Raw genomic sequence first — 72,089 nt, 5'->3', positions numbered from 1 at the left:
GGTGCCAGAGCTTGTTGTGAGGAATTAAGTGTTTTATTATTTGTGCAATATACACAGACGTTTTTGAGAGAAACATTGTTTGGACCATTTTTTTCTGCACTTTTCATCCTACTGATACAGTAGCTGCTAATTGAACATTTTGAATTTACTGTGGTGTGGAGGGGAATATACTGTATATGTTACTGACATACTTGTTAATCAGAGCATAATTCCATTACATTTACCTGCAAACTATCGCAGATTTGCAACATGACATTCATTCTATAGTGAGGGGAGAATAAGTTAAGTTAAAACTGATTATTTAATGTAATTATCATGGAGAACATTTTGTCAGTCACTGAGTTGTTCGGTCATGTAATAAAGCAGAGACACGTTAAAGTGTGGGGAGACTGGTCTAACCTGAATCATGCAGCACATTAAGTTTCTGTAAGATCCTGCTTACTGCAGCTCAATGAATATTTAAAATAAAATCATGTTATATCCTGTTAAAATTAAATTCATGTTATAACTCCCTATTAAATTATTTTACCAAAAAAAGGAACAAATGGGATGCACATACATAAATAAGCATGCCAGTGACATACATACGTACAAGTGTACATACATACACTTTTAACCCTATGCCTGCCAAAAGCACATGTGCAGGGTGTCACAGTCATAGTCCCTTCATGGAAAATATATTTTTAAACAGAAGTAAATAAAATAAAGGAGGTTAGAATCAATGCAAAGCAAGTGAAATGAGAAAGTAAAACACATATAAGTTATACAATACAAATATAATAGTGGTGAAATTTATAAATTGTGCATGCTGTTAGTTGAGTGCCTCAGTGCTATTATCATCTTGTCCATTCCAAACAGCCTGTCAATTACAAGGTGGCCTGTGTTATCAGTGTATGTTATATGAAGTCATGGTTGTGTTGACTAAAGTAACAAAACTGCTAATGGTTAGGGGTTGCTAAAATCACAAACATTGTGCTGTACAATTTCAATGTATGCTGAAAATAGTGTCGATTATGGAATGGGTTTGTGATTCTTGAAGTGTGCACACAAGTATTTAAAAGCAGCTTTGAGAAACACAAATAGAAAGTACATGTGCGTTAAAAAAAAAGTCTTTACAACACTTTACAAGTATTCTTTAGGGAACAAGCACTAGTAATGGCTTATTTTCTGTTTAAGAAAAAAGCAGTGAACTTTACATCTCTTGTCATTATTTATATTTATATGGATAAAGTTAACAGGCTATTACATGACAAGTGGCATCTTTCTGCCATTCACTTTCAGTGGGATTCCAAATCCTGTTATCCTGTAATAAAATTACAAGGCACAGTTTGTATAAACCAATGTCAAAAAGGTACTTAACGACTGCAGCCTGTCGTTGAACCGAATGACTGATTCAGTTAAGTGGAATCAGCAGAACTTTTTTTTTTAAAGGAGAGACCAAAACACTTGTCATGTACAGCAATAACAAAACTAGAGGACATATCTAGTGTATTTGGAGACAGCAGACTCCTTAGTAAAAGAAAAAGACTTGTTGCATACTTGATGCACCCTGTAGTTATGTGTAGTTATCATGGTTTATTTTTTGAAAATCGTATCTCCCCTGAACTAAATGAGAATTCCAACAGGGGTTGACCTGTTCTAGAATGGCTCAAATCCTCTTTGTTGAGTGCATCTAAAAAGGCTTACATTCTCAATTTGCATGCAACATAAAACACAAAATACATTGGCAGGTAAGCTTTAATGTATGGTCTAGTACATGATTAGATTAATATACTATATGCTGTACATTAACACAGATGTACATGTCTCTTGTGGATGTATACATGGTTACAGTTGAAATGTTTTAAGTAATAGTGAGTGCATCTTTTAAAATGCCAACAAAGTGCATTTTGTTATATACGATAGCTGTTCCATAGACAAGGTGTCAAACTTCCTAGAAATGGTTGATATACACACTGTATAATTTTACCACATCCAGTGTCTGTAAAGTGTTCAAGTGGGTTGAGATTAAAATCTAAATGTTTTCTAACGAATAACAGTTGAGTTATAACAGTATCTAAGACACACATACAAAAACAGCCACGTAATAAAGAAAGCCTTATACTGTTGTGATCAGTCAAGATATGATACATACAAAAGAAGTTATGGTATAAAAAAAAAAAAAAAACATAAGATAGGACTGAATGGGAAGCGTGTGGCCATCATCATGAATGAGCATCCAAATTAAACAGATGAATTCAGAGAATTAATTTCCGTAGATCAACAGTAATTTGAAACAATGTTATTGACCCAGTCATTCTGTCATTTGGATTTGAATAAATGCAAAAGCGTTTAAAAATAAGATTTAAAAAAATATTCAGTAGCGTCAAGTACAAAACATGTCTTCTGGGCTAGAAAAGTTATTCTATAAAATATGATTCACAAAATACAATCAAGTAAAGAGCTCCCAAGTAAAGGCACTTTTTTTGGTATTCACAGAAGATATGAAAACACAGAGCCCTCAGTTAGGGTCCTTCGTATTTAGCTGCTTTAATTCTGTCTGTTGTTTGCGCTTTCTCCACCAATACATGAAGTTTTCTCCCACAAAGAAATACAACAGCGGGTCCAAGCAACTGTTTGATGCTGCAAGGCAGAGGGTGACCACAGCTACCTTATGTATGCAGTTAATATAGTCACAGCTCTCACTGCTGGGCAGCAAGGACTGTATCCTGTAGGTCTCCAAAAAAAGCGTCCTGACTATGTGGTAAGGCAAAAAGCAAATTAAAAAAATACAAGTGACAATGATAACCATGGCGGATGACTTTTTATGGGAGGGTCTCTTCTTTTGCTTGTTTTTGGGTTTCATTAAGGTTTTGACAACAAAGAAGTAGCAGACAACAATGACAGTGAAAGGTATAAGGAACCCTATCAAAAGAACCACATAGTTCATCAATAAAATAGTTTGCACACTTCTACTTTCAGGATCTAGGCATTTCACTTTGTCTCCCTGATTTTTAATCCCAGATAAAAGCAATGGGGAAGAAACTGCCGCAACAAAAAACCAAACTATGCAGCACACTATTTTGGCACTGTCTGTGTTTCTGAGCATCACAAATTTATAGGGGCGCACTATGGCCAAGAAACGCATAATACTGAGCACCATCAGGAAATAGATGCTGCTGTACATGGTTAGGTAAAAAGCATAAGACATGATTCTGCACATGGCATCCCCAAAAATCCAGTGTGACTCCATCAGGTAGTAAGTCACGCGGAAGGGAAGAGCGCACACCAGTATTAAGTCAGAGATTAGCAAGTTAAACAGGTACATGTTGACTGAACTCCATTTCTTTTTAGGCTTGCAGAAGATGATCAAGGAGACACCATTTCCAAAAAACCCAACAACCCAGATAGTTAAGTACGTTGCAGGATAGACGTGGTACTTGAAGTCATTGATGGAACAGTTGGGATGGCTGCTGGAGTTATTCATGTTTGTTTCACCTGGGATTCAACAGGGTTTTGTTTTTCTTTCTGCAGAAAAAAAAGAAGTACAACTGATTATCTTGACAAGCAACCTTAGCAAGTACACTGCAACCTGGAAAGCACTTCATTGTGTAACAATTACAGAAAACACAAAATATCATTGCATAAACCGAATAGTACACACCTCATGAAGTTTCTTTGGTCCAATATGTTAAATATCCCGCCAGCAACCTGGCACTTTAACTTTTTTTACTCAGGCACTGTGACAGACAGGCCAGGTGAATGGTTTATATCAGTGGACCGAAAGGAGGGGTATTCTACATCCCTATTCATCCAGCGCACAGGAAGTATCTCTTCTTTGCCTTTCAGAGGACCTTCACCTTTTCATGTTGCCATTCAGCCTCTCCTTAGCCCCCCGCACTTTTCCAAATTAATACTGTTTTAAAGTATGGTCTACTTGGGTCTCTGGCTGGATTCCCTTACAATGCGAGCCTACCTTTTGGACAACAGAGTAGCTGCCATTCGTAACTGTCTGGCCCTGTTCAACAAGGGTTCACAGTACAATTGGTGTTATGTTAAAAATTACTGTGTCTGATGGCCACGGCCTCATCAGCCACCCAACTGGGATTACTCCAGATACACTCAATCCAAGTGTGGTTCAGTGCCTTTTCAGCTACACCCCAAGTGCAACAGACACCGTTGGCTGACCATGTCTCACCTATGCTGGGAAGCCCTACGTTGGTGGAGGCAAGCTACTCACCGAGCAAAGGCATAAGGATGGGAGTGATACACAACCGTCAGTTGGTGATGACAGACGCATCCAACTGTTGCCAGAGTGTACCTAGCAGCCATATCTGTATGCCATGTCTACTGGGCACTCATATACTAGCAACCCGGTTTTTGAAGGGTGCTTGGTGGTTACGACCCCCAAGGAAGGTCGTTCTCCCTGAATGAAGCCTTGATTTTGTACTGGAAGCTCCTCTGCTTGAGCCCATACATTTCATAGAGTTGAAGTATCTGTCTATGAACACAGCCTTCTTCTTGGCTATCACCTCTGCAAAGCGGGTCAGTGAGCCACAGGTGCTGTTGGTACACAGCTACTGTATGCGTATTTGGGATGATGATATCAGGGTATCACTACATACAAACCCTGCCTTCCTCCCTAAGGTGATCACAGCCTTCCACATGAATCTGTCTGTCTGTGGAATTATTAACTGGTTTGACCATTAGCAACCATTAATTCAAGTTTGCATGATGTAAAGATCTGTTGGTTTGGGGACCAAATATAGGCATGTTCTGTTATTTGAAAACAAACAAAACTCATTCAAATAATAGTTTCTCTTTTTAGTGCTGTAATACTTTGATATCACACGGCCATTTGAAAAAGTACCTAATAAATCAACTATTTATTAAAATGAGGAACTGGAGACATTTCAGTGTATTGAAATGCATTGCATTGCCCTTCATTACAATAACTTCTCCAGTGTGTTGAAAGAGGTACTTGCAGCCCAGCACTGAGCAAAGGGCTCAATTGAGTTGTTCTCTCAAAGATGTTGTGTTACAAATGATACAACCTCAGGCGACAGCGAGCAGATGATGGCAAATTAGCCTCCCCAGGCGACGGTGAGCAGGCCTCCCCAGGCAACAGTGGGACTTCAGGTTCATCCTACTCCTCGTCTGTGGTCCCGGTTGACCTCCTCATGCCCACATCGATAGCAGTAGGCACACCACTCCTCATCTTTCTTCTCCGCAGTGGAGTACTCCCCCTGTATCACAGGGGTCACATGGCAGGATCATAGGGTCCATCTCCCCCTTCTCTCGTGTTCAGGAGCAGCAGCGACTCCTGTTTCTCCTCCGTTTTTGTGGTGCCTCACCCAGCCTTGGTTGGACAACCTGCTCCTTCTCCCAACAAGTTAGGTGATATGTGCCCAACCTTGCCACACACGAAGCACCACTCTTCCCCTTTCAGGCAGGTAAGGCAAACCCCTGGTGGCTGCTGCTGCTCCTCTGATCATCCTACTTCTCTGGGAGTGGCCAGCTGTTACACGTATTTAATAATAAATTAACAAATAAACAGGTTGAACAAAATGCTCCCTGTGCAGCCAAACTGCCGGTCTTTTATATTATGGCTCAGGGCGTAACTAGCTATTAATTCATTATCTTATTACCCCTTAGTTAAACAATCAGTAGCTGGCAGTCACACATTCTCACGAGGTATTTTCTAAAAACTAAAATAAAACAATAACAAATAAAGGCGGACGTCACCTCGCTCGTCCTGCCAAACAATACAAATCATAATATGCACAGGGGTACCCCGTCACACTGCTAAAATGTTTTTTGGTTTATTTTTTTCCTTAAGTTGTATGATAAGTTCACCGCATTTTTTATAAAATGTGGTGTGCAGGGTGAGTCATATTAAAAGCTGCAATGTGAATATTTTTACACTGCATTGCTAAGCAGATGCAGAGCTTCATCTGGCATATATTTATTTATGTATTGCATTTATATAGCGCTTTTTATACAAAAGTATCTCAAAGCACTGTACAGTACATAGCAGAAAAAAAGAACAAACCACAATACATTTGTATAGCATGTCACACATACAACTGCAACTATCAGATCATTTAAATAACAGATTTAAATAACAATTATTAACAATAATAATACAAAAGCTGCAATTTTAAAGTTACATTAAAACCCACTAAGATAAGAAAGCCATTTTATAAAAATGCATTTTTAGTCTTGACTTGAAAACTGTAACAGTCCCAGCTTCCCTGACAAATGAAGGCAGAGCATTCCATAACTTAGGAGCTCTACAAGAAAAAGCCCTACCTCCCATGTTGCTTTTGTTGACCCTAGGAATAACCAGCAGCCCCGCATCCTGTGATCTCAGAGTGCGGTTTGGAAGATATGGGGTCAGTAACTCCTGCAAATAACTAGGTGCTAATCCATTCAGGGCCTTGTAAGTTAACAGCAAAATCTTAAAATCAATTCTATACTGCACAGGGAGCCAGCGTAAAGAGGCCAAAACATGGGTAATATGTTCACTTTTCCTGGTTTTAGTCAGAATTCTAGCGGTGGTATTCTGAATCAGCTGCAAGTGGGATTAGAATAATCAATTCTAGATGAAACAAAGGCATGTATCAGTCTCTTGGCATCAGAGATGGAAATAATTGGTCTTAGTTTGGCTATATTTCTCAAATGTTAAAAGATACTTTAGTAACTTCCCTAATATGAGTCTAAAATGATAGATCAGGATCAAAGATGACCCTCAAACAGTTAATTTCTAGTTTAAGTTTTGATGAGACTGCAAGGGTTGAGCTCATGTAGTTCCACATTTCCTTTTAGTTGGTTCTGTGAGCTCACTAGCATAAGTTTATCATGCTTTTCCTTTGTATGTACCATAGCTTACCTTGGTACTAATATGCTTTTCCATACCTCGCTCTTTGAAATGCTTACCTTTCCTTTACTTTGCTTTCACTGTGCTTTATTACACTTTTCTATGCTTTTACTATGGTAAACTCTTAAAGACAAAAACAAGACAAAGAGCATGCAGTACAGTAATCATTAGCTTACAGCACAAGTAGGATCACCAGTAGACTGGGTGTTCACTCGTAGATAAAACAGCAGTCTCCAAGCAAAAAAGCAACCACTTATTAATGTAAAGGCATTCTAAAAAATTAATTATTTTTAGATGCAAATACTTTTAGTTTAAAAATGTAATGTGAAAAAATCTTGGTGGATTTTTCATACACTGTTACCACTACTCGTATCATTTGTTTCACAGTAATACATTTGTTTGTGGATCAATGATTCATGAGTGGCATTTTTTTCACAAAACAAGACCTGTGAAAACATAGGATCCAACACCACATTTAAGCAAAACATTTGGACACTATGAGAAATTTCAACAGGAAAAAAAATAATATTTTAATACAAAATCACCCTTAACATGAAGAAACTTACCTTTTTAGACTGCTGCCAGTCCACTGTGCTTCTTTGTTTTTCTAATTAAATCGACATGGGCAGTACATTGACTTCCTTCTCTTTTTTAAGAAAATCATTCTGCAGCAATTGAGTGCAGTGGGTTAAGCTCCAGACTGAACATGAAACTCTCAAGCTAGCTTATTTATCATGTGAATGGGAGGGACCAGAAGCTCTTGGCTCACTAACAGGCTTGTCCTGTATTCTCTCGTGTTATCTGAAACCATTTTCATAAAGCATCAAAGCATAACTTTTACATAAGAACTAGGTAATAGATGTAAACTAGGGTTGATCGCCAGAGTCACAGTAATTGAGAATGATTTTACTTTACAGTCCACTTTCAATATTGCTTAATATACGGTAACGTATAAACAGTGGGAGACACTAGCACCCAATATACCACTTCAATATAGTTACAGGGGTATTGATATATTTACAGTGATATTAAAGACATCAGTCTGTACACTAGGTTACAGACTTGATTTCACTCTGGAGATATCAAACATCGAGAATTCAAAATGAAACACAAATGATTACAGGAGATCTAAGAAAAATAACATTTTGAAATACTTTTCCCAATTTTACCAGATTTGACCAGAATTGTTATTAAATAGGGGTAGACGGCTGTAAACATTTTAACCCTTGATGTATATGAATGTTTGGGAGCTTTAAAGTGTCTCTTCTCTATATAAACCATTCAAATGAGCAAAAGCACTTCCCTGTATCTGCTTCTAATAAAAAAAGAAAGGCCCTTTGTGTAGAATGACTTTTAAAGTACTGATACAATTTGCAGTGCCAGATATTTAAGATTAAATGTAAAATACTATAGATAAATGTCACATCTGTCACTGTTTAAGAGCTCTACCTAGACTACTGAAGCCATACGTGTTTTACGTTCTGTATTCATGTAGTTTTCACACAGCACTTGAGAGAGCAGACCTTCTTGAAAAGCCCACAATGAAGCCAGATAATCATTCTAGCGGTCCTGGAAAAAACATCGATACCACATGTGCTTATTTGCGAGATTACATAATACAGCATGTTTACAACAACCAAAAAATATAGATTAGAAAAAATGATGTGCACATATAGTATTTACCATTGATTGTTAGAACCCAAAAAAAAAACAGAAAGAAGACATCAGTTGGAAATCACATAACATGAATGATAATTGGATAAGATACTAATACTTCAAAGCCAAGTAAAAAAAAGATATAGAGAAAAATACATATTTGAAGCAACCATTCAGAACAAATGCAATCAATGAAAATAAATTAAACTGACATTTAAAGCTACTCTTTAAGACGAAAATACCAGACAATAAACAGGAGAACTAGCCAGAGAATCCCCGTCTAAAAGAGGAACACACAGCAGGTCACAAATAAAATGTTATCTGAAATTATGAAAATAAATCTGTCATGTATAGTGTAATTTCCAGCGTGATGTTGTTTGTAGTTTTTGGTTTCTTCTTTCTGTTGCATTCACACACCTCATGGCTGTGACAAAGCAATGTTCCAGACTAGTACAAACTATACCAGTGGAATGCAATTGTGCTTTGTTTTCAGATTTTTTGCTTTGGTTTTAAGGATGTGTATTTTTTTTTGCGATTATTACAGCAGTAATTTGCTTTAAATGACTTTTGTAGTCATTTGAGCACAACCTACTGGGACTCAATTGTTTTTTAAATGTATTTATTGTATTACATTTTCAAATATAGCTTCATGCCTCTCTTTTTTTCCCCAGACTCTTGTAAGAATAGTTAGTATAAAAAGTATACGGAGGGTGTGTGAGGACAGGTTCCTGCAGCGGGGAGCTGTCGGTAGTGGCATCTTTTGCTTTTATAGCTGTGCTTTCTCCCACTGTGTTTTATTTAGCATTTCTGTCTTTAGTTTATTTAATACTCCACTTTGTGTATATGTGCCTGTGAGCTGCATCACCACTGGTACAATCACACAGTTTCCTGTGGTCTACCTTACCCTATCGGGCAGCAACTTGTAATGACAACAACAAGCACAATTTTGTATATCGTAAATGAGTTCCGGCTGCCTGTGTGCCATTGCAAAGTCAGCTTTTCCGTGTCTCTCCCACTTGTCAGTGGATACACACAACCCACTTTCACAGAAAGTATTTCTATTTCAGTAAACAGTTCCTCTTTCACACCAAAAAAAAACAAAACCACAGCTGAAAATATTTCAAATATGCTTCATATATCATAATGATCTAGTCTGCCTGTTTGAACAAGAACAAGTGTTGACATCGGAGGGGAGGAGGAAGTTTAAACAGGTTTCCCTGACAGCCTTTGCCCAGTGCTCTGATTTTAAAATGGAGCTTGAGGAACTTGGAGGCAAGATGTTCCACATGGTACTGCAAGAAGCAACCAAATGCATAAATACATAACAGGCCTTGCTCTGTAATAAGTAAAGCTGTGCTGCTTATCTCTCTCAGTGCTCTCCTTGCTAAATACTGAGTGATCCAAGCATAGCATTAATGACTACAGGACACTATCAGCTAGACAGTCAAAATAGCTGTGAGGAAAGCAGAACTGCCTACTGTATTTTAAGAACATTTCTCTGTTCTGTTTCATCCTCAAATGTGTACTACATGGTATATGGATTTAGGCTGTGTTAAAGTAAATAATCAATATAGCATGATTTTTTCAAAGAATACTTACGTATAACCTTACTGTATTACCTCCTTCTGCATGAGCATATATAAAGAAGGCTTCAAGAAAGCTTGTGTGCATGTAGCCGAAACTACCTTTAAGGAATGTGAACAAACAGCAAAGCCAACAGGTCTGGTTTCTAGTAAAGTAACAAGCACAGAAGGCTATAAAATAATATTTTAATATAACATTGAAGAGAACATTATTCACAAATACTTCAAAAATATCAAAAATACATGACAAAATCTTCAATTGGAAACAGAATTATTTGATTTTATTACAAACTAATTCACGTATGAAATGACAGATGCAAAACAATTACATTAAAGTACAAAACCAAGTAGTCGAAATTAACCTACGGTATACATTGAACTGTGCTACTCCATATCTTATATCTCGGCAATGATAGTAGTTTGCACAAAAAATGCAGTCTCCTTGAAAACATTTCATTGTAATCAAATTGTGGTTCCATTATATTAAATTTCATTAATTGTGGCTTTTACCAGATGCACTCTGTCATTTCACCCTATGCAGGACCAGGAAATGATTCAGAATGCTGTTATGAGTGTGAGCTTCCTGTACAGTACATTATCTGTTTAAATGCATTGCATTTAGTATTTTGAATTATGTCTTGGTGATCATTTCCGAGCAGCATTCTTTAGTTTCTATGATTGTTATTACAGCAACCATAAGAGAAATTGTTTTACAACGAGGAAAGGGCTGAAAATACTGCACTATTCATTGTATGTGTTTGCACTAGACTGGGTTAATGAGCAGTAATTATGCTCATTCAGTTCAATTCAGATAGCTCAATATTTACATTAAGGCCTGTTATGTGTACATCACATTTAATAGGTTTTATTGGCCTTACTAGAAATAATATGAAGACATGTGTTATTCTGCTATTAACTAGTTGCAGGGTCTTGTTGGAGGATAACTATCTGTGAAAGGAACTCCACCCCTTCAATGCTTTCCACCCCTATCATTAACCAACAAGACTTGCTTTGATTCAAAATATATTGCTGAGGTGAACATAGGGAGCAAAACAGAATACCTGAAAACAAGGCATTCCAAATAGTATGGCACCAGATATCATTTTAAAAATAATAAACAAATATTTGATATCATTATATAATAAAAAAAATATTTGCCTTAACATTTGTTTTTCTCAAACCTGCACACGTGAGACCTACTTAGACTCTATTCACACTGCTGTGCTGGCCCGTCTTGACTAGCAGAGCATTCAGCTTTCTATTCACCTTTCACACACGTAAGAGTATGGGAGTGTCTGCTGAGCTATGCAACCACATCGGTTATGTGATACGAAAAGGCCGGCCCTAGTCTGCTTTGTGTTCATGCATATGTAAAGGCCAGCCCTGGTCTTGGATTGCAGGCCCTGGGCCACATTGAAACGGCGGCCTAAATCTGGGCCGGCCCTGGGCTGCCTTTTCTTTTTTGGAATGTTCACACATGAGAAAAGACGGCTCTGAGGTGGCCCTGGGGTGCCTTAAATTTCAAGTGTGAATTGAAGTTCCTGGTAGGTGAGTGTGGCAGAGCAGGGCTCTGCCCTTGGAAATACTGGCAGGGATGGAGTTAGATTCTCCTCCCTGCCCAGGTTGATTGCCCCAGGTGGGATCAATCAACTAATGTAATTAATCAATTATCATTTAGCCACCTGGCATAAAAGGAGGCCTCAGCCTCCCAGTAGAGAGGAGGGAGCTGAGGAAGCAGGTTGGTGTTTCGGTGTGTGATTTTTGAATTTTGATAAATCCAAAGGCATTGCCCAGCCTGGAAACATCTTTGTTTTGCTCTTGTGCACGTTTATTTTGCGTTAATTTATAATAAAAGTATATATTTTTTGAACTGCAGTCTGTCTCTGGGCCTCTGTCCACTCACCAGCCTGCCACAGTGAGATTTACAGAAGCTATAAGCACTTCAAGACTACTGCTTGTTGAATGCAGTTTTAAATAGTTCCTCAGTGATGAGGTCTTCTGTTCAACATGTACTGTCTGGCTGCCAAAATAAACACATACAGTTCCATAGAAACGTATTTCACAATTCATGCATCAGACCAAACCCTAAACAACTAACAGACATGAAATGCAACTGGAGAGATAGCTATCTAAATCTGTTATCTGATGTTCTGTGTGACTGATTCTGTGAAACCACTAAGGCAAGTCCCTCAGCACTCTAAGGGAAAATTCAGAGCAAAATGCTTTAACTATGTGCTTCAGCAGCACCACATAAATAACACCTTAGTTTGCCACAGATGCACAAATGACTTCCACAGGCTTGGAATTATCACACAAGTCCTTGCCAAGGTAACATGGGGCAGGGAACATTCAACCAGGTACCATTATGGTCCACATCTATATATTTTTGATTTGGGTGTTGAAGGGTAGGACAAACTTGTTATTAATGGAATTTTTTTTGGGGGGGGGGACGTGAAGCTGGTGCTGCACAGCAGCCTCTTTATTTACTGCTGAAGGGAGACCTGCGGAGATGCCGACCACCAGCCCTGCTGTCGAAAGAGCCAGAAATGCCACCTACCCTACCCCTGCTGTCGGAGGAACCGGCAGTGCCACCAGCCCTGCTGTCGGTGGAGCCGGCAGCAACCTCAGCCCCAGCCCTGCTGCTAGAGGAAAACAGGTTTTTATACCAGCCTCCACCACCAGAGGAGCTGGAACTGCCTCCACCGGCCGACAGTGAGGACGAAGTCTGGCCTCTGCCACCCTGGCCAGAGGTTCCTGCGCTGTTGGCCACACCCGCACCTCCCAAGGATGCATGCCTTGCACTGTCCAGGGATGCCACGCCCGCTCCGCCCATGTACGGTTTTACACACTCATTATCAGAGTTCACAGCATAAAGTCCTAAATCAGTTTCTCTATCTTTTTCATTGTTGCTGCAGCCGTAGCAGCTATGTGACGGGGCTGGCGGAGGTACGCGGCTGGTTCCCCCATTTCGACAAGTGTGACTTGCTTTTGCAGGCCCATTCACTGTTGACAGGCCCTGCACTGGAATTCTTTATATCTGCAGGACTGCGGCGAATGCCCGGTTTCAAGGCAGCGAAAACAGGTAGGAGTTAATTTTTCATTCCTCTTTGCTGACGGATCAAAAACTTGCTTTCCCTGTTGCGGTCCTCTGAAGTTCCTTTTAGTTGACCTCGGCGTACCCACAACGTCAGTTTTCAACTGAGGTTGGGAGAACCCTGTTGAACTCTGCGGCACCTCTCTCACTGCAAAAAAGAGGTAGGGAAGAAGCAATGCTCAATGTTTTTTCTCTTGCGTTACAAAACAGCTCAACATCTGCTTCAAGGTCTGATTAAAGCGTTCCACCAAACTGTCCGTCTGTGGATGATAAGCAGAAGTCCTGATGGGATGTATTTTTTATATTTTATATACCTGCTGTAACGTGTTAGACAGAAACAGCTACAGATGGGTACAGCTAATCCGCCAGTGGTGGAGGTTACTGTACTGTACAACCATTATGGCTTCCAGTAGAGGTTTGCAATATCATCTTGTAGCTTCTTTGATTACATAATCTTAAATAAAATATCTAAATTATGTTAATCTAGTTTTGTTTTTTTAATTTTTATTATGTCTCAATCCAAAAAGAAAATGTAGGTGATGCTAAACTTTTAGCCACCATGTTTCACCGTGTGGATCTGCTCCTCAAGACAGTGGCACTGGAACAATTTGGAAAGTGGGGGTGCTGAAAGCCATTAAACAAAACTGTAACCCCTGTATATGATGGAAGCCATGCAAAGCCAAGAGGGTGCTACCGCACCCCAGCACCCCTAGTTCCAGCGCCCTTGCCTCGAGCACACCAGGCTGATCGACTGAACAAGCCCCACGACAGGACGGTGAACAGTTTCACAAAATCAGGTGTCCAGTTCTGTTTGGTCTGTTCGGGCTCACAAAATTACGCCTTTAGTATCACATCTCCCAGCACAGCAATCACATGACCTTAATACTGATCTATTGTAAGAGTGCTCGCTTTGCATCCCGCCACCAGATAGACAATCTGTCGACTGTGATTTGCAAATGTGTGTTTTGATTGACAGTCTGCCGATAGTACCTTGCTAGTTTATTTTTTTATATATATATAATCCAAGTGGAGTAGATGGCACCTATTTTTTTACATCTAGTCATTAAAGTGGGCTCAGAAAAAAAGAGAAATGGACTCGAGGCTGCACCCCCGGGCATAGTAAAGCTACTAAATCACAGATGTACCCAATCAATATTTTGTATTTATAAAGGAGGATTTATACAACATACCAAAGTTAACAGAATGTACACAAACAACATCTTTAGCAGAGTTTGTTATAGAAGAGAATGAAGTACAAAGGGAGCTAGCGGAACTTAAAATAAACAAATTCCCCAGGCCTGATGGAATCTGTCTAGGAAACCTTAGGGAGAGTGGAGAGCAGATTTTTAAACCATCATGTTATATGTTAAACAAATCTATAAACAAAGGAGATTCCACTGGACTGGAAAATTGGCAATGCTTTTCCTATATTAAAAAGACAGGGAGATAAATTAAACTATGGGAACTACAGACCTACAAGTTTAACATCAATCACATGTAAAATCATGGTAAAATAGCAGCATGGTTTCATAACTGGTTACAAAATAGAAAGCAGAGAGCTATAATTAGAGGACAGGCATCAAACTGGAGTAACGTAACAAGTGGGGTACCACAGGGAACAGTATTGGGATCAATGCTATTCTTCATCTATATAAATGACTTGGACCAAGACATAATCAGCAAACTATGCAAATTTGCAGACAACACAAAACTGGGAGGGGTAGCCAACTCCCAATCATCTACTTTAATACAAAGAGATTTGGACAAGATTCAAGCGTGTGCTGACACTTGGCAGAGTAAATCTAATGTGAATAAATGCAAAGTCTTGCACATAGGGTGCAAAAACATTAGTGGCTGCACAGCATGAATAGTAACAAAATAGAGGAGGACTTGGGGGTAGCAGTGGAATCTCTTAAGCCAACTAGACAGTGTGGAGAAGCATTAAAAAAAAGGCAAACAGAATGTTAGGTTATATAGCCAAGACAGATCTAGAGAAGTTATATAAAAATTATATCATGCACTGGTACGATCACACACAGAATACTGTGTACAGTTCTGGTCCCCATATCATAAGAAAAACGTAGGGGCATTATAGAGAGTACACAGGCGAGCAACACGATTAATTCCAGGATTGAAGGGCATGTCATATGAAGATAGATTGAAAAAGCTGAATCAGTATAGCCTAGAAAGGAGAGCCAGAGGCAACTTAATAGAGGTATATACAATTGTCAAAGGGTTTATTTAACAAAGTAACTGCTGATAATTATTTTTCACAGGTCACAGAGAACAGAACCAGGGGCCCTGTTTGGAAGAAGGAGTTTTTTTCACAGAAAGGGTGGTGAACCATTGGAACAGGCTGCCGCACAGAGTTGTTGAAGCAGAGACTATCAGCTCCATCAAGAATAAACTGGATGCTGTCATGAGCAATGCTGTATAACACTCTCTGTGACCTTTAGCTAGCCGTCTGGAGGAAGGGCGGTCCGTTTAGCTACAGATTCCCAGAGGTTTCATTTTCCCTACTACCTTGGTTAGAGATTTTTTTTGTTTTTCCTCTCGTGAGTGCTAATGAACCACGCTTGCATCAAAGCATGGGCTGAATGGCCTTTTCTCATTCTAGAATTACTTATGTTCTTATGTTCTGTTCAGAAAATTTTGAATGTAAACATGATACACCCTATGGTTTTGTTATTATTTTATTTTATTCATAATGTTTTTTATCAATGATTTTTCTTGTTTCCAACAAAATGTGAAATTCCCAGCTCAAATGTCAGCTCATAGCTGCACGAGGATTGAAGACCAATGGGTGAGCTCTGGTTTCACAATCCAAATCCCCTCTTTTCTTATGATTATTCTGATTCACAAGGGGATTCAGGTCTGTATTCCACTTGTCCTCATAACTAGCCATGTAACAAATGGGCAATTTTGTTCACGCAGCCAATCATATGCATAATCTGTGTGCAGTCAGCATTTACAGCTATAATATCTGTTACATTTGGTTCATCCCTCTCTTTGTCTGCTGGTTTAAACAGATTGAAAAATTATGTTGTCTATCAGCCTTAGAAAACCTACACTATAAACTTCAAAACTAATTCACTAAAAATCACACCTAGTGTTAAATGTTTTTGTTCTTTACCAGCATTTTACAGTTAGCCCACTAATTACACAATTACAAAATACAACCCAAACGACTCAGCTTTATGTAGCTTTTGTGATATAGGGAAGACGCCTCCAACTACTATCACATCTACTCACATTAAAAGGGTTTAACAAATCAGCATGTTAATGCGGTTGCATAGTTTACGCTGCTTAACAATCTGTTGCTAAAAAAAGAATTCCAGACAAAACGATAATATGGATGGCCGATAGACACGATGGATCTATGCGCTCGGTGGGTATTGGCCACGTCTGAGCAGCCAGGAAATCTACTGTCGTAGAAAATGAAAACAAGAGAGAAACGTTGTTTTGTATCAGTATTGAACATCGTGTGTCTGTAAATATGCATGAATTTGGTATTCACTTTTTTTTAGCCCCCATGATAAAAATAGAACGTTGATGACAACCTGCAGCAGAAACTCCTAATGGTAATTAATGTTTCCTCTTTGTGTAGTGGGACTATCTGATTGTTGTTCAAACATTGTTCCTGTAGCAGTAATGCCGTCCATACGTGAATGCCGGAGTATCAGCTGTCACTGTAAGCTTAGTTCGTGTTGTTAAAAGGTGTGTTGCTGTTATGTAAGTCATTTTGGCAATATTTTTTTTTTCTTTTAAGTAACGGTAACAGTTGAAATGCATGTGTTAGATTCACACAGGTGACTTTTTTTGAAGAACAAATGTATGTATCACCCCAATAATCAGTCGTGCACATTTGTATACTTCTGTGTAAATGTGGTTATAAAATCACGTTGAATATATTTGCAGTAGTTATTTGATTTTCATCCTCAAAGTTATCTTAATTTCGAGCTGCATGTCATATGTCAGGTTATGTATTTAATGAGTAAAAATGTATACACTATAACTAGAACTTAAATTATAAACAGCAGTGTGTAAAATTACTTGAAACGATGTAGCCGTATTTGGTGTCTGATTGTGGAGAATACATTTTCGGTAATATACTGTATATTTTTTCCACATCCTCTGACAAGAAGAAGCAGTGTTTAACGTGTTATTCCTTTTTTAAACACATCTCCGTCACAACCTCTGTGTGTGTGTGTGTCTATATATATATATATATATATATATATATATATATATATATATATATATATATATATATATATATATATAAACCGCCCATTATAAGCATGAACTGTATTTACAATATGGGGTAAGGAATAGTGGTATAAACCAGCTCCGTGTCTCCTGTGACAGAACTATGATGAGTTCACTTCCTGTGCAGTGCTAGATATTATCCCCCCTGATCTGTGTGGTGTCCTAATAACTGTCGAACAGGAAGTAAACTTATTTTGCCCATATTTTGAAGCAAATGCAAAGGCAGATTTTCATAGTAAAATAAAATATATTTAACTGTAAAATGGCTCATTCCTGCAGTAAAGGTTAATAGTACTAAATTGGTATGTTATTCCATACATACTGTACACATTTTCTGCTTCACATGGATCAAAAGACGTTGTCTGTTCAGATTTTGCTGCATGTTTCTATAAAGAGGTTTGCAATGGAAACCATTGATCAATATTCCCCTCTGATCAATTTCAGTACATTAAAACTGCCCTGCATACCACCATGGATTCTTCATCCTAACCCCAGTGTTATCTGCATTTCTTTTGTGATGTTTTGATTGTGCGTTCTTAGGTAACTCGACTCTGAGTGACTGTACTAAAGGCTCCTGATCATGCTAGATGTTGGAAAGTGGCCGGTGTTTGCCCTGCTTCCACCAGAGGAACTGAGGTTGATTCAGCAGGCATGTGTCTATGGCAGTGCTGGAAACGAGGCCTTCTATGTTACTGTAAACGATGAAGTGAGTTGGTTAATATTAGGGGGATGTTTTCTTTTGGAGTTTAGAATAAGATTATCCAGGTTAAGTTGATCAGGCGCTTTTATTTTTAGCCTAGCAATGTGATAGCAAGTTCACATACCATGGTGACAATTATGACATAATTGAAAATTTATATATTTAAAAAAAATTTATATATATATTGGTGCTTTCCAAACATTTTCACCCCAGTAAATTTGGTCAAATGTAAAGAAAAAATATTGCCCATTTGGTATTCACTGTAGCTTATGACAGCTGTAGATAGTTGAAAGGTCGTGGAGTGGAATTCATCTTTGCTTATAGTAATGAATTAATAAAAACAAAGTCTAAACATGATCTAATATTTTATTATCTATATTCAATGTTAGCAAATATAAAACATTTCCAACATAGGGTGCTCACCCTTTATAACGCTATAGTAGGGAGCCATAGTTACAAGACCGTGCTATTTGTGTTCCACCTTATAACCTTAGTATAAAAGGGCTACTGTAATGGCATTATGGAGTAAATGGGAGCCACGACCCTACCGTGTTATAACTGATTCCGCACTATAACGAGGCGCGTTATAACAGGTGAGCACTGGTAAATAAATGAAAACACTTGTGGAGATGACCTCTACTTGTCGGAACACAGATCTGTTTCTTGTTAGGTCTTTACAATCAATCTTCGACTTCGTTTAGAATTGAATCATTAAAGAATTGATGACCCACGTGAGATCGGTATTGGGGGGCATAACTATCATAAAATGATGTGATTATGTGGACCCGTATCGACTTCCCACAAACACTGTGGGCAATTGTAAGGGTAGGGTTAACATTCAAATCCTCTGGGTGAGACACTTTTGATAATGAATTCCTGATACTCGTGGCTAAAAATTGGAATTTAGGTTATTGTTCCAATCTTATACATGGGTTTTTCTTTCAGTACATTTGTTGTCAAAAGATGATGTAGATCACATTTTACAAATCTCTAGTGTACAAGCTATTGGTGCTTCCAAAAAGACATTTTTCACCCCAGTAATTTGGTAAACTGTAAAGAAAAAATATGCCCATTTTTTATATTCACTGTAAGCTTATGACAGCTGTGTAGATAGTTGATACGGTCGTGGAGTGGAATTTCATCTTTGCTTATAGTAATGAATGGTATAAAAGCAAAACATGGATCTAAATTTGTTATGATTCATTGATATAAATTATCTATATTCAATGTTAGCAAATATAAAACATTTCCAACATAGGGTGCTCACCCTTTATAACGCTATAGTGGGGAGCCAATTGTTTGCCAATTGTCATGTTGATTGTTTTAAAAAGACTTGTTAAATACAATTTTTGGCAGGTTTTTGCTCTTGGCACCAACTGCAGTGGCTGTCTTGGCACAGGCGATATTCAGAACACTATCGAACCCAGGAGAATAGATGCATTGTGTGGAAAGAAGATTGTGTCCTTGAGTTATGGAACAGGACCTCATGTTGTTCTTGCTACTGCAGGTGAGAGGGATAGCAAATATTGTTTGAATCCTTGTTAGTGTGATACATTTGCAGAGGTAAAACTATAGTAGGTCGATTGCTTCTTTATTTTCATATCCGCAAAGTCATTCATGCCTGGTGAGGCTAGACGGAGGTGTGAAAGGGTAAGGTACGTTTTTTCTGGTGCTATTTTATTATTTCCACAAGAGATATGAGATGTAAACTGTGCTAGAGTTGTTCTTGCTGTTTTGTGATGTGAAGGTCATGTAAAGTACTGCGTGGATCATGCAAACATTTACAACAGTGGAGGGAGGCAATCAGTCAATTAATCAATCATTATTTTATATAGCGCCTTTCATAGTGGACCACCATCACAAAGCTCTTTACAAGATGCAGTAAATACAAGAAAATCCATAATACTTCAAATACAAAGAAATGCATAATACATGATATACAGTAAAAAAAAAACATAGCATAATACATTAAATACAGTGGAAAGTACATAATATGTGATTGTAGCATAATACATGAAATAGTACACTAAATACAGAGGAAAGTGCGTAAAACATTAAATACTACATTAAATACAGTGGCAATTAAAAAGACAAACAGAATATTTGCAGGTACCCATTCCATACTGTCACAACTCTCTCGGGCTGCAACGAAGGGTACATTTTGACCTTCGATTGTTCAGAACACATTACCGAAGGAAGGTTAGAAACTTCGATGGTACTAATTTGCATAATTTACTGGTGACGTCACCGTAGCTACTTGTTTATTTGATTGAAAATCCTATTATTTTACAGGTAAGCTATATAAATGGAATGAAACATTCACATGTAGTTTAAATATGTTTTATAGAACAGTAATTGTATTTTTATTAATTTCAATAAAAATAAACATTTATTTACACTTGATGCTGCTTGCAATAGATACAGTAAGCTTGCAGCACCAATTGCAGGGGACTCAGGCAAAACAAAGCTTTATTTAACAGTCCCTGTCCCAAGCAGGTTATTGGTCACATTTTACTAATACTAAAAATATTGATAATATGACCTTACGCTTGTCAAGTGATCCCGGAGATTGGTTGTGCCTCCATGATAGTCGCTTGTACAGTTTGCATTAAACTTTTTTTTTGGTCTTCTGGGCATTTAACAAAGACAGCTGACCACTACCAAGTGAGAGCTGAACTAATGGCACTGCATGGTGTAGAAGCAAGGGCCAAACAGTGTTTTCTTGGCCCAACTTGCTAATGATCTATTTCAAAATGCTAAAGCCTGGGTCTGTCCTTTTGATTTGGGATGGTCATTTGCAAGACTAATGCAAACAACGTATTAAACCCATTTTCTTATCATCTTATAGCTTTATTAGCATTATTACTTGTTAACCATTTGTTGACACTTAACACTATTACATCTAAAAGCCTGCAAAAAATACAAGGAACACAGTGACACAAGAAAATGTTATTTTAGGGTTGTATGCTAGCTTAGTTTTGTTTCTTATATTTTGCTCTGCTGCATGCTTAATTAGGCAGTTGTACTCAAGTCAGATGGGGATATTGGGCCTTTGTAGCTGCTTTTCCCTGGTAAAATATAGTACAGTAATCTCTGGATAAGAGAACATCCCTCGGGAAGCAAGCAAAATGTTCTCTTAACAGAAGACAGAGTTGAGCACCGGACACAATATTCCAAAGCCATTCACAATATGAATCAATAAATACAAATGTATGTATTACTTATATCGTGACGCACGTGCATGAACATATGAAATGAAGATAATAATGCAATAGGCAACGTATGTTAATAAACTATAATAGAATAACTGACAAACTAAATTAACAAAGCATCCCTACATACAGTAACAATGCAGCAGTGGCTCTAACAGTAATTATGAATATAAGAAAGAATTTTAAAGCAATGGGTATTAAAGCAGCAGTCCTACACACATTAAATGCAGCAGCAGCTCTAGATTAGTCTCGCGACAAGTCAGGTTTGAAAAGATTGAATAAACCATTTGAGTTTGATGATGGAGTTACAAAACAGTACTGCTTGAGTTTTGAATTGGTTAGCAACAAATCACTGCCTGTGCCAAAAAGGGGTTCTTTTAAGTGAAGTTCTTGTTCCTTTAGGCAGAGTATTTTCAATGGGACAATTCTGTTTCAGCACAAGGGTGTTTCCTAAGCCGGAGTGTTCTCCACATACCCAGGTTGTTATTCAGCTGTTGGTTTGAAATATCACTGCTACTCATTTAACTCTGTTTTCCTGTCTATTTAAAGCATAGTCCATGTCTATTTAGTTTTCTCTTTTTCTTGCTATACAGATGGAGAGGTATATGCCTGGGGTCACAACGGCTACAGTCAGTTGGGGAATGGCACTACAAACCAGGGGCTGACCCCCGCCCAGGTTTCCACCAATCTACTCAGCAAAAAGATCACAGAGGTTGCCTGTGGCTCCCATCACACCATAGCACTGACCTCTGATGGAGAGGTAAACATCACAATTCTGCTGAAAGAAAGAAGATTCACCAACTGCCTTGCCCTTTCAAATGTAACATTTAGAATTTGATGGGTCCACATTCAGTAGTTTTTCTCCTCGTGGGAATTTTGAAGCCCCAGAAAATTCCTGCACCCAGATCTTTTTTTGTAACTGCTGACATTTTAAAATCAGTCTTTTTGGAACGACAATACACTGCTTGTGTACAGAAGTGAAGCAAAATACAAAAAATGATTCTGGCAGTGCAAAACTGATGTGATATGCATAGGCCCATGCCTTAGTAGTGAGACAACAGTGGGGAGCAAAATTAACTAAAGCAGGAGCCTACAGATGTGATCTATAGATCCCTTTGCTCTTGCTAGCGTTCTGTAAGTACCTTATTCCTTTGAATTTAAGACACACTTTTTAAACCAATTTGTTCTTCTTAGAAGTGGCCTGCATCTTAAATTCGAGTAGAGTGATGCGTGTATTCAAATTGTGACAGAGCAGTAAACAAAATAAGAGGTCGCACTGTATTCAAATTGAATATGCAACCCTTGTAAATTGCAGTAGTGTAGATAAAAAAAAAAAAGTGAAACCAAACCAAACAAAACTGAACTGAAAACACATGACCCTATAGCTTCCTTTTTTTCTCAGGTTTATGCTTGGGGTTACAACAACTCTGGTCAGGTTGGCTCTGGATCTACAGCAAACCAGCCAACCCCTAGACGAGTGAGCAGCTGTTTACAGAACAAGATTGTAGTGAATATTGCCTGTGGACAGCTCTGTTCCATGGCTGTGCTGGACAGTGGAGAAGTGCGTACTCTTTGTCCTCTTGGGGAGACAATGCTGTGTCAGTCTCAACAAACACACAGCTGCAAATTACATTTAAACAAGTAGTGCTGTTTTTTTTAATCGTTTTGTTATTTAAACTGGAACGAATCTGATGCCCTCCCTTTTGTAGATTTGTAAAAAGCAAATATAACAAATCATGTCAAATACTGTTCCTTGTATTTCTAGGCTTATGGCTGGGGTTACAACTGCAATGGTCAGTTAGGGGTGGGCAACAATGGGAACCAGCAAACCCCCTGTAGAATAGCAGCGTTGCAGGGGATCAACATAGTCCAGGTGAGGTGCTCGATCCCCCCCTTCTGTTTTTCAGTTTCCGAGGGTACTGTTTCATAGTGACCTATTTATTCAAATTGATTCAAACTTTAAATTGATTCTTGTAATATGGATGGGATAACAAAGGCCCTAGATGTTAAGGAACAGCTGGGCTTGAGCATTTGTTGTAAGATGCTGTGGATATGCAGTCGTTCTGTTATTAGGTACTGTTTGCATAACTGCTGCAGAAAACTTTTTTTACTCAATTGAACCTTGAGCTGTAATATACAAGTACTGGAGCTTAGTGTCTTAAAGAAATGCATTGTTTTACCTTTGCTGTAGCCCGAGTTATGTGTATTGCAGCAATATATTTGTCCAGATATTTTGGGTCATAAATGAGCAGTGGAAACAGCATTGTTTTAGGATGCATGGTCTGGATACACTAAGAAATGCATTAATATTCCGAATTGTCTTTACTAGGAATGTATCCTTAAAAGGAATGTTACAGACATGTTAACCGTAAACTTTACATAAGAAGCTTGAGGACTGACTCCATTTAGTGTTTGTTGATGGTCTGATCGATTGCTTCCTGAAGCTGACAATTGTTTCTTAATTTGCAGATTGCCTGTGGCTATGCACACACATTAGCGCTGACTGACGAGGGATTAGTCTATGCCTGGGGTGCTAGTTCTTATGGTCAGCTGGGTACCGGCAATAAGAGTAATCAGTCCTCCCCAGTGCTTTTAAATTTGGACAAAGAAAGGTAAAACAGCAACTTAGTAAGCATTTAGTAACATTGTTTCTTTTCAATTGGGAATATTTTTTTACAGTGTGTTAAAGAGCCCCATGTGGTTTAAAATGGTTCTTATACATTTAAAAAGGCTGGGATTGTCAGTTGTTTCCTGTAAAATGTAACACAAGACACCACACCTTGTTAATTGAATTTTGTAATTTTCTATTGAACCAGCTTTGTTTTGACCAGCACTAGGAGCTGAAAACCAGCAACAGACAAGTACAGTTTTAACAAATGTAAAATATTATCAAATTATAGAAGACAGAACATTTGTTTTACATTGTAACTAACTGTTACTAATTGTAAATAATCTTTATCAAAAAACATTCTCGTGCATATTTTCTTCAGCTCAGACAGATTGGATACACCGTGCTTGGCTGCAGCTTTTTTCAGATTATTCCAAAGCATTTCTATTGGATTGAGATCTAGGGATTGCGAAGGCCATTCCAGAACATTTATCTTCGTTTTCTTCAAGAATTGCAGAGTTGACTTAGCTGTATGTTTGGGGTCTGCCAATCAGCCTACGAGCAGATGGTATCATTATACTTTGTAGAATGTTTTGATACATGCTGCATTCATTCGATCTTTAGTCTTCATTGTCTCTAGTCCCTGAACTGCTGAAACGCCCGCGTATCACGATTGAACCACCTCCATGTTTAACTGTAGATACAAGGTTTTCTTCATTGAAGGCTACCCCTTTTTTTTCTCCAAACATACAGTGGTCCATTTCTGGGGGAAAGTTATATTTAATCTCATTGGACCAGAGAATTTTGCTGAAGGATGCTTCAGATCCCTGTTTATATTTCTTGGCAAATTTTCTTTAAAAGTTGTTTGCAGCAAGGTCTACAGCTCCTCTGTGTTTAGATGCCTTTGCACAGTTCTTTTGTGCAGCATTATGCCTGAAGCTTCTGAGTTTTTACGTCTTTGGCTGTTAATCTTGGAATTTTTTGTTGTTGCTCGAACGATTCTCCTACCTGCTGTACCCGTAATTTTCTTTGTCATATTCATTGGTGGTTAATGTTCATTAAATGCATGTATTTAACATGTTTTCTTAACTGATCTTATATTAGGTGTAGGGTGCCTCTACAGGCTATGACTGTATAGTAAGTTATGGGCAGGTTGAGTTTTGTCCCCAGCCCTCTGGTTCTCCTCTTATAGCTGACTGTATCTGTCTTCATCTCCCCACAGGGTGATTGAGGTTGCTGCCTGCCACTCCACACACACGTCAGCGGCCAAGACACAGAGTGGTCAGGTATTGATGTGGGGTCAGTGCCGGGGGCAAGCCATCGTCAGCCCACACTTAACTCACTTCACCTGCACTGACGATGTCTTCGCCTGCTTTGCCACACCTGCAATCATGTGGAGGCTCCTCACTGTGGGTGAGGCTTCCCTTCTAATTGTCAGCAATGAATTGCCATGGTTTCTAGCTGAGATAATTGTTACTGTTGTGGTTTTCAGGAAACTCAAACACCATAACTTGTATGTGATGTATACAGTATAATGCATAATTACCTAATACAGTTAATTCAAACAAACTCTGATTAAACACATTTTCTGATGCTACGAATTTTTCTACATGGTCCCTGATCCTATGATACATTTCAAGTTGCCTTAGTGCTCACGCATCAATGTTATTCCCATGAAGCATTGAAATGAGTGACCAGTGCAAAAAACCTGCACTATCCTTGCAGACAAAAGTGGAGGTGTTGAAAGCGGTGGATAATGCACCACTGTACAAGAACAAATAAAGTTGTTGCTGCAGATTTCAACATTCCTGTGAACACTTTCTCAACCATTCTTAAGAAACAGGATAAAATAATACAGGTCTATGAACAGCAAACTGTGGATGCAAGTTGTCAGCGTTTTTCGATTTTGCACAATGCCCTGATGTTGCAGACAATGTGACAATGCAGACAATGTGATCAGAATGTGTCTGTATCTGGAAGCACTGTAAAACACAAAGCTGAGAAATTAGCACAGCAGCTGCGACATGCAGATTTCAAATGTAGTTCATGCTAGCTTTAACGATTTAAAAGTGCAGTACTGTAACTTACTGATGCCTTTGCAACTTTTGTTTTTATTAAATTGTTTTAGAAATGTTTACTTTTTTATTGCATTTTCAATAACAACTGACAATGTGCATTTGGCCTAGACTCCTGAAAATAATTCTACTGATGACACATTTTTTTCCCCCTGGTATCTTGAAATTCACATCAATGCGAGTTGATTGTATTTAGGTTGCAAATCGACATCGCAAAATTAGCTAAAATGGTGTTGCTCTAACATCCTCGTCTCTGCTTATGAATGCTTTAATGAAATGTAATGTTATGTAGGTAGAGACACTAAGGATTGTTGAGGTGACTAAGGCTGTAAAAGTTTAAACAGGTAAACTGAAATAAATATTCTACTGAACATTAAACCAAAAAGGTAGATTATAGTATCTTGAGTCGTTGTAGAGTACAAACAAACACCTGAAGTGCAGGTGAGTCTGTTTAGTTTATTACTGTGTAAATATGAAAAAAAAAAACTCAAGGTCATTGAATAAACCCAAGATGGTTTCAACGTTTAATTTGTTAAACATACATTTTCATGTGGCAATAAAAAGCAGCTGTACAACACTGTTCCATGAAATGTTTTTCCTGTTTTCCAGAGCGAGATGATTACCTAACAGTCGCCCAGTCCCTGAAGAAAGAGTTTGATAGCCCTGAAACCTCGGACCTCAAATTCTTGGTGGATGGGAAATCTATTCATGTGCACAAGGCCCTTCTCAAAATCAGGTACTGCGCTGTAATGAAGTGCTGCATGTAAATGGGTATTGACAGGTTCAAATCGTAGCTGACTGTACTTATTTACAGTCGTGGCAGTGGATTCACATTTTACTGACACATGGGTACTTGGTTAAAGTAGCTAAATTCACACAGTGTTTTTTGTGTTCCAGTTTGACCTCCACATCTATATATCTATTGTTTCTAACCATGCTGGTGTCTAGTTACTAATTAAAATAAAAAATGAAAACCACGCTACAGTTCAAGAAAACTGTCTGCACAAATTTGTTAGATCAGCAGCCAAGAATATATTTATCCTGTTTAGAAGGGTTTTGGTGCTCAGAATTCTAATACGTTGAAGTTGCCTGCTCTTTGCAATGGCTCTTGGAAATCGCAGCTGAATTTCTGGCTGGCAGAGGAAGGAAGGGACCGTTGGGATCCTGCTTCCTCTTCTGCCTTATATTTTGTCTGTTGACTACAGACACGTCAGGACCTAGCGTTTCAGACTAGGGATACTTTTATAACTATATAAAAAAAAAAAACTACCAGTAGGAGATGGACACAACAAAAATCCATCAATATACATTTTTATTTGCAGAAGACAGGGAGAGATTTTTGGAAGAGTAGAATAACACAAGTCCTCACAATAAGAAGCACATTTTGTAAGAAATTTCTTCAGCCACATGCCCTCCATGGGATGTTAGGTAGTTTTGATGGCCCTCAGAAAGCAGAGGCTCTTGATGTTATTCTCAACACTACTACTTCAGTTATTGAAAATAAACACTGCTATTAATTTCTGCCTGTTATATCACCATGTGTTATAACACATATGTACATATTACATAGAAGCTGTACGTATAAGGCTGTCATTCTATCTTGGGTTTCTTGTGACATTGATAAATCACTCTAGCTAGCACTCATGATTTATATGTGGCCAGAAAGCCTCAATCGAATTACAGCCTTATTATGCTCACTGGGTGTACATTATTCCTTATCTAATATATAGTTGACTCTGATATCAGTGTCATACAGTCATCTGAAATCTCCTCATATTGAATAGTTTGTATCAGAAGGAAGTGACGTTCCATTCGAGTGAGGTAGCCTCCAACACAAACCATCGAGGAGCAACTTTTTCTTTAATGATGATGCACCTGCATAATCCCTGTGTCTCTTTCCATGCACCACACACTGATCTGTCTTATGTACTGAACAAGGGCACCAGAACTGTCACTGATTCGGAAAACACAAACTTGCCTGTGATTGGTCTTTTGCTTTATTAAGTGTGACTGTAGAATTTACATTTGAAATGTTTTATTATTACTATAGTGGCTGTATTATTGGAACGCCCACGGTGCCTTCCTAAAAGCAACATTTATACACCTTTACTCGATCAGGCTGAAAACGTGTGTTGCCTTGAACAACCCTGAGCACCAAGCTTGGTGTGAATTGGAGGGGGGTGGGGTGTAAGCTGTTAGGTGATTGGTCTGGGATGACTCCCTATACAATATTGTATATGTACTACACAAGGTCAGGATGGCATTTAATTTAATTCAATGAATTTCAATCAGCAAATATGCGAGTTCCAGGAAAACTGCTGATACCTCCAGCACTAATGTTGGTCAGCCTATACCTCCAGCACTAGTGTTGATCAGCCTATACCTCCAGCACTAGTGTTGATCAGCCTATACCTCCAGCACTAGTGTTGATCAGCCTGTACCTCCAGCACTAGTGTTGATCAGCCTGTACCTCCAGCACTAGTGTTGATCAGCCTATACCTCCAGCACTAGGGTTGATTTGATCAGCCAATACCTCTACAGCCAGGATATAAACCAAATCATCAGCCACCTCCTAGGGGTTCTCCCAAGAACAAGACTTTCACAATAACCTGCTAAAGAATGTACTGTGAATCATAAAATACATGCCACATCTTGAATATAAATTGTAGAAGGGCCCTGAACCCATTTTAACCCCTTCTGTTGAACGATAGCGGTTTTAAAACAAAAGTTTGTTTGTTTTAAGGTGTGAGCACTTCCGAACTCTACTGAACGAAAACGAGGAAGAATCTATAGAGATCCAGCAGTTCTCCTACTTGGTTTACAGAGCCTTCCTGGAGTACCTGTACACAGACAGCGTCAGCCTTGCTCCTGAAGACGCAATAGGTAAAATAACAAAATGTTACTTGTACGTATTTCCTTGTAGGAAGTCCTGACCTTGTATCCCACATCTGATATGCAAAATATATTATTTAACATAGGGATGTATAGGGATGTTATATAAGTTGTTCCTCCATTCTGTTTTACTAACCATGTGATGGGCAGATACACAACGGATTACTGAAACCATTCTGTGACCCATTTTTGCAAAGTTGCCCCAGCCACGGTGTCAGTATCATTCTGTATCTTAAAAACATTTGTGGTAGTGACTTTGTATATTCAGGGCTACATCAACGCTGTCATGTTTGGTACACAGCTGTATTCTTTGATTTTCTTACTTAAGTTCCATTGCCTGTATTTTCCATTAAAAATTAACCCTTTTACTGTTGTAACCTCTGGCTGTGTCATAGAGACCAAGTGCTTTGACATAGACTCAGTCTTTATGATTTCTAATTATTCTTAAATCTTAATATTTAAATAAAAAAAAAAAAACAATAGTATTTTGCAATATTATCTTTTGAGTCCATGTTGAAAATAGTGGACCGTCTGTATTATCTGTTCAGTATAACAAAAATATATATATATATTTGAATGGAACTTTTTATTCCAGATTATGGGGATATGTTGGAGGTACACATAGCTTTTAAAACTTTTAATTTGATGAAGCAATTCTCTATTTCAATTTGTCCATCCCTATAATGAATATGGACGATACATTCTGGAAATGATTTTTAAATTTATGTAGTACTTGCTGAACATGTAGTGGTACCTATACAAATTCATCCTGTAACAAAGACTTTAGAACAGGACCATCTTGGTTGTGTTCTTTAAAAAAATATATTCTGGTATATTAAATCTGTTGTATTCATTTTAAACAAAATGTTTGTAGTGTCCCCACGTGGTTTCCCTGGTAAAAGCGCAGTCTTGTGGTGTGCAGGATGAGTCATACAGTCAGGGGAGCGCAGGTTCACATCCTGGCTGTGCAGAGTCATCGGCCCTCGCTGGGGGTGCCGCCTTGGCGGTGGCGCTGTCACGGGTTAGGGAGGCACAACCGGCATGGGATGTTTCTCCTCATCACGCTGCGGCAGACCCAACTGGCCAGGCGCTTGATGAGCTCAGACAGACCCCTGCAGGGTTGGCCTTTCCTCTAGAAGCTGGTACACGAACATCCTCTCTCAAGTTCCTGGGTGTAAAAGAACCAGTTGGCTAGGTTGTGGGATTGGAGGATGCCTAGTGAACATTCAGTTCTCCTGAGCTGTGTGGAGAATTGCTGCGGTGAGGGGAAAAAATAATTGGACATTCTAAATTGGGAAGAAAATCAGGGTTAAATAATTGGCACTCTCAATGGTGGTGTTGTTGCAGGGCTCCTGGACTTGGCCAGTTATTACAGAGAAACTCGGCTGAAGAGGCTGTGCCAGGAAACCATCAAAAGGGGAATCTCGGAGGAGAATGCCATCACACTGCTATCAGCAGCAGTCAAGTACGAAGCTCGGGTAGGGTGATCCATTCAGGCTGCACTTAATCCCTGTAAATGTTTGCAAAACTGAGAGATTAGTTGTCCCCAGCCATTATGACACTGGTACAATAGAGACCCATGTCGCCACTAACACTGAAGTAAGGAGCAGACAAAAAGAAAAAGGTCTGTGTCTTTAGACTTGTTGAAGGGTATAAGGATCCACAGGAGTTAGGGGTATTAGTTCAAGTGTACTGCAATTATTTTCAATTTCATTCTATAGTATGATTTTTTTATCTGTTTGCAACTTGGTTCCATAATTTATGTAGCCTTCTGTGCACGCAACACCCAAATGATGATGTCGCTGCAGGGACATAAGCCTTAAAAACTAGTCTAATTTAAGGGGCCCAAATGTAGCAGTAGAAGAGTATTGTGTTGTTTTATTAAGTTGATATCATTTTACAGAAAATGCCAGTAGATTATGATTTTTACCATTGACTTTTGAGGACACTGACTCTTTTAGACCCTATAGGGAACTAATTCTCCATCTAAACATCACAGGGTGCTGCTTCACAGCTAGACAATATATTTTTGGTTGAAACAGCCTGTTTTGTTTTAGGCCTACATATCGGTATGTAATCAAATCAAGAATACAAAAATCTGTATTTATGTAACTCGTATATGTATAGACCTGCGTATTTACAAAATGTCAATAATATTAAAATAAACACTTTTTTCAATCAGCTATATGCCCTTGTAATAAGCAATGGCAAATATTCTGATCTACTATACTGTGCGAATGAGTTTAGTTTGAATCTAGTCAAAACACTTGGAATTTGACAACTGAAGTTATTAGAAAACACCCATTATGGTTCAGAACCTCATCAAAATGTAAGGTGATGGTAGGCCTAATGAAAAACTCAGTATCAGAAGAGTTACACAGAACACGTCGGTAAACTGAATTGTATGAAATATAGTATGACTGGCTTAAAGAATAAGTAGCGGGGTTACGAAAAATATAGCGTTGCTTAAATAGCGTACCTGGAATTTTGCTTTTCGTTGTTAACATCCTGACAACTTTTTTACACCTATAACTTTAAAGTCTGTTTCAAGTGGCCGTCAAGGACCACAGACAAGAGGGGGAGGGGGAGGGGGAGGTCCAAAAAGTTTGAGAACCACCGATTTGAAGGACAGATCTCAAATCCCAGTGCACTAGAGCAGCCATTTTGAAAACAGCTTTGAAACAGACTTTAAAGTTATAAGTGTAAAAAGTTGTCAGGATGTTAATTAAAAAAAACAATTACAGGTACGATAAACAGTTGTAGCAACACATGGGGACAGATAACGTTATATTTTTAAAAACCCGGCTACTTCAGATTTACTAAGCTTTTTTTCTGCAGTGTAATTATCCAGGATAAGGGAAGGAGGTTTACAGCAAACATTGTGTTTTTGGTTGTAAAATATATAGTCCCTGGATTTTTTTATATTTAACAAGTTTACATCTTATAAAATTCAGGATTCTTATTTGAATGTCTCTACTGAGAATAAGCTTAGCAAATCTGCCATGGGGAAAAAAAAAAAAATCTGTTTAATTTATATTCTAAAACAGGATGTAATATAACAATTTTCAAAACCATACAGAACTACAGTTTTTTGTAAAAACACATTTGATAATAGGAAGTTACTTGAGATTCCTACTATGGTTATTCTGAGCTGCAAGGAAATACTGCCTGGAGCGTTCAACTCGTCTCCTCTGGTCTTCAAGTGTATTTCCTGTTGCATGAAACTCTGATATTCTAGATATCGTCCCAGTACTTTGTGTTTTGTGAGAAAGGCAAGTGTCTGTGACTGTGGATTTTAGTATACCTACATGATATATGCAGTGTTTAGGTACTTCTGCGTAATAATCTGTATCAAGAAAGGAACCATGTTCAACAAACAGAATTCTTCATTTCTAGGACTTAGAAGAGTTTTGCTTCAAGTTCTGTGTCAATCACATGACAGCAGTGACTCAGACACAGGCCTTTTCAGAAATGGACCATGACCTGCTGAAGAATTTCATCAGCAAAGCAAGCCGATACGGAGCTTTCAAAAACTGAACCCGTCAGCTCTGGCCATGAAGCAGCATCGAGCACTGGAAGCTGGGTGTGGTGAGCAGACATGCTGTATGTATAGTTTTGAATGGAACTGTTCAGATCTTTTCCCCCCGGGTTGTGTCATGTACATGATTGAAGTGAAGGAACTTGATGGAAGTAACTACTGAGATTATACTGGGACAGAATTTTAGAGACATCCTGCTTTAGTATATGTATCTCCTATTTTAATAAATGATTAGTGTCACTTTGTTAATTGCTAAAGGGCTGTATTAAACTTCAACAAACAGTACCAGGAGAATATGTAAATATGTAAATAGCAAGCAACCAACCTGCATTTGAAGTTTTGTCTAAAAACGTGCCAGCCACAAACAATGGGGCCTGGTGTAGATAAGCAAACATTTAACTAACCCTACTAAAAATTGAGTGAGAGTGTGTTTTGTTTGTTTTTTTTTTAAACTATGCGTATTTAAAATTTCAACACTGACAAAATGGGACCCAAAATTAGATGGCTCTCAAATTTAAACTGTATTGAATAATTTACTAATATTGTTTACCACATACCTTTGACAACAACAGCAAACAAGTGTGTAAATATTTAAGTGTTACAGTAAGTTGGTAACTGAAAAAAAGAATCTATTTTTTTCAGAGAATCAAAACTGAGATAGTAAATGATCTGGGTCAACAGATTTAACATGGACAGCAGCTTGGGAGCTAAGCAAATCGATGGTCAGCAACAGATAGGACAGAAAACCTTTTTTCTAATCTGTTTTTGTACCGAGTTTAATTTTTTTTAAACTTTTATTAAAGCATAATTACTTACATCTTCTCCCCCCAGCATTTAATAACTAAAAATCCTGTTCTATAGCAGGGGTTCTCCATGAATATTTTTGGTTTGAAACCAAGGCCTATTTTTTATTTATTTTGACACCTATCAACAGGACAGTAGATCCTGACTGGTCTATGGTAGTTATTCTTAAAATCAATATAAACATTGTTTATTAAAAGCTGTCCAGTTGAAACAAATCTGCAGTTGTACTGGTAGCGTAACGTTTTAAAAATACACTTATTAAAATAAAGTTGGTTAATTATGTCATTAAAAGGAACAGATCCCTCAGTAAAATGCTATTGGTATTGACTAAGAGAAGGATCACAAATTGCTAAAAATCTACCTTAGTTCTCTGGAAAACAAACAAATGCCTGTTTCCCACAATGTATCATGTACCTCTCCTTCACTGCTGAATCTGTTGCATGTGATTTTTTGTCAAACAGTATATAGAAATGTTATCATGCCAACAGATCCTGCTGATAGTGTTGTGTATTACAAGGTTCTTTTTACATTTTCTAGCAAGATGGAAAATAAACTGAGCTCTCAGAAATCACACTGTAAATGTTTTTTTTTTGTGACTTATTTTCTCATATTTTACCCGATGCATGGTCAATGAAATCTGAACTATTTTTTCACAATATCCAATTTGGAGAACACAGTGGTATATGAGTTATAACACCCCATACTGAAGCCCTGAAAGTAGAAACGTGTTATGGTCTTGATTTTGAAAGGATTTGTACATGGTAAAGACATAAGAAATGAACACCTGGAAATCTATTCTACTTGACCTAATGAAATCTCATTAGAGAATGGGCAATAAAGCGTGTGATTTGATGGATACAGCTCAAGCTCACTAGCAGTGGTGTGGTACTGCAATCAAAGCAGGTACCTTCCTTTATCTCAACGGCTTCCATGTATGTCACACTGTTTTTAAAAGGACTTCAATTACTTGTGGTATATGAGAATAGCATTGGTCAAAAACATGGCCCAGACATTTGTGGCTGCTCTTTTATTTGAACTAAAATAAAACTTTTGCATGTGCAGTCTTTAAGCCAATTGCCACAACATTATACAAATAATAATTCAAATGAAGTTACAAGTATTTTCCAAACACAAATCTACAAAATCATTACAGCAAAGGAATTCTCAGATGGCTTAATACAAAGCAGTTTCTGTTTTTGCCTGGGGTTGTAATTACGTTGTCTATGTACAGAATATATTATAAAAATGAAAGGAAAACATATCTTTTTTTGGCCCACGACTAGTTTGAAAAATGAAACTTATTGACATTTTTTAAGCCCATCCTAAAAATCATTTGATGTGTATCAACTGCTCTTTACTGTAGCATTTTAAGTGAATTTAAGTGAAATAATAATTTTAAGTGAAGTGTGTGTTGCTGGACAAGCGTGACAATACAACCAACACTAAAGCCAGGCTGTTGAGCCAATAGACAAGCATAAATCTACGATGGGCATATTTTCATCTGTCAGGTGAGAAAAAAATAATTTTCAAGGAATTGCATTTTTCCAGCCAGCTGTGGACCAACAAAAGACCTTGACACTACTCCTTTGCAACATGTCTTGATCATCTAAAACTCTAAAAACAACCAAAGTACCTTGCATATTAAAATGTTTCTAATACTATTACTGGTACTTCTTGTTTTGGGCCATTGTGTCTGTATAAGGTTATGATTCACAGGTATCTAACGATCCCTTTTTAGTTTGATAACAGTCAAGTCATTGTAGGCCACGTGAGGAGAAATCATAATATGAATAATAGAGTGCAAGTACCTGGAAAATCACATTTTATGAAAAACATGTTTTAAGTTAAGAGTTAATGAATAGTCTGTAGGGTTTATAACACACTGCAATACTTTTCCCCAATTTGTGCATTGTTGAAAATATTCCTGCTATAACCTTTTCAACATAATTGCTATTGCTTTGATGTCGCTGCTCATAAATCAGTTACTTTAGTTTTTTTTTTTTTTATTATTTTTTTTTTTTTTTTTACTGGTTTGGCATGGTGTCTTACCGTCAAAATGTCTTCTGAAATCACAACATTTAATTGGTTCCTGGCTTCTCTCACAAAATTCAGCATTTTGACGGATTCATCTGTCAGCCATGTTTGTCAGGACTCTACCTGCCCACTCTTGCCATAAAATGGCAATAAATAAATGCATGCGTTATGTTGGTGGGTTAATGTGGAATAACCAGTAATACAACCTTAAGCAAGAACTCTATATTCTAAGCAACACAACAGCATAAGTGTTGTGATTTCAGAAGACATTTTGATTGAAAGACCCAATGCATAACTGATGTAAAACTAAAATAAAAGTAATCAAAACTGATTTATGACCAGGGATATAAATATTAATATCAAAACAGTCCGTTATGTTGAAAAAAATATTGCAGGAATACATACAACAAAAGCAGAAATTGGGGAAAGTAATGCAGTGTGTTTTAAACCCTACAGCCTGTTGAGTAACTCTTTAAAGGTGTAATAACCAAGATTTTCAAAAAGGTCTCACCTCACAAACACAACACAATTCCAGGTAATGGTATTGCACTCGGATGGCAATGCTTCATATAAACTGTGGAAACAAGCACTTCCACCAAACTTCCATTGTCAACATGAAATATTAATACAAGAAAAAACCAACAGCAAAACAAGGGACGTGTGAGACATGGCAATGAATCACTGGTTATTGCACCTTTAACAGGTTCTATCCGATGAGGTTCAATAAAAATGACCTGTAACATTAACAGTACTTTAACACAAGAAGACGCGTACTTTCAAAGATAACTACAACTGACGAGACCTATACATCAAACGAGGGCGGTGCAACCGTCTCCAGTATCAGAGCTGTCACAGAGGGTATGACACATACGTGACTATCATAGACCTCGATTTGGCACCAAAAGACGGTAACTTACGAGATTTAACTTCAGGAAGACACGGCATAAGTTAACAGCAGGGATAAATTCTGTCTGGCACACAAGAAACTGTTAATAAAGAGGTCAGTTACATAGTTTTTCATTGTCCATTTGGAAAAGAATATGCCCACACCTTTTGTGGAGATAGAACTAAAATACTAATAAGCACACATTTCTGGCAACACAAACATGGGCAAAAAGAATTAGTGCATTTATCAAAACTTTTAAAAGCCTCTGTCTTTGCAGACGACATTGGGCTTTTATAGGCACATTTGTAGGTTTGTTCAATAACCCAAAACAACTTTTAAATAAAAAATACAAACCACACAGGAGTATAAATTAAAAAGAACTGCACATATTTTGTGCACATGAATTTAAACTACCACATTATGAAATGTACAAAAATTAAAAAAACAAAATAAAAATAATAAAAATAAACAATGTTATGACGCGAAAGTCTAGCAGACTAGAGTGTTCTTCCCCTGAGGTGATGGGTGGCTTCACTTTTCATCCCTCTTCAATGCGTCGGCCACATCTTTCAGTTTTTGTTCCTGCATTCTGGTTCTTGTTGAGGCTGCAAACACAAACACATACATCTTCGTAATGTGTATATTTAAAAGCCAAAATATATTTTCGTCACGAGTTCTGTGTCTCATGAAAGGTGTTGTATGGGAAGCACTGAAGACAGTAGCGCCCTCCATTCAGTCACAGCTCAGGCTAGTACAACAAGTGGCCACACTGTCCCTCGAGCAGTCCTCAAAACTCAGCTTTTTAGGCTGACTAAGTGCTTCAGTCTCTATGCACATCCAGTCGTTGGCCACAAAAGCACCAATTCTGTTAAATTGTGTGGTGGTTTTGGTGATGTAGACTGCTGTCCACTGAGGATAAAACTACCAACTCATTTAACTTGTGACAAACAGTCGTCAAACCCCAGCCCTGTGATAGAATTTCAGTTGTGTCCTGGCCTCAGCTGAGCCCTCAACATCCATAAAAGGAAAAGAAAAACAAGAAAAACACAAAAACATACTCATCTCAGCCAGCTTCTGCTGGAACTTAGATTCCCCAGTAGATTTGCTAAAAATTGGAAAATAAATTCATTAACAGAAGTTATTTATGTAATCCTGCAGACGCTGTGGTTACAGACCTATTAAAAGCACTTATCAAATAGTGTACAAGGTCCAACCTTTTCAATTAAAAGTATAGTGTTTATTATGTCATACCACAGCGTCTCCTTGGACACAACATAAAATTAGAAGTACTACATAGCTGCATTTTCACTGCCCAGAATCCCATGACTGTCTACTTTCACCTGGAGTCATTTCAACTCAAGCAGTATAAAAGCACCACATGGAGAAAATCTAGGTTACAAAAATGAAGACCTACACTGCAACCCTTTTGTCAATTGCATATGGTCTAAGAAATCAACCAGAAGTGGAGGAAGCACTTTCAGTTTCATTTGGTTCACTTGAGTTGGAATGACACTTCTGCAAACAGGTTCATTTTAGGTCTTGGGGAGAATGGTTAGTAAAACACTTTTCATACAGGCTGAACTAGCAGGCGAGATCGGTGGGTCACACTAACGTAACCCTTTCCAAGCACATATTTCTACTTTATAAACTAGAGACAAAGGCTATTTGTGAAATTATTGGCATTACAATCACAGTAACACTGGAGAATTAAAATGGAGCCGATTGTTCTGTGACCCTGAGTAATAAACAGATGCGCCCACAGAACTGCGTTTCATATTCCTTACCTGCTGTCTGCCTCGTCCTGCCCATCTGTGTCAAATCGTAGTCTTTTGAGAGGCTTGGGGGCACTGCTCATGTCAAGCCCTCTCTTCAGAGACCGCTCACTGCTGCTCACCATCTGGTTGATCTTATGGAACTTCTCTGAGGCCTAAAACAGCAGAAGCTTATATTGAATAGCCATTTCTTAACACAATTACACAGTTGAAATGTTTTTTATTTACCAAAACGTAATCATTTCTCTTGAATGCAAGTCATAAATGAATAAACCTTCACATCCTAAGCAGGTTCTGATGTTTTCTGAAGACTGAATCATTTAGAATAGTCTTCTGCAAGTTAATGAACAAACTTACCCCAAAAGATTCACCAATAGATACAAGGATTCTGCAGATAAAAACCAAAAAAGATGGTTACAAGAAGGAATAGAAGCTGCCATTAATGTGTAGCTTCTCTCACATGACAAGCTTTCATCAATAAATAAAACCACTGATACATCTTACTGCTCTGATATGCAGATTGACCTTGACATGACCTTAACAGTGAAGCTCTATCCACAACTAGAGGGTTTACATACCTTATCACTTTTCTTAAGTTAGTTCAATTCAGTTTTGAAAGCACCACAGTGTCACATGCATTTACTCAACATACACTAAATATATTCAAATGTGTGGTTAGTTATGTATGCCACACTTTTAATCCTTATATCATTTTAAATGCACATGGTGGATGTAGGTCATGGCGATGTATTCTTCTATAGATAGATCTAATTGGAGATTTACAGGAGTGGTGAGGGATGCATGTAACATTTTACATTTAATAAAGTGTATTTTCTGTCTCCTTTTCAACAAGATATGTACAAGCGTTACTACTTTTCTTAATTCTGTTTTGTGTTCCAAAACACAGCCCAGTATTGACACAAGGCAGAGGGATTAAAGATGAGCTGGAAATGCATTCCTAACCATGTCAAAGAGCAATGCATGTGGGAATCTTCCCAAGAGGAAAAAAAAGACATGGGAATGGAAAGAAAATTAACGACTTCTAAGAACTGAAAGCCATGGGACCCTGAAAAGAAGGCACTACGACTGTGTGGCGGAGAGTCCCACCCCTTTTTGTTTATTATTGTGATGATTTATGTATTATGAGACTGTGTAGCGCGTGTTATTTGTGTTTTATTGTTTTGAAAGGAGGTATAACTGCAGTGTTACAAAAATGATAAACAAAATTAAGCTTTTGTTTATACTGTGTGTGTGTGTGTATATGTATGCAATAAGGCCCGGCAAGGTGTCTATACATCAGATATACGGACAATTCAGGGCGTTGTGCGGCGCAAGACGAAGACAAGAAGTCTGTATATTCGATGTATACGGACACCCTGAAGGGCTTTATTGCATTTCTAAACAATCCAGTTAAAACAGTGGAATTGAATAAAAAAAAAAAAAAAAAAAAAAAAGCATAAATCATGTTTAGGGCAAAAAATTATTCGTTTTTTATTAAAATATCCTTACACCAATAAAGTAGTCCAACTTATAATTTTTAACTGCACACTAAGTTAAGCTGAGTAAATTAATTTAATTGGAACATGCAAAAGAAAGTACTTTTTATTTTTAATATTGTGGACATTGCCATTGAAAACATACACCAGGGGGCAGAGCTGAGACGGTAGAATTACTTTTCCTGTCACTGACAGTGCAGACACAATGTTTGAGCAGAACAGACAGGAGGAATAAAAATAAATTCAGCAACGTCTCTGATTTCACTAACTTTTCAAGGTCTGTGTCGGAGAGGGGTGGGTAATGTGCAGAAGTGTCTTTTTCTGTTGCATTTACAAACCACTAAAATACATTATGTGAAGTGACAAAGTCGGGGGGAGTGAGTGTAAACTATAAGACAGTGGTTTGTTTTTTTTGGTATTTTTTTCTCTTTTGCTATCTTTCAGTTCATTTAATTGTTCTTCATCTAAATTGGCATGTCTACTTACTACTTTTGGGAAATTTTGCTGGTAATTGGTCACTCAGTTTTATAGTTACTGCTGTACATCTGTAACTGTAAACAAGATGGTTACCGTTACTTTAAATTCTGTGAGGCAGCACAGTGATTTCTAATAATGTGATGAGGCTCCAACTATCCGTATCCAGCCAATATACAGACAGCTAGAATCTTGCTCAACCAATCACATTGCTTGTTTCATGTTCCATTGGCAGCCCTGGATTGATTTTATGTATTTATTTATTTAATATATAGTTGTAGTCAAAAGTTTACATACCCCAATAGAAATTTATAATTTCTAGAAATTTCACGAAAACAAATTTTAGGAAAAATCTCCTGTAGCAAAAGTTTTGCTTTTGTGGATGAGGAAAAAAAAAAAAAGTTACAAGAAATAGATGTCTACAATTATTTATTTCAGCAATTTTTTTTTTGCAAAACTCCAAAAATGCTAATTCAAAAGTACTCATACCCTTTGATGCTATGATAGTATTGTCTACAAGGTGATATAAATTTCAATATGATAATGCAAAACCTAAAGTCTAGAAAATGCTGGATTGTAGGTGAACATTCTTAGAGAGTATAAAAGGGTTCGGCATAGGATGATTGATGTCGTTACCAATAAGTCAATATGGGGAGAAAAGGTAAAGATCTATCTGAAGGCAGAAAATTATTTATTGTCATAAAGCTGGAGACGGACACAAGATTTCAAAGCATCTGAATATCCCAATTTCAACTACTGTTTCTATTCTCAAGTAGTACAAGACTCATGGTGCTGTCACAACGCTCCCTCGGTCTGGAAGAAAGAAGGTTCTTTCACCAAGAACAAGTAGAAGAATTGTGAGGAAGGTTAATAACAATCTGAGATTGACTGCCAAAGATATCGACTGCCAAAGATAAGTGAATTGGCTATTTCTTGTAACTTTTTTCCTTATCCACAAAAGCAAAACTTTTACTTCAAAACATTCCTCCTATAATTATTTGTTTGAGATTATATATAAGTTTGTATTTGTTTTGTGAAGATATACATGTGTTAGTTCCCTGGTTGGTGGATGAAAGTTCTGTTGTTTCTAAAATACCATTAACACAAAAATGTATAAAATGTGATGATTACACCAGTCTGGGCATTGTGTTGCATTCTCATCACACTGCAATGCTGCTCCAAATAAATTCTAGAAAAACACGTATTCTTTCAAGCACTTTTCAACTGAACCATTCCTTGAGAATCTTCTGCTCCAGCCCCTTCCCCATTCTCACCTTGTTCTAGGAGTCATCTTGGTGGGAGACATCATGGGCGAGATGTAGATGTTGTTGCTTCCTGGAACCTTCAGGGGAGAGTTGGGAAACTTGTACGGGCTGCAAGGAATGTGGGGGATCGGGGAGAGAGTTGGTGGCTGCGAGCAAAAAAAAAAGAAAAAAAGAGGACATTATTGGAATAAAAATATATTGCTGGCAGAGGAACAGGTTCATTCACTAGCTTCTTGTGCCTTGCACATCTAGAGGCCTGGGTTCGAATCCAGACAATCTGTCCAAGGCTCACAATGATAGTGGTAGTCAGAATTCTTCTAATTTCTTTAAATACAATGCACTCCTACAAAAGGTTAAAATCATCTTTTAAGACACAGTCAATTATTATTTACTTTTTTGTATTTGACGCATTGATGGTTTTGCAAACGTATATAAAGATGTATTCATGATTTCTCTCAAAAAACAGGTATTGTAAAAGGGAGCATGAACTGGACACTCTGTGGTGCTCAAACAGGGAAAATCCCCTTTCTCCCAGGGAATTCTCCCACGTAAAAATTGAGGAATGTATTTCCAGCTGAGTTTTTAAAAACAGAATCAAATTGATGGTTTACAAAAACATATTGCCACGATATGGACAAGGGGATAAAGCTAAAGGTAAAGTAGGTTCTGTAACACATAACTGTTTGGTCCTAATTATGGAAACATTCATGACTGTAGTCAGTGACATTGACCATTTGTGAGCACTATATTCAGAACTTGAATATGAAGGAAAAAATGTACATCTATAATTCTGCCTATAAAACTCACCCTGGTAGAGGCATACTGCAGGATATTCGTCTTCAGCTTTTGCATGAAAACCAGGTTATAGAAGACTATGATGGAGTCGTATTGTCCCTCTCGGATGAGAACTCGCTTAAATGTCTGGATGGAAACAGCAGATTTGTCAGTGGGTTCAAACCTTTGGTAATAAATTCAAACGCTGCAGCCTGGTAAAAAAATCACCTATTTACCAATTACCTCTTGGTTTGTATTTGGCAGGTTTTTGTAGGCAGTTACGATAGTCTTAAACCTCAGGTCGACGTTCTTCACCTTACAAATAGCGTACATGGCAGACATCATGATCTGAAAAAGAGGTACAGAATCAGTTAAACAATAGATTTCAGAACATCATTACAAATATATATATATATGTACAAAAATGTTAATGTTGTACCTATGTTCTATATATCACCACCACTATATCCCCATTGCAGGAGATTTCATCTCCAGTAGGAGATAATGATAATCCTACTTGAAGGACAAAGTCAGTATTAGTACATATTGTGATCTAATTCAGAGTGCAGTATTGTACCTGATCTAAATGCCTGTCCCTCATGAGTTCATACTCGTTCTGCAGTGTGTGCTGAAAGAGGGTCCAGATGATTGGTTCCAGTTCAGGCTGGCCCTTTAACAGTTGAGAACACAGCATGTTTAGCCGCATGTACGCCAGACGGTAAACTGAGGAGGAAAGGCACAGTCAGAATATACAGACAAGGTTGTCACCAAAACACAGAACGGGGGAATTACTGTAAATGAGTCCGTTCCCTGACCTTTCTTGTAGAACAGAGAGAGCGAGGTAGATTTCTGCGTTTTCGGAGGTGGTTGCTGCGATGGCGCCGAGGGGGCTGTCTGATTGTCGGCTGTCTGCGGCACACTGCCATTGATGGAGGAGGCTTTCTTCCAAGAAGACCTGACAGGAGACAGGTACCTGCACACCAGCAAAACAAAACGTCCAGCAAAAAGTTCAGTTTTCTGTATTTGCCGTTTGCAGTAGGCGCCCAAGTTTAACTAGTTGGAATTTGTTTTTTGGAATGAAATGTCATCATTGTGGAATACACAGGTATGACTGTGCTGACTACCCACTCTTTATCGACATGTAAAAAATTGTACACTACACATGAACCACAGAGGTGTGCCTAAAGTAAAATGAAAGTGTTTATGGTCTGGCAAACACACAGACACACACACACACACAGACATACACACACATTTTTTTTTTGTCCAGGAAAATCCACCCACCCCGTCATACACAAATCATAAGAAGTAAGACACTCTGTAATTAACATATGCCCATGACATCTAATCATCGTCAGTAATCATTTTCCAGTCACTGGTATTTATAAACAGAAGTTAGGGAATGACATTTGAGTGTAAACAGATCCTCCCAAGGCCTCAGGAGGGAGTCTCACACCCTCTTTAATTAATTCTCAACCTGGTCTAAGTGGGAGACGATCCTAGTTTAATTGCATGTGAAACAAAAACACCCTGCTTTAATTGGGTTAATTAAACAAACCAGGAACAGTGTGTTTTCATTTGATTAAAATTGGCAGGGTCAGGGTTCCCTCGTTATACTCTTGAAATGGTACGGCACAACATCAGTACATTATGTTAAAATTAGGCCTTAGGACTAGGAGATGTAGTTGCTGTACCCCACGTCTACCATGTCTTTATAAAGCATTTTGCGCACTATAACTGGTCAGAAAGCAGACCTGGTTATAAGTTCAATTCCCTAAAGGTTTTAGCTGCACACACGCTTCCTTTATCATTGAAACCTACCTGCCACTATTTCATTCTGTGAAACAAACACGTGCCAGCTGCTGCGTGCAGGAAAGTTAAGTTTTATAAATGGGAATTTCTTATTCCTTCCCCTAGAAAGGACATGTTTCTTAAACCAGCTCTTTTAGGAATTTAAACATCAAGGTATGGCAAGGCACGGTTAACGTGTAACACAGCTGATAAACACATATCACAACAACCTTCTTAAATGATATCATATGTTAAATGATTTCTAAAGCTGTATGAGACATAATACCCTTAATATAGCCTGTGATCATTAAAATCTGATTTTGACTTGTACAATGTGAATGTCATGGGTGTAAGCCAACAGAATCCCAGTTCTCAATTCTGTTACTGCATGCTGTCTGAATACAATACGTGCTTTTTTGTGTGAAAATTGCCTTTTATGTACTGTATCTGGTCTCTTCTGGTACATTCAACACGGGAGGATGGGGGTAAAGATACAATAAAAAAGCCTTTCCAAGGACCAAAACAGAGAGACTTCCTTGCTGACCTCCTGTGAATTGATTTTGAAAAACCTAAGTTTAGTTTACTGGCGTTTTTGTGTAAATTGGGCCACAACTAGATTAACTAATTCATGTTAGTCAAAGTTTTTTTCTAACAAAAGAGAAAAATTTGGATTAATTTACATTTATGAAAAAATGTAGCTTCTGCAGCTACCATCATCGTGCATTGTCCTATAAATATAACTGGATTACCAGTAAGTAATGTGGTTACAGCTCATTTGGGCACACAAGGTGTTTGGATTAAGACTAGTTTACTGTATTACTATAGTTCACTGCACTACTTCTGAAAGTGAACACTGTCTGAGCTGTCCTGCCTGCATTCCCCCTGAGACGTTCTTGTTCTGGAGATGTGTTTCATCTCAATGGACCTATCCCTGCAAATAAAAAAAAAAAAAAAAAAACTTGGTAACTTCCAACATGTAACCCTGGTTCTATGGAATGTGTGAACCTCTGGTTGAGAACCATTCTGCTTCCATTGTGCGAGAAAGGCAAATGGGAAGCAACCGGCTTAAAAGGTGTCCTCTTTTTTAACCTGGTTTGCCTGGTCTGATTTCATCTGTTGCACACAAACTGAGGATAATGCTTCAGCTCTTGTCAAGGACCCAAGGAAAACAAAATTGATCTTATTCAAAACGTGAAAAGGGAATGCGACTGGACTATGATAAATTCTGATAGTTTAATATCCAGAGTTATATACGTCATATAGCATAATAACAATGTATTATATAAATTTTGTATTACCGTAAAAATTGTTGTATAAGTCGATCTTCTAGGAATTTTTGTGGGGCCCTTAAAAGGGGAGAGTGACTAATAGACCAGTGTGACGTATGTGCCAGTGTGTGTAATATCAACCTACTGTACCAGTGCCACAATGGGATTAATACACCCAGCCACGGTTATGGCTCACACAAACTTAACTGTCAACTACCCGATTCTTTTTTCAGGACCTACATCATTCAGGTCATGTTGCTAGGCAGAAACAAAAAACCACTGTTCTAACTAACAGTTTTAATTAGTTACTCTCAATACCCTTAATCATTTTGAATGTTAAACACAAGCTTTCAGACTCTTGACTGACCTCCTCTCAACCCAGACGCGTTTACACAGAGGAAAAAAAAAAACAGTGGTTAAAGTTACCAATCTTTGGAATATGAAAACGTCACAGATATACTGCTTCACTGTTAACACAACAGCTGTCAATCTCTATGAATTTCCTTATTCCCACCCTCCCGAGCCACTGATTTGTCAACATTCAGACTGAACCCGCCCTGGGATCCGTAGAAAACAGAAAGCCGAGTAAACGTATCAAGTTTTGCATTGTTGTAACTGCAATGCAGGTGTCTGTCTTTGAGACTGGATAAAGTAAGATAGTCAGACAAAAAAACGAAAATGCTACACAACAGATTTGAAATTGCGTATTGTTGAATTTGCTGAATCGCAATATTGAAAATACAGTACATGTCTGGAGACGAAACAAAGACAAACTTAAATATGGCAAAAGATTAACAAGCTGACAGAGGAGGACAGTGTTTATGGCCCGATGCAGAAAACATTTTGTTAGAATGGAGTACTTTGAATGACTAATACATACTGTAACTTGTTTTACAGGTCAGTGCAACTCAGTGGTACACTTGTAAAGTATGTGTATGGTTCTGGTTGTGGTTTGCAAAACAAAAGGAATGTACCATTGTAAAGCTGGAAGTTTAAGCAATTGTACTGCCCCGTGTGCAACATTAAGATGTTTTGTTAACTGGTTAAGGTATTTTCACACTGAGCGCATCGCGTTAAAATCCAGCGTAAACTTCATTTTTTAGAAAATTACACATCCTCTGGAGGCATTCACACTGGACACGTCGCGTAAAACTGACTGCTTCAAAAATAGACCTTGTCCTATTTTTCTGTGTGTGTCAGGCGTAAATTTGTCTCTCTAACCAATCACACTCCAGCTCTCACCCCTCGTCGGCATGACAACAAACAGGTAGCCCCTACTGTATTTCCTTAACACAAAAAAAGAGATCGGCCCGAAAAAGATTGATTAAAACAGTAGATATTGCCGAAATGAAATGTTTCCTTGAAGATAATGGAAACAAATATAGCTACAGTAAAGAAAACAAGAAAACTCTTAAGGATTTTTAACAGCAACATAAAATGAGACGTGTTAAAAAAAAAAAAAAACCTCCATCTGAATCAAATGACTACATATATACATATAATGTGTATAACCTTTGTTTAAATTCTTACTACTTACTTGTGGAGAACAGCATGAAGAGAGCCCCGTGTTTCAAACACAAACTCTGTCTTTAAACTGAATAGTTGTATAAAGTTTAGTATTTTTATGATTACGAACCGTAGCCTACATATTAAAAATATGCAGCATCTTAATGGTTATGTTCTTGTTAAAGTGCTTTAGTGAACCACAAGTACTATACTGTTGCGTGTTTTACTTATTTTGCAAGTCTTGTGACTGAGATGTAGTTAAAAGCCGATGAAAGAACAAAAAAAGAGTGGGCAGGCAGTAATTAATATAAACCCATTGAAACATAGCCTGCAAAAGCAGTGTTTGGAGCAGCATTTGGAAATGGAAAGGTTGAGAAACGTAAACAGTCAGCAGAAGGATAATTATTATTATTATTATTAATAAGACAATATTTTTTCTCTTTCTTATTCGCGCGGTGTTCTTTTATTTATTTGTTTTAACTATGGCTGTTTAGGTTGTTATTTTACGGGACAGTGCTCCATCACACACATGAACGAGTAGTAATTAATACCTATATTATTTAATAATAATTCATATCTTGTGCATCACAGGTTTGCCGTTTCTTGTGTTCTAATTATTTGAATGCCTTTGGTGTGAAATCCACTAGACGCTTTGACGCGACGCTCTCATTGTTTAAAAGACCTTTATAGTTTTTTTTTTGCTTTAATTGACGTAAGCAGCACTGTTTAATATTTTTCTTTACAATCTGAATTAATACAACGAATCTGTAAAAGCCAATGCAGCGGGAACTATTGTCCAAGCATGGTTTTGGAAAGAAATGTTCAGTAAAGCAAAGATGATATGTTCTTGAAGTGTTTGGGTACTTGATCAGCTAAAACAAAATAGGTTAATGCAGATGTGATGGGATGTATAACTTGATTTTACACGCTGTTAATTATTACCAAATCCATTCAAGTCCCATTTGTCAGTGTTTTTCACTGTTAATACTGGAATGTACAGTACTGTAATAGTATTATATCTATATTTTGATGCAGTTTTATATTGCAGTTAAATTTACAATTATTTAGACATTTTGAAAAACTGAATAGTTTCTAGCAGTTCAACTAAAAACACTAAAATTATTCGTGGAATAAAACGTTGCAAACATGGGTTATTTAGCAACTAAACCTGTGTATTTTTCTTTATTTAAATCGGTTCTGAGCACATAGGAAAAAAAAAATTCTAATTGTGAAAAAGTATTTTAAAAACAGACCAAAGGTGTTTTCCTAAAATTCTCAAAAAGGGTGGAGGGACTTTTACACCAGTGCAACCTATACAACGATTTTTACGGTAAATTAATCCAAGCCAAGGGTAAATGTTACTTTGAAATTTATTATTATAATCTATCTATCTATCTATCTATACTATCTATCTATCTATCTATCTATCTATATATCTATATATATATATATATATATATATATATTATATATATATATATATATATACATACACACACTGCAGTTTTGAAAATGAAAACAATGTTGAAGGCATATGAGAGAAAAGGTTTTTAAAAAATATACACTCAAAGTTTAAAAGGATTAAAAATATTTTATTTTCAGGATGTTTTGGGTAAAAGCCCTTCAGCTGTTTGTGTATCCTGTTTGTTGTGTATCCTGTCTGATTAAACAGCTGAAGAAGGGCTTTTGCCTGAAACGTCCTGAAAAGAAACAATTTTTTAATGTTTTAATCTTTTTGTGTACATTTTTAAAAACTTATTTATACACAAAAATGAGTAATAAAACAAGGTTTGGTTGGTTGAAATGCATGTCTTGTAACAAACACCAGTCATATTTCAAATAAATGTTTGTTTTTTTCTTCTAATTTTCATTAACAATTTCATTTAGTAACCCATTGTTTCAACAATGTCTGACATTAAAAGTTGACAAACTAACTGACATTACATAATGTACAGTTAAGTACGGTAATGCTGACAGGCTGTAGTGCTGTGGAAAAATGAGTAATGAAATATTACACAGTGCCTCCTAGCAATCTGACTCTTGCATCACTAAACTGTAACAAACACTGAACAGTGACTTAGTGATTGATCCTTATACTGTACACAAAACAATGTCAACATGCCCTCGCTAAGAATTAACCGGATCTGTGAATTATCAAATCATAAAACAAGACAGCACTGTATAATTTGGAAAAGTGATACAATCATGTTACACTAAAAAAAAAAAACTTCTTGGATCTGCCATCTGGACAAAAGGGGTAACAAAAATAAAAACAAAACCATGTTGAATTCTGAGACACGAGCATAACCGGGATTGATGTCAACAGTAGCTGTGGTATTAAATAGCTGGACACACACTGTAAAACAAGTAATAAAAAGGTCACAGACAACAGAAACCCTCGGAAGGTTTCTTTGGAGCTGTCCTGGGGCACTCACAGGTCTGCCGCTGTGTGGTTGTGTTGCAGGGGCAGGTTCAGTGTGCTGGGGGGCTCGGCATGGTCCACATGGCCTTCCTGTTCTTTCGACTGTTTTAGTAGCTCAAACAGAGCAGAGTCCTAGGGAGACAAAGAAAAAACTTGGACCACTGAAATATATATAAATATATTACACACACACTACGGATTTATTGGCCAAAGTAAAATGTCACAGATAATTCAGTTCCTCAAATACCTCACACTGTGAAAGTTGAAACAGAAATAAAAAAAGTCTGCAAAGCTACACGTTAAGTTTTGAATTGAATTGGTAGCTTTATAAGCATCTTACATTGATTTTTTTATTTTATTTCAATAAATGTGAAGAGTACTTATCCAATGAAAATTTGTTGGTTTAAAGAGTTGAAATCTACTAAACATGTGCAGCCTTATAAAAGCATCACTGCTCAAAACTGCAATAAAAAAAAAATACTCCCAAAAAACCTACTACAAAACTGTAGTTGCCTTTCCCGGTCACTAGGTGGTGCTATGGAACAAAAACATTTCCCTGCAGAACTTGAACCAACTGTGCCTTTACAGAAATGACAAAAGTAGCAACACATTGTAGGTCACTTTGAACAGAAATAAAACAACCAAAGCGGTTTGCGCTGTGAAAAACAAAAAAAAAAAAGCAGAAGAGCATATTATGTGGTAGAGAAATACATACATTTTTGTGACTGATGCTAAATAAATTAAGTAGATTACATATGCATTAGAGACAGCTTATAGTTACAGAAGATGCAGAAAGTTAACTTATTTGGCATGTTATGTGTAATGGATGTATTAGAAGAAAAGGAGGAGTCAGCTACAGGAATACACAGTCCAGGAATGGTCCAAACAATGTAAAATGTGCCCAGCAAGCCTGTCAAGATTGTTATTTGTTTAATTTAGCAGATGCCTTTATCCAAGGTGACTTAGTGACTATGGGTGTGTGAACTATGCATCAGGTGCAGAGTCACTTACAACAATGTCTCACCCAAAAGACGGAGCACAAGGAGGTTAAGTGACTTGCTCAGGGTCACACAGTGGCTGAGCCGGGATTTGAAGCCCTTTAACCACTGGACCACACCGCCTCCTTAAAGAGAACCCTAATCGATTCAGGGCTTTCTTTTTGAGCTAACAAACACAGGTAGCCAGTGCTACATGACAAATGTTATGGTGTTTCTTGGCGGTTGTTATTTTTTAAATGTTGGCTGCGTCAAAGGGACACTATCAAACTCATTTCTTGTGACCCAGGACCGAACTGACCCCAGTGTTTTAAACCAATTACACTGGCTTTTTTTTTTTTTTTTTTTTTTTTTGACAAATTCCCTTATGCTGTCCCCCTGCTAGCATTCCTATCGATAAAAACTGGAATGTCTCGCCTATACATTCCACAGCATGACAACAGTTGGCATACAGCTTCCTAAAGGGACATGGAAAACCACTTGGCATCACATAAAAACATTGATTTGTTGAGCAAGCAGTAAGGTTTTATCCTGTTTGTGTTGTGATAACTGCAAAGGTCAGAAAAAATAAAAACCACAATTGCATCACTTGTCAGAACCTCACCTTTCTTTTGGAGGGGGAGTAAAAATGAAATGATCTCAAATGTTATGTCAGCCTTTTCTCCGAATGCAAATTAAGGAAGTCACAATACAAAGCTGTGTAATTAAAAAGAGAAAAAGAAGACCAAGCAAGACTTGCTCGAGTTCCTCCAAAACCTCCACTTACCCCCCTGTGCTGGTGACTTCAGACAAGTTCTGTTTATGCATACAAGGCTGTGAGCCCTGAAACTGAACCCCTGTGTTCTCCACTGCAGCTCCAGCTGCTCTATTTTCAGAACTGTGTGGTAAACTAAACTATTTTAGAAACACAAAAAGAAACTATTTTAATTTGGTGTTTCTAAATTTAGCACTACTGAGAGTAAGCTATGGACGGTTAACTGTTTTAGAGGCACTGTTGTGCTAAAAATCTCAAATTCTAAAATAAAAGTAAGAACTGCTTCATAAAACATGCTCTCGCTCACTCTTGGCTTTTCATGTAAGTACACAACCCAAAACTACTTTTTTCTTTTGAGTAGAACTAACCGCAAGCTGCTGATTCGATACCTGGGAAAACCTGCTGGGTGACTGTAAGGTTATGTTTCGGCTGAAGGTTTGGAGTAAAACTGTAATTTAAAAAGATAGAATTGGGTTTCAGCTGTAGAAGCTCCTAGAGCATTAGGCTCGAATCAGAATGCAGAACCTAGCCACCACTGTTTCATTCTGTTTACTGAGGGAAGAAGCCTGGCCAGTCCTTGCATTGTATAATTCTAACAATTAAAACAAATTATTAAAGCTGTTGCTTACTTATATGTTTCCAAAACACAAGACAAGGCCTTAGTGTGAATAAAGACTGCACCTCCTCAGAGGGTAGTCCTTCCAGGGTATGGATGAGGCAATCTCACACTGTGATCCCTGCTCTGTGTAAGGAATAAAATAAACATTTCATATTGTATTCTGTGTATAGATATGCTTTTTGGAAGCAGTCCAATGTTAGGCTGGTATTAGGGTGAGTGAGTTTCCAATTAAAAGGGACTTATCCACAGTTAGCACGTTAAAATAGTCTCCATTGTATAGGTTCATTCGATGTGAAGAGTGCTGTATCAGCTAATGTGCAACAGATGTAAACCACAACCATATGTTTTAGACTATATAACCAAATGAAATTCAACTATAAAGCTTAGGATGGGACTACACTTACCTGAATTGCCCAGGTGAAATGAACTACCTCCGGACCTGTTCTGAAAAGGTGTTCCCAGATGAAGGCAATGGCCAATTACTATTTTGACTGCAAATTAGGTGACTACCATTATTCGACTAGAAGAATGGGTTGCAATAATTGTGATGTTTATCTTGAATAACCGATTCATGTAAACAAATGTGATCATGTATGGACTGTTATCTGTGAAGAATAGTCACAAACAGTGTAATTCAAAAAATTATAAAAAAGTAGAATGGTCTGATCCATTATAAATTTATAAGTTTCCACACCCTCCATTTGTGTTAGTACTTCCTTTACCGGCCTATTTTGCAATCCTGCCAAAAACCAAACAACGACATTTCTTAATATCGTATTGCATGAGTTTCATCATGACCGATGTCGTACGCATAGTTCATATTCCCAAGGCCCAATCTGTCACATGATGAACGGACTACTGCAGACATTTCAAACTATATTGCATAATCAATGTCTTTTTGAAAAACAACTATTTAATAGGAGGGCAGCTTCTCACAAGCTAGTCATGATTGCATCACTAATATGATTCAGGGAAGTTTGAGCCACTCCTGGTTTTACTAAGTTTAATAAGACACACCTGAGCTTGTTACCTGTGGCTAATCAGGCTCATTTTAAAACCTGAAATGGGGGGAAATGCTGTGCAATAGGAATTTTCATCCTGCAATATATACTTTAACATGGAAAACAAACTCTATGTCTCCCTATGTTTCACTTTATAACAGTAATTTCAAATAACTTCACAGACCTAGTAAAAAGCAGCTACATTGTATGCTATGTTGGTCCACATCACAAGACTAGCACACAATTCAGCATGCATCAAAATCTGTGTACAAGCCTTTCAATCAAGCATGGAAAACAGCCACGTTGCCGATTCCAATAATCTCGTATCTTGGTTACGTGATAAGACGTCCTAAGCATAATTAAACCTGATCTGCGTGTTTTTGGTGTGAAGGAAGTCTGTACAGAATTTTCCAAGTGTATTTCAGTTTGGTTTAACATTGTAGAAGTTACAAAACAACTAAATATGAAAAATAACAAAATAAAATATTCCTTCAAAAATACTGTTAAAATAATAATTGAGACCCACACAGCTTGGAATATTTCTGATGTTAACCAAGAAGTTCAACCTAAACATTTTAGTATACAAAAAAAAAAAAAAAAAAAAACAAAAATATATATATATATATATATATATAGTTAGTGTCTCAAGCTAACCATTTGTGAACTAGGTAGTCTCTCCATGTAAAAACTAGTTGAAAACATACACAATAAGGCTAACTTCAATTGAGTTTATTAGTATAATCACATTTAAGGTTGTTATCGTATTATAAATTCAGGTTTGATCCGCTTAGTTTCCATATTTCCTATCCTGAGCGTGCCATAAATGCAAGTCTTGCGTGGCAGTATTTGTCAGTTTCCTATCAGATATGTAAAGAGATGGTTTCACATCTTCTTTGAGATACTCTGTTCTTGTTTCTATATGCTTATTCCAGGTCCCTCAATGCTTCCAACGCAACTTGAGTCTCCAGCTGCAAACATGTGACCAACAGCAGAGGAAATGATTAACTGCTGCTTCTCGGTACCTAATCTAAAGAGTTTTACTTGAAATGTCTGCATCACACACACAGAGCTTAAACCACAAAAAAGCGGGTTCTGAATAGGAAATCTTCCACTATTCACAAACAGGTATAAGATACTTAATACAATGTTAACCATTTACTATCCTTGAAGAATGCCTGGGAGGGACATTACAATCTAATTGTGCTTATTTTCACCAGTACTTCACCAAACCTTTTTTCTTCCAGTTGTCCTCGCTTCCTAGAGAAACCAATAAAATGTTTTAACAATGGTATAGAGGGGACTCATTTATAGCTTCATAGCTCCAATCTGCTATCCTTACCATTCAGTCATTCGCTCTTCCCTCTGCAGCTACTACCATAAAACAAAGACTCATCCAGTAAAGGCACTTCGCGTGGAGTGCAGGATACGCCCCATAGCCTGGAGATCACAGGTTCGAGTCCAAGCTATTCCACTGCCGAACGTGGGCAGGAGTTCCCAGGGAGCGACGCATAGGTGGGGAGGGCTTAGGTCGGCCAGGATGTCCTCAGTTCACCGCACACCAGCATTGCGTCTTGTTAATACTGTACCACCTAACCTTCACCTGATTCGCTGGTAGGATGGGACCAGCAAATCAGATGCTAGTTAACACTGAGCAGGAAAAGAAGAGCATATCCACTGCTTGTCTTGCAGAAATACTGTAAATAGCAAGGCAAGGCGTTCGGTACAGTTTCATTGATAAACTTAAATAATCTTAATTATGCACGCTACAAAAATGTAATCCTTCATCACGTATACAGTGAGGAATGGAAGCGATTGAAAAAAATCGATTTTCAATTGAATCGTAGCAGCCCTACTACTTAGCATTGTAAACCCTAAAAATAGATCTCAAAACTTGTCTTAGAGGGGCGGGGGGGACAATAAAACAACCACAAATATAAGGGCTGTCAATTAAATCGCAGTTAACGTCCGAGATTAATGCATTCATTTCTTTGGAGATACATTTTTTTTAGCAGGAATTAATGACACTTCTGTTTTGACCCTCTTAGCATACCGTAATTCATTCCCTGCGGCACCATTTTAATAATACACTCAAGCGCCTGCAATGCAATGACTGCAGCTGGCCTGGACAGCTAAATAGTTTTGTCATGCGATCTTCTAGAGCAAGTGAAGTGCAAAGAGTATACTTTACTTCTACTTGACGCTCATTTGTGTTACAATAAAATTATTTACTTTGTTTTTGAAGTAAATCAACTTAGGACTGTGTGATCCAGTATATTCTACAGTTTAACTGTTTGGAAAAACGAATTTCAAGGGACCAGCAATTTTTTCAGTAATTCGTCTAAACCAAACGCCTACTGTCAGTTTTTACTGAAGTACCAGTAACATTGAAATCAAATTTCAGAACACTGAAAAGTATTATACATTTAAAAGTATTGTGCATTTGATTGAAAATATAGTTGGAAGTGAACTTTTAAAAAACTATACTTTGCAAACCACCCTTGCAATCTGCAAGTCCCATTACGATCAATAGCATTTTTAAATCACTAAAATTACATACATTTTGTGTAAAAACACAACAAATCTATAGCAGTACAGTAAGTACTTATCTGGATAGGCTCTCCTGTCAGGTCAGTTCTTGAAAGGAAAAATGGCACTCAGGAGCAGGCTATGACTGCGTCACAGGCTTTGCCAGCAGCTTTGATATATTCTATTCAGGTTTTGGGTCTTTAGGCAGTAAATACCCATTCAGTAATGGTTACATTTCGTACTTGAAAGAAATGTTTAGTGTAAAGTAACATATTTGATGTTTTGCTTTGTCACAATAGGCAAGATACAGCAGTCTACTTTGGACAAACGATTGGGAATTACTTCTTTAACAATAAAGCCTAATCCTGGGACTCCTAACGGAGACGCGTGTTTGCAGTAAAGCCTCTTATCTGAGATTGAATGGCTGTGCGAGTCTGTGCCAGCAGACCACAATCCACAGTCCACAATCTTCACACAAAGGGTGGCAGTTCTGGGTGTAACGACATGCGCAGGTCATAATATGACATGTGGTATGATGGAAGTACCATAGCATACATTTGTAGAACTGTCTATAATGACATTCTTATTTCTTCCCCACTAGTACTAAATCCTAGGGTGGCCTATATCCGCAATTTATGCGCATATCAGAATACATACTTTGTATAAAGAATGATAAGTTGAGCTATTTAATTATCGATAAGCTATTTTGTTAAATCAAATTATATACTCATACCAGCTATTAAATCTGGGTTTGTTATTCAGCAATGCACTTGTGTGAATAACTACATGACTTAATGAACATCCTGGACTCTATTTAGAGCACTTCAGATTCAATATACATAAGGGGGATGCAACAATTATTGATGTTCATGTATTATAAATTCAACAGGGAACCATCTGTTACTTGATAATGCATTTGCACCAGTTGTTTTATACGCATTAAAGATAAAAACTGGGTTTAGCGACTCTCAGGTTTAATAAACAATAATAATATAATTTAAGGTAGGCCTACAAGTAATGCATATGTGTTTAATGCAGTTATTACATTATTAAAAGTTGTGATAATTTTAAGTGTGCTGAAAGTAGGCCAGATACAAACCTCTTGGTGTATTTTAACATGTTTTGTTGTATTAACAATATACAAGTTTGAGATTAAACAAAAAATCATTTTTGCAAATGATACTTATTCCGTACCCAAAACATTTTTGAAAATAACTAGTAAAATTTTTGTAAAAACTTCAAACATGACAATAATGTTTAATAATAATTGTTACCATCTAGAGTATCTTTCTGTTTTTTTTTTTTTTTTTTTTTTTTTTTTTGTTTTTTTTTTTAAATTTAGTCATCTCTAATTTTTTTACCCCGGTTTTCTCCCCAATATAGTATGCCCAATTATTATCTGTATCCTCAGCCCACCACTTGCAACCCCCCGCCACACGTGCTCCTGCCAATCTGTCATTTTTCACACTGCAGATCCACAGCGAGGCCACCAGACCTATAGTGCCGGAGGACAACACAGATCTGAATGGCTCCACTGCAGACCCACAGGCGCCCTATCAGCCACAGGGGTCACTGGTGCAACAGTGAACCGTGGATTCCCCTGCCGACCTAAGCCCTCCCTACCCGGGCAGCACTCGGCCAATTGTGCGCCACCCCCTGGGAACTCCCGGTCACGGTCGGCTGTGACATAGCCTGGACTCGGACCTGCGATCCCCAGGCTATAGGGCATATCCGCATGGAGCGCCTTTGCTGGATGCAATTTTTAGATACAAATTTGTACTTCTGCTTTTCATTTTCCAACGCTTTGCATACTGTATCCTTGTTAGCCAGTGCATATAAAAAGACCATAAGAATACTTTTGGTTTATACTTGAGGGTGTACAATACAATGTAATTTTGTTATAAAACAAAACTATTACTTAGTTCCCACTGACACACAACCTTTTCACAAAGTTGCTGGAATGTTTCCTCCACGCTTTCAAAATGCAGTGCAGCAGGAGTTCTGCATCCACTAACTCATTTACAAGTCAATTAACACAATAGCAAACAGATCTATTCTTTAGCAGCAGAATTGATTGGTTTTTCTTTCCAGGTCCCTCCATAATATTAAACACTGATTTTCAGTTGTAACACACCAACAAATCAAGGTAACATAGACAATGCTGTCCTTATTTGACATAAGATTAACATGTGGTCAACAGGCTTAAGTAGTCTTAAAAACACAATGATTTCAGAAAGAATGAAGTATGAAAGCAAGGCTAAGACAAACTGAAATAATCACCTTTTACAATTTGGTGCCATTACCCCCAATTTTCTACTTTTCTTTAACATCTTAAACAGAAATAGGCACTTTTGCCACATTTCATAGAGAAAAACAGACCGCTTAGCCATGTCCCCTTGGCTAGCAAGTGCAACCGTTTTTCCTCCAATCCGCGGTTGCCAGATCGCTTCCCTTCTGGGTCGACAACTTGGTGTACCATAGCTCCGCCCCCTTTCTAGATGGCCGACTTCCACCTAACTCTTGGAATGAATCCTCTGTCCATCCAGTCGGGGGCACTCTGTTCCCTTTACACAGCACCCTCTGTCACATGCACTCATACATTAAATTAATAAAATGCATTTTATTTTGTGCTGTAAACTCAGAAAGGACAAGGGTCAGTAGCCAATAATTAAATATTCACCACGGAAGTGCTTTCACTGTTAATGGAACTACCAGAAGGTACATTTGCAGAAATGAACTTGTCTTTTGCCACATATTTCCTCCAGACATCTGTACTGAATCCTACATAGGCCCTCTTGTGACATTTTGTCATCTTTAAACAATCGCCTTTTAATATGAATCTCATAATACTAAACATACTGAAGAATGTAAGCATTAAAATGTGGACTAAATTTTTATGAACGTTTAAATGCTTTGCAATGTCAGCGTTTAAACGCTTAAACCGTATCTACACCCACAGACCCACACCCACACCCCCACACCAAAACCCACACCCCACACCCACACCCACACCAAAACCCACTCTTTATATTACATGCTGATAATGACAGCCCTGGTTAGTATTTACTAAGCAAATAAACCCTAAGTAAGCAAATAACGTTTTAACATCGCAAAAAAATAAAAAGCACCTACATATCAAACTATATATTGAAATCTTTATATTTAATGTTGTAATTATAGCTGCTAGTGATAGTGTGTTTCTTAAAGGTTCACTTAAAAAAAAAAAAAAAAAAAAAAACAGGAACCTTTTACTTTTTTTTTTTTTTTTTTTTTTTTTAAAGAAGTAACTTTGCCCAAAATTATATGATTTAAATAAAAAAAAGAAATGTAAAAAAGGAGACGAGCATCACCCGATGTACAGCGCTAATGCAAAATGGATACAGGAAAGCAAGAGAGTTTTTGCTTACAATTGAAAAAAAAGTTGGAAATGCTTTCATTTCTGGAAAAGGTAATTACCAGAGATAAAGTAGCACAATATTTTGGAATTTTAAAGAGCACTGTGACTGATATTAAAAAGTCTGCCTCAGAGATTTAAAAGTTTGCAGTCTTTGATAGTAGGGGTGGGATTTTTGAGATATATTTATGCTCGAGATGATGATTTTGCCCATTTTAAATGGCAAACTAACACACAATCAAGTAATATATTAAGTAATTAATATACTGTTTGCCTTCTTGTGCAGTTAATTGTATATGGTCAAGTATTACTAAATAACGTAAAGTATTCAAATTCACGTATCCACACAACTTTACATTAAAATTGTAAAAAGAGATGCCTGGCCTACCTGTTTGAACTGTGTCTCAGAGGTCCTTTACTTTATTGAAGTAATTCCAACACACAAATAAAAACTGTACTAAACATAAAACAGACATTCAGTCCAAAAGCTTTCAGAACAATTTCAAGTGAAAAAAGCCTTCCTCCTTTGGGAAGATTGGGGAATGGGGTCCACGAGTCTGTGGCAATTGCAACTTTTTCTCACTTTTAAAGTTTTGTATGAACAGCCTCAGTACGATTTTTTTTAAAGTTTTTCCTGCCTCACTGTTATAGTTTTATGGGTCGGTACAGTAGTGGGATACTCTTACATTGATTTCAAAACTGCTGCATTCACGATTCACACACACTGTCCTCACAGGGCAGTGGTTTTCAAACTGTGGGGCGCGATGAGGTTATCAAGGTGGTGCTAATACCCGACTGTAAAATACTTTTTTCTGACGATTGTAAAAGCTCCGCGTTAAGTGGCAGACTCTGTGGGCCCACCTCCAGGATGATTGACTGATCAACTACCCAAACAGGGATCATGTTTACTCTGACCAACCCCCTGTGAAATCTGACTAATCCCCGTCCACATAGTTAGTGTTGTTTCAGACCTATCGTAGCTCAGTAATTCTATGGTCCAGCCCAGCTCTCCTTGATATTTGAAAGTTGTGGTGCTAATCATGGCAATTGTTCCTACAAAGTGCAGCGGCGCGTTTTACATTTTGTTCGCAAAATAATAATACATTTAGATAAACCTGCAGTTTATAAATAGGGTGGGTGGAGTTCTTGGCTAAAGTTCTAGTTTAATTTATGGGTTTTGTTCCGTGCAGAAAAAAAAAAAAAAAAATTATGCAATAAATATAACGTTATTAAAAAAAAAAAAAAATGCTGGACAAATATTACAATTACTATTCGTAATTGCATTAACATTAATAGACTAGTCAGTTGTTAAAATGTTGCACCCTCATTTTCGCGTTCTTTATTCTGCTTTTATTAAATGCGAAATTAAGGACTTGGATGAATTAAAAGTGTTTCAATTAAGCACCAAGGGTGTTACTACTAGTAAAACCAGACCGTGATATAAATAAAAGGTATACTGTAATAACAAATCTACTAATAACAATAGTACAATCAGTTTAATTTACAGGGTTTGGCTGCAAAACAATTAAATAGGCTTTTAAATCCTCCACGTCCTTTCTCGTTTAAATGTGGAATGAAGAACGAGAATAAGTGACTATGTATTGCTGTTAACAAATAGCGATTTTAATAAAGAGTATCCCTCTTCAAAATATATCTTATAACACTGTCCAAATGCCATGCCTGGGATTGGTGAAGGTGGGTGGAGGGCGCGGTTTACTGTGAAGAGAGTGAGTGAGTGACAGAGAGGCTGTCTCAGTGAGAGTGAGAGGGAGACTGGAATTTAGCACAGAGAGATTTTGTTTTGCTGTGGTCCTTAATTGTTTATTTGTCCTGTGCTAATAAATGCTGAATTCGAACACCAAGATACTGCCTGTGTGGCGCCTGCTATCATTTTACACGCGACATCACAATGTTATTTTAGAAAAATCATATTTATTTTAATATTGTACTGTTTACTAGTGGGGAAGGGGGCGTGGCAAAAATAATATATCTGAAGGGAGGCGCGGCAAAAAAAGTTTGGTAACCACCTTCATAGGGGATAATGTTCAATGTTCAGTCAACTCTATAACAAATGTTGTCATGGATGTTTGCTTTTTATTGCCATCAGTTGCTCCATCCACAATAACTCTGAATGTTTTTTCATTTCAAACTGTGAAGCACTGAACTTGTGTTTTTGTGGTACGGCAATTTTGTTTGGCATAATTATTTACATACGACGGTTTTCTCGTCCAGTTCCTCAAAATACTTTCAAACATGGCTTCCTTTGTTTAAAGATGTCATTTTAAATATAGAACAAACTCAGAAAAAACATCTGCCATTACCATACCACGCCTACTACAGGCATAAACATACACAGTGCACCAATGAAGCGCCAGATCGACCGAGAATGAAACCCACCCCATTGTCAATCTTTCTGTTGCACCAATTAGAAAAGCTACTTGGAGGCAACTGCCAAACCCCTTCGTTTTTATAATATCCGCCCTTACTGTGGCACTACAGTAGTCTCATACGCGGTACTACTGAAATGAATGCATAAAAAAAAAAAAATGTTGTTGGTGAGATTTACCATGTGACCGGTTATACGTCTAGCATATTATTAAACTTTTACCACTTCTTTAGAGTTTATAGGTTTAAAATTATCATCCCTACTATTGTGTAAAACAAAGGTCACCTATTTAATTCATATTTTAATAAAAAATAAAAAATAAAATAGATTAAAAAAAAAAAAACTACTTCTTGGTACCCAATTAGTTAATGTGTTGTAGATCACACACACGCTGTAAAATCAGGTCATGTGACCTGTACAAGTACAGCAGTTTATCTAGTGCAGTGGTCATCAATGTCGGGCCTGCGGGCAAATTCGTGCCGTCGAAGCCAGGCCATCGTGCCCGTGGCAGCTGTTTTTAAATTATGGGTCGTGAACATATTTCTGGCAGGTCGTAGTGTGGGAAAATAAAGAAAGCTTTAAACACGTTTTCCAACAAAAGCGCCACAGCAGTCTGTTGATAGTGCTGCTCGCTTATGCTGTGCTTGTACGTACGCAATGTTTTTTTGTTGTTTTTTTGGTCATCAACCAATTGAATATCTGCATTGTCTCTGCGGTAGCCCAATCATAAGTTAGCTGGGTGGGACATAAATTGTGTCTGTTTCAGGTGCAAGTACCGACTAAGTTTAACCAGTAGGAGAGTCAAATATCTGCCAAGTTTTACGCAGCTGTCCAATCATAAGCAAGCAGAGGCCTTCTGCATGAAAATTGAAGGCGAGTGAGTAGCCAATGGGAAAGTGAAAGATCTGACAGCTGTCCAATCATTTGTGAGCAGAGGCAGGGTGTTAATATGTCAGGTAAGCACTGAATTTCGCCGTCTGTTATTGAGAAAAACAATACATTTCAGTATTTAGAATTTAATTTTCTATCTCTGTATTTTTTTTATTACACCAGACAAGGGAAACACCGTAGTATATTTAGTTACGAATCCACTTTCTCTGAATAACTGTACTGGAGATGAGCGATCTTTAAAACAGAGTAGTGTTGATAAATTTCCTAATTGAAACAAAGCGAGACGCTATCTACAATTTTTTTTTATTTTAGTTTATTCACGGTTATCTGTGTATTTAAAAAATATTTGCATTGCGTATTTTATGTAAATTATTTAAAAAAATAAGCACAGCACGCACAATTACTACCCGAGACTTGGCCTTATAGAGTGAGCCAAGAACAACCCCACTAAAACTCTTAAAGAAATATATATATATATATATATTATCAAAGAGCCAGCTGCCCAACGTTTCGATATGTTGTACTTATCTTTCTCAAGACAGCCTGTGTTTGAATCGAAACATTGGAGGTATTTATAGGTGTTTGACGGCATGACAACTACTTGTTATTGTTTATATTCAAATATATTCTTACATGATGTAATGGTGTATATATATATATATATATATATATATATATATATATATATATATATATATATATATATATATATATATATATATATATATATATAGTCACGAGAAGGCAGTGTGTAAGATAAGAACCTATGCAATAGTAAGTGTGCCCGCAAACAGGCAAGTAAGATCAATTTATGCCAGTGCCAAAATTATTTTGAGGACCACTGATCTAGTGTATTTGAAATCTTTGCAATCCCTGAATGTACAAAAATGTGTTTGCATGCGACAAGGAAAAGTTAACAGGACAAGGTGTATGAAAAGGCCTTTGTTCCCTATAACGACAAGGCCCTGTGGGCACATTTAACCATGCTTCTTGTAAAACCCCTACTCTAGCCCCCAAGCTGTTGAGACCAGATTGTCGTCGCCCCCCCCTCATTACTGAGACAATCTTATTTAAAAAAAATAAATAAATAAATAAATATAGATAAAATACATGGCTATAAATAAATGATGCAGAGAGAGCAGAGTCTAAATATGGGCAGGTACTTACACCGCAGAGATCGGGAAAGAAGAAAAACATCATTTCAGAATAGATTTTAAGTTACTGCTGCATACAACGACGTTTAAAACCAGAACATGTCTTTATTATTATTATTTTTTTTAATAAAAACAATAACCAAAACATAACAATCGTCGCGATGCTCCGGATTTCAGTTTCATTTTCTTTTAGCGTTTCTACTTCGTTAGTCACGTGCTTCTGTTAACTTTACGGCATTAAATGTTTACATGTTCATACACCACCATGAAAGTTATGATTTAAATAGCTGAAACCGTAAAATGAAACATTATTGTATTTTTTAGTAGTAGTTCTTAGTCGCTTTTCTACTGTATTTCTTACAACAGTCAATTCAGCTATTCTCAGTTATTATCTTTTCTTCTAGCAGACAGTAAAATACAGTTGTGGAATTTCTACATATCCCATGAAAAAAGAACCATATCTAGTAAATCATGGACGTGTATAAAAACATGTTGAAGTTATATCAAATGTAGAAGGGCCAAAATCATACATTCTATTATCATCTAGACAATCAAGTATATTTGCAGTAACTTGTTTTATACAGAACACCTAGTTAGCTGGCTGTAATTGCATGTACTACTTTGTAGGCCTACATGGTATACTACATATGTTTTGTAAAGCTTGGTTTATTGAGTGTATAAGACCATCACACCTATCAGACCCCACCCCCCATATGGAGCAACTCTACCCAGAAAACGACTGGGATTTAAAACTTCCAGCCCACAACACACATTGCAGTCTCACACCTCAGTTTTGTCTGAAATACATGTTCCTCCTTTATCCTGCACAATTTGCTGGCTTCCTGTAGTCGTTTGGTTGTTTGCAGTAACATTACCCTTTATTACTTTTTACTGAAAGAACATAGTAACATGCAATTTACACACCGACTGTCTACTTTATCAAGATATTTAAAAAAGACTTCCAGTATTCAATACTCTTTTAAAAAAGCACTGATGCTTGTTTAACTACAGTGTGAGAAATTATAAAATGTACAGTACTTAAGAACCACTCCACAATTAAAATAAGATTTGAAGTTAGGGAGGTAAATCCAAAACGTAGTTGAAAAAAAATCTAAAACAAACAACACGAGACCACTGCTTTACCCAGCTAATTTTGGAAACATTCATGACTCTTCATTTGACAATACAAGTAGCTTTGGAGACCCCATTAACTGTGATTTTAAATCTCCATAATTAAATGTTTAGAAATGTTTTACCAAATGAGCCCCTACAATAGCGTGTCTCCTCTCAGCCCGCACACATTTAAACAACTGGGGGAGGGTGACAAAAAACACTCACCTGTGACTGGAAGAGGCTGTTTAAGTAAACAAAGAGTTAAATAGGGCTTGCCTGCACAACAACTTGCTGCTTAACTAACAGTACTTGTAAGCCCTCTGGGTTTTATTTCACAGTAAGCACGTTATCACATACAGGGAAAAAAAAAAAAAAAAAAAAAAAAAAAAAGTGGGCTGAGCCATTTCCTGCTCTGCTTTCCTGTAAGATCACAACACTAGTTACAAGTTATTTGGACTCGAAAGGGTGAACACCTCAATGCCACCACCATCTGGGGAGGAAAACGTCTGAAGTTACTGCAGTACTGAGAAAGCTCTTAAAAAGCAAGCGCACACACACACACACACACACACACACAGGTGGTTGGACTGATTGAGACCTGCCTGTTTGCCTTTATGCTGAACTGCCTTTCAAGCTGGCCCAACACTGCTCAGTGGAAATAAGAGATTGTTCAACTGGCTGACAAGAAGCACAGTGCAGATCTGGGACTGCCAGCAACTTAAATCACAACAGCGACAAAAGGGAACATACAGCTACACTTGTTTTGCTTTCAAGATCTGCGTTCGGGGGACAATTTTCTTTTCTTCTCATACAAGGTTTGGTCTTTACAAACATTCCTCTTAGACATAAATGAAGAGAGATACATAGCTCAGAGTTTACCTTAGGACTGATCTGGGCAGGGGGACAGGAGTAAGAGCCTAAACATGCTGTACCTTTTCAGACTTTAGGAGAAGTGCTTACTGAACTGAGAAAACAATGCCATCGCCGCAATAAATGGAGCCACTGTTTCTTGCAACTAAAACTGAAGTCATCAACCAAAGGAAGCTGCATTTCAACACACAGTTTTTTGTTCCCCATTTACAAATTTAATTCAAACTGGCTGGGGAATATCTATTAAGAACTGAATGCACAAAAGTAAACACAAGCCGTTTACCATGTCAAACAACACCACCAACTGTAACATCGATGATAGCTTTAAGTACACCCTTTACGGCAGTGTATACAGCATGGTCTTTGTTTTGGGACTGATCTCCAATGTGGTGGCCTTGTACATCTTTTTGTGCTCGCTGAAGCTACGTAACGAGACCACCACTTACATGATGAACCTGGTATTCTCCGATCTGATCTTCGTCTTCACGCTGCCTTTACGGATCTTCTACTTTGTTACCCGCAACTGGCCCTTTGGGGATATGCTCTGCAAGATCTCCGTCTCCCTTTTTTACACTAACATGTACGGGAGCATGCTCTTCCTCACCTGCATCAGTGTGGACCGCTTCTTGGCCATCGTGCACCCGTTCAGGTCCCGGACTCTGCGTACCAAGCGTAATGCCAAAATCATCTGCTGTGCCATTTGGGCGCTGGTGCTCGCAGGAAGTTTGCCTACTGGCTTTCTTCTCAATTCCACAAGTAAGCACAATAAAGGCGAGAACAAATACTCCTGTTTTGAGAACTTCTCAAGTAGTGAATGGAAGGACTACCTGTCCAAGGTGGTCATCTTTATTGAGACTGTGGGGTTCCTCATCCCCCTGATCCTCAACGTCTCCTGTTCCGCCATGGTCCTGCAGACCCTCCGCAGGCCCAGAACCCTGAACCGAGGAAAGCTGAACAAAACCAAGATCCTGCGCATGATTATGGTTCACCTCTTTATATTTTGCTTCTGCTTCGTGCCCTACAACATCAACCTGGTGTTCTACGCCCTCGTCCGGACTCAGGCTCTGAAGGGATGCACGTTGGTGGCCGTCATCCGGACAATGTACCCAGTGACACTGTGCATCGCGGTTTCCAACTGCTGCTTTGACCCTATTGTGTACTACTTCACTTCTGAGACCATCCAAAACTCCATAAAAAGGAAATCCACAAGCAAGATTTGCGATACTAAGTTCTCTGAAGAAAGCTCCATACAGCAAAGCCTGCGCACCATTAAAGCCAAAATGTTTCAGACAGAATCCACAGTGTAAGTGCTGACTTTACAGCAGACACTTTAATTCTCAACTTTCCCCTCAGTGTGGTTTGTACAACATCACTGTTTGAAAGGAAATTATGCAAAAACTTCATCTATCACTTTTGGAAACTGAAAGGAACTTGAAATCAGCAACTTGGAATTACTTTGGAGCATAATGTATTTAACTAACTTTGTCATGAAAAGCTTTATGAGCTGAGGAATACGTGAGAACTTTTTTTAAAAGGCTGCAACCGATGGAGAATCAAACCAGGATTCAAATATAAATGAAACTAAAAAAGGATTGTCCTGTTAAGTGTTCAAAAGATTTGTTTCAAATCTGAAAAGGCAGGTATGTAGCCATTGCGTAGTGGTGTGAAAAAAATGGTGTGCTAAAGTAGTTCCAAAATGATGCTTCAGTGACCAACACAAAAAACAAATGACTTGCCTTGTCCCCTCCATGTAAAACAAGTATTATTGCAGTATTTATCTATTTCTGCTATCAGTGAAATTAGAATGTGAACCAGGGATTACTGCTGAACCTTTGAATTACCCATACTATGTATATATACACTGTGTGTATAAAATGTGTGTGTATATGCATCTATAAACTAGGCACCATAGTGCCATGTGTCTTGGTGGTTTCTACTGACTTAAAGCTGTGTCTTTGCAAATGAAAGTAGTATAATGAATCTACTCTAAATGATCTATTTGTTCACATACTTTGTGGCCTTGCTTTGCAATTCAGTTTGTTCACGTTTAAAGAACTGTGCTACTTTGACACACACACACTCTCGCAGTGAAACGTTTGTATGGGAAAAGAACATTTTAAAAAAGGGGACAACTGAAAATGGTTAGCTCCTTTTCTCAATGCCAGTTTGCATTTAGCATACAGTATAACAGTGCCTTTATTCTATTCTTAAAAGCAAAGTGATTGATGATATAACTTCTTTGCTTTTACACAACTCTGGGACCAAAAACAGCAGAAAACTATATTTGTGTTAGCCATTTCATAACCAGGACTCGTTTTACTAGCAACACCCAACTCTAGGTAACATGGTATAATATTACCTAAACCCAACAAAGTTTATGGAGTGTTGGTATCAACATGCAGCAAATCCCTTTAACAAATAATCTAATAGCAATACATATTTAAAGAAAACCTCTTATGGTAGTTTAGGGTTAAATTAAGGTACTGTTGTATTGTTAATTAAATAAAGCTTGGTAACTACTTTTTGTTTAAAGTTAACTATTTTACCTTTTTGAGAGAATATCAAAAGGAACGTTTAAAATAAACGTGATGTCAATCTAAAAATAATGCATAACAGGTTCTGTTGGGAAACCACATGCATCAAAAGAGGCTGATCCAATTAGAAATCAGGAGCAAACCAAATTTGCAGAAAACAAAACCAAAATCAATGCCAACATTTATGTACGTATGGCTGCAGCTGCAGAGTAAAGCACAAAGCATTGCACAGCTCGGTCACAAATTCCAATGTTCACTGATAAGGTTTCTGTTTCCGGTAACACTTTTGAAAGCCTCTAGTAAAACTAAACTGTTAACACGACTCATTGTGCAGTATTTAAGTAAACCGTAGTGTTAATTTACAATTAGGAATTATAATTATTGCTAAACTGCTGGGCAAAAAGTTGCCAAAAAAGTATGCTTTCTCTTCTTAAAAAAAAGGGCTCTGAGACCCATTTTTATAATTCCAAAAACTAAGAAACAACTACGGGTGGTCATTGTAAAGGACTCCAAAGTGGATTCAAGTCTCTTACCAATTTGTTTAGAATAATTTGCACATTACCAGCTAAATATTTTGCCACTTTGTAGATTGTATGCAATTGTTGGCTACAGTTTAAGAACAATTTCTTTAAAAGTCATATTTTTTAGCAAGCTCTAAAAACAAAACTTTTTATTTTCCTGCAATTACAACATTCAGGAAAAGATGTCCACAACATGAACACATTGAGGGAACGGAAGTCTGCCCTACACAACTTCAACATAAAAAACAAAAAGAAAACAAAGGTGTTCTTCACAATTAAAAATATTTTTCAAACAAAAAACAACAGCTAAGACATGACTCACTTCCTCTGTTTTAAGTGCTTTTTGGAAGATGAATTGTAAGAGGAAGCCGTGTTTTTAACTACATTTCCATAAAAAGTCAGTTGAAGCTTCTTGTGAACTTGGTATGACCTTCAGGGTGACAGGTCTTCAATCCTAAACCAGCTTTTACATCTCCGTACGACTAAGACTATACTTTGGTTAGAAAACAGTTGCCAATCTGATGTGAACAGGTGACCACATACAGTAGTGTGCTTTCACACATTACCAAAATATATGATCTGGAGTATCCAGCCTTTGTAATAGTCTGGTATATATTCATTAGGGCCCTTAAACAGTATTGGCCAGGCTATAACAGTGTACATAAGAAAGTTTACAAACGAGAGGAGGCCATTCAACCCATTTTGCTTGTTTGGTTGTTAGTAGCTTATTGATCCCAGAATCTCATCAGGCAGCTTCTTGAAGGATCCCAAGGTGTCAGCTTCAACAACATTACTGGTGAGTTGGTTCCAGACCCTCACATCTCTCTGTGTAAAAAAAGTGCCTCCTATTTTCTGTTTTGAATGCCCCTTTGTCTAATCTCCATTTGTAACCCCTGGTGCTTGTTTCTTTTTCAGGTCGAAAAAGTCCCTTGGGTCGACATTGTCAATACCTTTATAATTTTGAATGCTTGAATCAGGTCGCCTTGTAGTCTTCTTTGTTCAAGACAGACTAGATTCAATTCTTTTAGCCTGTCTGCATATGACATGCCTTTTAAACCCGGAATAATTCTGGTCGCTCTTCTTTGCACTCTTTCTACAGCAGCAATATCATTTTTGTAGTGAGGTGACCAGAACTGAACACAATATTCAAGATGAGGTCTTACTAATGCATTGAACAGTTTTAACGTCACTTACCTTGATTTAAATTCAACACTTTTCACAATATATCCGAGCATCTTGTTGGCCTTTTTTATAGCTTCCCCACATTGTCTAGATGAAGACATTTTATTCTGTAATGAAAGCTCAAAATAGACATGTCAAGACGACAAGACGACAAGATGAATTTATTCTAATTTTAAAATGATTGTTTTTTAAAATGTAGGTTTTCCTGTATCGCCTCCACAGCAGTAAATACAAATGTCATGAGAAACCACAACCCAGTAAGCGGTTCTCTAGATACGTGTCAACATCTCATTTGTAAACTATCTACAGACCTTGTAATAAGACGCTTCTACACTTCAGTATTTCTGTCTTTTGTATACAAGGTAATTTGATTTACCTGGTTTATTTGACTTCCAAGAGTAAAAAAAGATTTAAATAAACAGAAGCTGCTATGCCTGGAGATGCAACCCTTTCCTGACAAAGTGTGGACAGGGAAATACATTTCTGTATTTCATGTGACATTTTTCATTGCAAAATGACACTAGTCATTGAAATAAGTAGGAAAACAAAATACATGTTCCCTGAACACATTCTGCACCTCTTGTTTCAAGATGTGTCCTGAGGTAAGGTTACGGAGTGTGTGATTAAGAAAACACATCTTGGTATGAAAAATCGGTAGCAACCAATATCTTTAGGCGTATACTGTGGCGTATATTTGGAAAAGGATGGGGGTGCTGCAGGATTCACAGAATCACACTCACCCTACCCTATTACATCAAGCTGGAGATGCACATTTCTTTCATCTAGCTATTTTCATTGGTTACATTATGTGATCACAAGCTACACGACACTTTCCCGTCAGCTGTTGCACACTACAAGCCGTAAGCTCCAGTAATAAAATTTAACCCCTTCTGGAACACTTCCCAGAATTAAAACGCACACACATTAACAGAAACCAAAACAACAGACCCTATCCACATCTCTCCACTAGATATTTCAGTTTGTTTTTTCACAGGTGGTTACATTCAACCGATACTGTACGTATGTATGTGTGTGTGGCTTTAATTCCTAATCATACCATATGCTGAGTGCAGCATCAGGTAACAAACTATCTGAAAAGGGTCTGCAGTGCTTTTAATGATTGATTAAAACTTTTGCAAACTAACTTTTTGGTTTGCAGAGCAAACAGTTGCTGCACTTGTTGATGGCTGCAGCAAGACCTGCATCTTTCTGTGTTCAATAAACTTTGCAGTCGTCGATCTCGTTATCTGCTGGGGCGTTTCATTACCTAGTTGCAGTTAGCCATTAACTTCTGTTTGACTGTGTGGATCTGCTTGAAATGATGACTGGCACTGCTAATGACAGTGTTTCCCATTAATCTCAATCCAAGTGCAGCTTCCAGAGAGTCAGTGGTCATTAAATGACAAGAGTAGTTAGGTAACGAATCTGCAGGTTTATGGTGTACATACAGTTTTTTTTTTTTTTTATATACACTTAAGATGGTTGTTAACTTACTATCCAATGTTCAAACATCAGTTCAATTATGTGTTTTATAAACTTTACACAATAATGCATTTTGAGGTAAAACTATAACTAATGAGCACATCTGATCAACAGATACCATGCCAAGATAAGCCACAGCTAGTTTTATAACAGCATTGTGTTCCCTAGTAACCTGTAGTTTATTTAACAATCAATTGTAAAATGAATTTTAATGGGACGGGGGGCGGGAACACACAAACACACACACTATTTTTTTTTTTTTGGAGGTAGTTGGATGATTTTCTCACACAAGAGCCTCTGCTTTCATGCCACCGGTCTAAACTGCGTAACATCCCAGAAGAGCCTGTGGCTGAGGTAATTCCTTATTAAATGTATGTTGTGTGTTATTTTTCTAAGAGCACTTGTGTTATTCTGCTCTTCCACAAATTTCTAACGTTCTTATAATACCAAAAATAGCAATACCAAGCACTGCTGTTGAGGGAAGGCGGCCGCATACATTTTTTATTTTGTTTCATTGAGTCAACATCCCAGGATAGAAAACATGGCTTACACCAAGGGAAATTATTTTAGAATAAAACCGAGCAGGATTGGAGGATACTGCACTACAACGGTATTTTCCAAAATATTCTGGGAATGACAGTTAACTTGAGGCTGCACATTACAGGAATTGCCATGCAACACACTATTTTGTTTTTCCAATATGAGATCTGGCATCGATTATAAAAAAAAAAATAAAAAAAAAAACCTACACACACTGGTTGCAACATTCACATGTTTAAACAGGTACTGCAACTAAAATGACGAGCAACTGGAATGTGCAAAGGTCTTCACACTACAAGTGAGATACTTAATGAAACAAGTATTTATATCCTGATATCCCATACATTTTTATGTGTGGGATATCAGGATATTACTTCAGTCATATTATACTTTATATTTTGGACATAGCACTATAAGCCCAAAGTAGCACATCACAGAAGTTGGAGCTTATGGGTACAAATCAGAGTTTAAAAAAAAAAAAAAAAAAAAAAAAAAAAAAAGAAAAAAAAGATCAAAAAAAAAAAAAAAAAAAAAAAAAAACAAAAAAAAAAAAAAAAAAAAAAAAAAAAAAAAAAAAAAAAACAAAAAAAAAAAAAAAAAAACAAAAAAAAAAAAAACAAAAAAAAAAAAAAATTCAAGAAAAAAAATCAGGAAACATAGTATACTGCATTTATTGAGCACTTTCAGTTGCTTATTGTACTGTGCTACCTGAAGTTAATCCAGTAAGCAACCCCATCCTAGTTAACTAACTTTAAAATGTAGAATAGCCAGTCTTTCACCTGCAATACCCCAGAAACGTGTTTCAATGGTTCACACTAGCAGGGTGTGAAAGGGCTCAAGTTGGCTAGCTCCTTGTTAACTGCCCTAGCAGAGCCATGAAGGAACCCATTGAGCAAACCCTTGGCATGAATATTCTATGCCTTAACGGAAAAAGAAAATCAAACAAAAGCGGGTAAAAGGGCCACTGTACTTGTTTTTTGAATATTCTACAGGGTGAATGTGTACTTATTTCCTAAAATCTGATGTAGGTCTTTTATTAGGTAAACTTAAGATCCTAAGAGGTATAAACCTCTAATCCACTATACAAATAGCATCAGCACATGTATACTTAACATTAGACGCAGGATTTTTTCTCCAGTTAAATGAATT

General features: G+C 37.5%; 4 protein-coding genes across 7 annotated transcripts in view; 2 read left to right on the top strand and 2 right to left on the bottom strand.

The window, feature by feature from the left end:
- LOC121321342 (cysteinyl leukotriene receptor 2-like) overlaps window positions 1–7,547 on the bottom strand; it is a 7,840-nt gene extending 293 nt beyond the window's left edge. The window contains exons 1-3 of one of the 2 annotated variants that reach the window (XM_041260240.1): window positions 7,426–7,547; window positions 5,034–5,497; window positions 1–3,507 (exon numbers count right to left, since the gene is read on the bottom strand). The exon at window positions 1–3,507 is cut by the window's left edge and continues 293 nt beyond it. In XM_041260240.1, coding sequence (XP_041116174.1) covers window positions 2,501–3,466 — 966 coding nt within the window. In that variant the 5' untranslated portion in view covers window positions 3,467–3,507; window positions 5,034–5,497; window positions 7,426–7,547 and the 3' untranslated portion in view covers window positions 1–2,500. The remainder of the gene's footprint in view (window positions 3,508–5,033; window positions 5,498–7,425) is intronic. The other variant, XM_041260239.1, reaches the window with a different exon arrangement.
- An 8,921-nt stretch (window positions 7,548–16,468) lies between these two features.
- On the top strand, window positions 16,469–33,882 carry LOC121321339 (RCC1 and BTB domain-containing protein 2-like). Of its 3 annotated transcripts, none has more exons than XM_041260233.1 (12): window positions 16,469–16,773; window positions 18,002–18,167; window positions 19,518–19,668; window positions 21,967–22,133; window positions 22,776–22,934; window positions 23,139–23,246; window positions 23,843–23,985; window positions 25,204–25,394; window positions 26,666–26,792; window positions 28,800–28,939; window positions 30,296–30,426; window positions 32,345–33,882. In XM_041260233.1, exons 2-12 carry the CDS (start codon window positions 18,042–18,044, stop codon window positions 32,483–32,485), a joined length of 1,584 nt encoding a protein of 527 aa, XP_041116167.1. In that variant the 5' UTR covers window positions 16,469–16,773; window positions 18,002–18,041; the 3' UTR covers window positions 32,486–33,882. The 3 variants fall into 3 exon arrangements, with proteins under 3 accessions (XP_041116167.1, XP_041116168.1, XP_041116169.1); XM_041260234.1 differs by lacking the exon at window positions 16,469–16,773 and adding an exon at window positions 16,821–16,909; XM_041260235.1 differs by lacking the exon at window positions 16,469–16,773 and adding an exon at window positions 16,833–16,924.
- Window positions 33,883–34,038: 156 nt separating this feature from the next.
- Window positions 34,039–59,170, bottom strand: LOC121321153 (retinoblastoma-associated protein-like). The gene is made up of 11 exons (XM_041260053.1): window positions 59,129–59,170; window positions 48,992–49,110; window positions 42,807–42,964; window positions 42,569–42,714; window positions 42,235–42,339; window positions 42,025–42,138; window positions 41,227–41,363; window positions 38,340–38,370; window positions 37,995–38,137; window positions 37,269–37,315; window positions 34,039–36,815 (listed from the first exon to the last, which is right to left on the bottom strand). Exons 1-11 carry the CDS (start codon window positions 59,168–59,170, stop codon window positions 36,742–36,744), a joined length of 1,116 nt encoding a protein of 371 aa, XP_041115987.1. The 3' UTR covers window positions 34,039–36,741.
- Window positions 59,171–64,243: 5,073 nt separating this feature from the next.
- Window positions 64,244–68,468, top strand: LOC121321340 (lysophosphatidic acid receptor 6-like). Its single transcript, XM_041260237.1, has one exon. The coding sequence runs from the start codon at window positions 64,936–64,938 to the stop codon at window positions 65,986–65,988; it is 1,053 nt and encodes a 350-aa protein (XP_041116171.1). The 5' UTR covers window positions 64,244–64,935; the 3' UTR covers window positions 65,989–68,468.
- Window positions 68,469–72,089: the final 3,621 nt, after the last annotated feature.

Source organism: Polyodon spathula, chromosome 9 (assembly GCF_017654505.1).
Source record: "Polyodon spathula isolate WHYD16114869_AA chromosome 9, ASM1765450v1, whole genome shotgun sequence".
Taxonomy (NCBI): domain Eukaryota; kingdom Metazoa; phylum Chordata; class Actinopteri; order Acipenseriformes; family Polyodontidae; genus Polyodon; species Polyodon spathula.
Note: the sequence above shows the minus strand (reverse complement) of the source record. Positions and strands in the feature narration are given on the sequence as shown.

Excerpts from the sequence above, each read along its gene's own strand:
- LOC121321340 (XM_041260237.1), top strand. The coding sequence starts at position 64,936 with ATGCACAAAAGTAAACACAAGCCGTTTACCATGTCAAACAACACCACC.
- LOC121321339 (XM_041260233.1), top strand. The coding sequence starts at position 18,042 with ATGCTAGATGTTGGAAAGTGGCCGGTGTTTGCCCTGCTTCCACCAGAG. Across the intron at positions 18,168-19,517 it reads ATGTTACTGTAAACGATGAA|GTTTTTGCTCTTGGCACCAA; the intron begins GTGAGTTGGTTA and ends AATTTTTGGCAG. Across the intron at positions 22,935-23,138 it reads CTGTGCTGGACAGTGGAGAA|GCTTATGGCTGGGGTTACAA; the intron begins GTGCGTACTCTT and ends TTGTATTTCTAG.
- LOC121321153 (XM_041260053.1), bottom strand. The coding sequence starts at position 59,170 with ATGATCCCTGTTTGGGTAGTTGATCAGTCAATCATCCTGGAG. Across the intron at positions 38,138-38,339 it reads CTATTGGTGAATCTTTTGGG|GCCTCAGAGAAGTTCCATAA; the intron begins GTAAGTTTGTTC and ends CTGCTGTTTTAG. Across the intron at positions 37,316-37,994 it reads CAGGACGAGGCAGACAGCAG|CAAATCTACTGGGGAATCTA; the intron begins GTAAGGAATATG and ends TCCAATTTTTAG.